Raw genomic sequence first — 72089 nt, 5'->3', positions numbered from 1 at the left:
GTGGTGGAATATTCTGATTTTTGGCGGCGCTGTAGTTGTGTCTGCATATATTTCAGAAATAACACTGAAACAATGGGATATAATTTAAAAAAGAATTAAAGAGATCATTATCCCAATATATTTCTATGGATCAATATGAAGTGAAACTGTGTGGATATGTAGAGAGCCAGCTGTGGAGTCCACAATACAACCAACCACCAACATTGTGAATGGGAGATCAGTTGACCACACTGTCTGTCAATGGTGCCACGGAAACCACAATTCGGCCACATATTATAACTGTGATGTGTTGTTTACGGCAAATCGATGTGAAGAACAACTGGTACCCTTGGGCTCCACTTTCCACAGCTGCAAGCACCGGATGAACAACGACCCCTACATGCAAGTCCCGTGTCCGTGCGAAAACCAAAATAAGCAAAGGACCAAAAATAAAGCCAAGGACTCCATCAAAGGCCAAGACCATGACCAACTCCTCGTATCATAAGATTGTCAACACTCGTCGCTCATAAGTGTTAAGTATTCAAATAACAACCCTGCATTGCAAACATTCTGTAATATTGACCTTTACTGTGACATGACCTTATACACAGGTGATTCTGGCCCTTCTCGATTTGGATCCCACGCTAAGTAATTGACTGTACAGTAAATCCTCATCAAATGACGAGGTAATCAGTATTTTTCGATCATTGTCCTTGATAAACTGTTTACATGGTTCTGCTGAATACCACATGTCGTGGTTCATTCCGGGACAAGCTACGGAAAGAGGCGAGTAGTGACGAAGGATGGTCGTCCTGATTGCCTTGGGTAACAATAAGGGTTATCCGAATCACGACCTGACCTACTGACTCTCAGTCAGGTGTCACCTACTACTACGTCGCATTTCCTTGAGACTGTTCAGAAGAGTTGTATTCCACGAATACGAAGAATGAAGGGAAGGGAACTTGTTCCTGGTCGGTCCTCAAGAGTGCGCAAGGAAAAGAAAGGTAACAAGATGGTTGTTGAGAAAGTACTTGTCTGCTCACAACGTCAAGCAGCCGCCGAAAAGAACATACTCCGACAATGTGCAGAATCTGAAGGGGCCAAGAACATTGTCAAGATGATTGGTGAAGGTTTTACTGCAGATTGCTTCACACTGACCTTTGAATATTGCGAGGAAGGCAGCCTGGACCAGTATGTGAGTAAACGTTCAAACTCGAAGAATCCTCTAGACGAGGCCGACTGTCGTTCTGTCGTAACCGACATTGGCAGTGGATTGGAGTTTCTTCATAACTTGCGCATAGAACACCGTAACCTGCAGCCAGAAAACATCCTTGTGACATGGTACAATCGAGCGGTTTATAACATTGCAGGATTTGGATCGGCTCGCTCATTGTCGGAATATGACGGGAGACGTGGCCTGGAACGTGACATGAGACATGGCGGGGATCATGACGGGGGACATTTTAGCGTACATGACGGGGGACATTTTGGCGTACATGACGGGGGACATTTTGGCGTACATGAAGGGGGACATTTTGGCGTACATGACGGGGAAGATGGGGAACATGACGAGAACGATGAGACAGGAGACACTTGTTTTTCACCCCCTGAAGCGGCTCTGACAGATAAAAGTGATATTTTCTCTCTTGGCGCTATCGCCTTTGCTTTATTGCGTCCTGAATTCGACGACGACAAACTAGTTGCCTACTACACTGTACGCCGTCTTGCCGAGGTAAGAGGGGAAATAGAACTCCGTCATGTCGCTGACCAGGGACTTGGAGACGTGATCAAGGCAGCCTTACGGAGAAACATGTCCAAACGCCCAACTGCAGAACAAGTTTGTGAAATGCTGAAAACAGTTTGCTCGGATCCTGTTTTGATGAAACTGGATTATGGCTACCTTGCAGTCTGTGCGATTGGTATTGGTGTTGGTATTGGTGTGTTCCTGCGTCGCCAGTGAAAAGGGGGCCTGTCTTGCATTTACTCAAACAGATCACCGAGGAAATGACTTGAATTCTGAAGTAGTCTACATTGTCTCCTACAGTATCTATAGTTGCGCAAATCATTTTCATGCAGGAGTTTACTTTGAACGAGTATTGTCATAAATGTATTGGAACATCTTTGTTGGAAGTCTGGTGTAACATTTTCACCACAACAATCACGACTTGATAGAAGGATATATTTCTCAAACTTCACTGGATCATTGTGCCAATATATTTCTATGGATGAGGCATCACTGGGATACTCCAATATGAAGTGACACTGTGTATGTGGTATGTAGATAGCCATCTGTGGACGATATCCGTCCATCCTGAGTCTACAGCACAAGTCAACTTGACGAAGGCAGCCACCAACATCGTGAATAGGAGAACAGTTGACCACACTGTCTGTGAATTGTGCCACGTAAACCACAATTCAGACACTTTGTAGCTTGGTGAAAAGGATTCTGTCACATATTATAACTGTGATGTGTGGTTTACGGCAAACTGATGTGAAGACCAACCATTAGTACCCTTGGACTCCACCCTCCACAGCTGCAAGCAACGCATGAACAACGACCACTACATGCGAATCCCGTGTCCGCGCAGTAACTAAAAGAAAACCAAGGACTTCATCAAAGGCCAAAACATTCCAACTGAACTCTCAATGCCATGGTCAGTGACTTGGTGACTTTTAGTGTTTTGCGTTTACAGTTTTATATTTCCTCTGGGTAAGTGTGAATACAACTTTGTCATTCTTGTTAAAACTGTAAGTTACAATGTCTCTCTCCTCGTTTAAAACTACACAATGCCACACACTGTTGTCATAGAAACAATCATATATAACAAACAACAACATTACAAACTACTGTGGCATAGAACCAGGTCCTTACTCATATCTTACTTGAATCAATACACACGAATATGTTCGCTCCTGTACATTTCACGATACTGCCATCACCATTTGAATAGCATCAGGCTGAGGAAAATGTTGACGCACTAAACTTTAATTATGTTCAACTGGCCATCACAAATATGCAAACGGCCTCAACAGATCAAATACACGGGCGATGAACTACTCAAACAATGTACTACAGTAAACTACGGTTATAACGAACTCAAAGGGACTACTAATTTTGGTTCGTTATAACCGTAATTCGTTATAAGCATATATACAGTATAGCTACAGCAAAAAGTTGGGACTAAAAAGTTAGTTCGTTATATCCGTTAGTTCGTTATAAGCGTGTTCGTTATAACCGTAGTTCACTGTACATTGATTGTTGTAATGGCCCATAGAAGAAAGTTAGTCAGGCTTAGAGCTTTTTGACCAGCCCTCGTATCAAGCAATGTTTTCATTGCTGATGCCCAATTCTTATCAACAAGCATAAGCATTCTTATGTATATTTGCTTGATTCTGTATCATGGATGTATGTATGTCAATGTATTTAGTTAGTCGTATTGTACATTATTAAATAAAAAAGTGGTCCACAGCAAATTCAATTCAAAATCCATTTCTATCTATAATAATTATTGCTCAGCAATAAGACAATGTTTGCAAACAATTCATTTTTGTATGCACTCATATCGACTGTCCACTGTGCATCATTCACAACCCTTATTGAGGACGTGAGGGCGTGTCCTTTGTCACGACCGAAACGTATATTACATGCAGTATACCGTTTATCAAGTGCAATATGTAGTATACCGGGGGCACGGGTGGCCCAGTCGTCCAAGGCGCCGCGATTCGCTGTGCAGAGTTGAGTCCCTTGGGCATGCCAGAAACCTATGATTGTGGGTTTGAATCCCGATTCGCCCCGATTATGTTTCTAGGTTTGTCAGCACCATACCCGTGCTCTTGGATTTCACCAAAGTGGTAAACGTCAGAGACCTGCATCACTTCGTGCTTTCCTCCCACATAAAGCTGACATGCCGTGATATAACTGGAATACTGCTGAAAGAGGCGTTAAACCTAACTCACTCACCCACTCCAGTATACCACATGTACTATAAGAGTGTGTCGCATGCAGTGTGCGCCGGGCGATATCTCGCTGAACAGAAGCAGACGAAGGTAGATGCATGTAACGAGCGCAAGTTGGGCAGTTTGGTACTGGGAGTTGAGCACCCGGTGAAGAGCTCACAATAAAACATTGTTGACCCGCAGACGGACTTTTCTTATCAAGACGTATCCGGGGCAATATGAAAACACGTACCCGGAACGATATTCCAGCAGCTACAGCATGATAACACGTACCCGGAGCGATATTCCAGCAGCTACAGCATGATAACACGTACCCGGAGCGATATTCCAGCAGCTACAGCATGATAACACGTACCCAGAGCGATATTCCAGCAGCTACAGCATGATAACACGTACCCGGAGCGATATTCCAGCAGATACAGCATGATAACACGTACCCGGAGCGATATTCCAGCAGCTACAGCATGATAACACGTACCCAGTGCGATATTCCAGGAGCCACAGCATGATAACACGTACCCGGAGCAATATTCCAGCAGCTACAGCATGATAACACGTACCCGGAGCGATATTCCAGCAGCTACAGCATGATAACACGTACCCGGAGCGATATTCCAGCAGCTACAGCATGATAACACGTACCCGGAGCGATATTCCAGCAGCTACAGCATGATAACTCGTACCCGGAGCCATATTCCAGCAGCTACAGCATGATAACACGTACCCCGAGCGATATTCCAGCAGCTACAGCATGATAACACGTACCCAGAGCGATATTCCAGCAGCTACAGCATGATAACACGTACCCGGAGCAATATTGCAGCAGCTACAGCATGATAACACGTACCCGGAGCGATATTCCAGCAGCTACAGTATGATAACACGTACCCGGAGCGATATTCCAGCTGCTACAGCATGATAACACGTACCCGGAGCAATATTCCAGCAGCTACAGAATGATAACACGTACCCGGAGCAATATTCCAGCAGCTACAGCATGATAACACGTACCCGGAGCAATATTCCAGCAGCTACAGAATGATAACACGTACCCGGAGCAATATTCCAGCAGCTACACCATGATAACACGTACCCGGAGCGATATTCCAGCAGCTACAGCATGATAACACGTACCCGGAGCGATATTCCAGCAGCTACAGCATGATAACTCGTACCCGGAGCAATATTCCAGCAGCTACAGCATGATAACACGTACCCGGAGCGATATTCCAGCAGCTACAGCATGATAACACGTACCCAGAGCGATATTCCAGCAGCTACAGCATGATAACACGTACCCGGAGCAATATTGCAGCAGCTACAGCATGATAACACGTACCCGGAGCGATATTCCAGCAGCTACAGTATGATAACACGTACCCGGAGCGATATTCCAGCAGCTACAGCATGATAACACGTACCCGGAGCGATATTCCAGCAGCTACAGCATGATAACACGTACCCGGAGCGATATTCCAGCAGCTACAGCATGATAACACGTACCCGGAGCGATATTCCAGCAGCTACAGCATGATAACACGTACCCGGAGCGATATTCCAGCAGCTACAGCATGATAAAACGTACCCGGAGCGATATTCCAGGAGCTACAGCATGATAACACGTCCCTGGAGCAATATTCCAGCAGCTACAGCATGATAACACGTACCCGGAGCAATATTCCAGCAGCTACAGCATGATAACACGTACCCGGAGCGATATTCCAGCAGCTACAGCATGATAACACGTACCCGGAGCGATATTCCAGCAGCTACAGCATGATAACACGTACCCGGAGCGATATTCCAGCAGCTACAGCATGATAACACGTACCCGGAGCAATATTCCAGCAGCTACAGCATGATAACACGTACCCGGAGCGATATTCCAGCAGCTACAGCATGATAACACGTACCCGGAGCGATATTCCAGCAGCTACAGCATGATAACACGTACCCGGAGCGATATTCCAGCAGCTACAGCATGATAACACGTACCCGGAGCAACATTCCAGCAGCTACAGCATGATAACACTTACCCGGAGCGATATTCCATCAGCCACAGCATGATAACACGTATCCGGAGCGATATTCCAGCAGCTACACCATGATAACACGTACCCAGAGCGATATTCCAGCAGCTACAGCATGATAACACGTACCCGGAGCAATATTGCAGCAGCTAAAGTATGATAACACGTACCCGGAGCGATATTCCAGCTGCTACAGCATGATAACACGTACCCGGAGCAATATTCCAGCAGTTACAGAATGATAACACGTACCCGGAGCAATCTTCCAGCAGCTACAGCATGATAACACGTACCCGGAGCAATATTCCAGCAGCTACAGAATGATAACACGTAGCCGGAGCAATATTCCAGCAGCTACAGCATGATAACACGTACCCGGAGCGATATTCCAGCAGCTACAGCATGATAACACGTACCCGGAGCGATATTCCAGCAGCTACAGCATGATAACACGTACCCGGAGCGATATTCCAGCAGCTACAGCATGATAACACGTACCCGGAGCGATATTCCAGCAGCTACAGCATGATAACACGTACCCGGAGCGATATTCCAGCAGCTACAGCATGATAACTCGTACCCGGAGCAATATTCCAGCAGCTATAGCATGATAACACGTACCCAGAGCGATATTCCAGCAGCTACAGCATGATAACACGTACCCAGAGCGATATTCCAGCAGCTACAGCATGATAACACGTACCCGGAGCAATATTGCAGCAGCTACAGCATGATAACACGTACCCGGAGCGATATTCCAGCAGCTACAGCATGATAACACGTACCCGGAGCGATATTCCAGCAGATACAGCATGATAACACGTATCCGGAGCGATATTCCAGCAGCTACAGCATGATAACACGTACCCGGAGCGATATTCCAGCAGCTACAGCATGATAACACGTTCCCCGAGCGATATTCCAGCAGCTACAGCATGATAACACGTACCCGGAGCGATATTCCAGCAGCTACAGCATGATAACACGTACCCGGAGCGATATTCCAGCAGCTACAGCATGATAACACGTACCCGGAGCGATATTCCAGCAGCTACAGCATGATAACACGTACCCGGAGCGATATTCCAGCAGCTACAGCATGATAACACGTACCCGGAGCGATATTCCAGCAGCTACATCATGATAACACGTACCCGGAGCGATATTCCAGCAGCTACAGCATGATAACACGTACCCGGAGCGATATTCCAGCAGCTACAGCATGATAACACGTACCCGGAGCCATATTCCAGCAGCTACAGCATGATAACACGTACCCGGAGCAATATTCCAGCAGCTACAGCATGATAACACGTACCCGGAGCGATATTCCAGCAGCTACAGCATGATAACACGTACCCGGAGCGATATTCCAGCAGCTACAGCATGATAACACGTACCCGGAGCGATATTCCAGCAGCTACAGCATGATAACACGTACCCGGAGCAACATTCCAGCAGCTACAGCATGATAACACGTATCCGGAGCGATATTCCAGCAGCTACAGCATGATAACACGTACCCGGAGCGATATTCCAGCAGCTACAGCATGATAACACGTACCCAGAGCGATATTCCAGCAGCTACAGCATGATAACACGTACCCGGAGCAATATTTCAGCAGCTACAGCATGATAACACGTACCCGGAGCGATATTCCAGCAGCTACAACATGATAACACGTCCCTGGAGCGATATTCCAGCAGCTACAGCATGATAACACGTACCTGGAGCGATATTCCAGCAGCTACAGCATGATAACACGTACCCGGAGCGATATTCCAGCAGCTACAGCATGATAACACGTACCCGGAGCGATATTCCAGCAGCTACAGCATGATAACACGTACCCGGAGCGATATTCCAGCAGCTACAGCATGATAACACGTACCCGGAGCGATATTCCAGCAGCTACAGCATGATAACACGTACCCGGAGCGATATTCCAGCAGCTACAGCATGATAACACGTACCCGGAGCGATATTCCAGCAGCTACAGCATGATAACACGTACCCGGAGCGATATTCCAGCAGCTACAGCATGATAACACGTACCCGGAGCGATATTCCAGCAGCTACAGCATGATAACACGTCCCTGGAGCGATATTCCAGCAGCTACAGCATGATAACACGTACCCGGAGCGATATTCCAGCAGCTACAGCATGATAACACGTACCCGGAGCGATATTCCAGCAGCTACAGCATGATAACACGTACCCGGAGCGATATTCCAGCAGCTACAGCATGATAACATGTACCCAGAGCGATATTCCAGCAGCTACAGCATGATAACACGTACCCGGAGCGATATTCCAGCAGCTACAGCATGATAACACGTACCCGGAGCGATATTCCAGCAGCTACAGCATGATAACACGTACCCGGAGCGATATTCCAGCAGCTACAGCATGATAACACGTACCCGGAGCGATATTCCAGCAGCTACAGCATGATAACACGTACCCGGAGCGATATTCCAGCAGCTACAGCATGATAACACGTACCCGGAGCGATATTCCAGCAGATACAGCATGATAACACGTACCCGGAGCGATATTCCAGCAGCTACAGCATGATAACACGTACCCGGAGCGATATTCCAGCAGCCACAGCATGATAACACGTGCCCGGAGCAATATTCCAGCAGCTACAGCATGATAACACGTACCCGGAGCGATATTCCAGCAGCTACAGCATGATAACACGTACCCGGAGCGATATTCCAGCAGCTACAGCATGATAACACGTACCCGGAGCGATATTCCAGCAGCTACAGCATGATAACACGTACCCGGAGCCATATTCCAGCAGCTACAGCATGATAACACGTACCCGGAGCGATATTCCAGCAGCTACAGCATGATAACACGTACCCGGAGCGATATTCCAGCAGCTACAGCATGATAACACGTACCCAGAGCAATATTCCAGCAGCTACAGCATGATAACACGTACCCGGAGCGATATTCCAGCAGCTACAGCATGATAACACGTACCCGGAGCGATATTCCAGCAGCTACAGCATGATAACACGTACCCGGAGCGATATTCCAGCAGCTACAGCATGATAACACGTACCCGGAGCGATATTCCAGCAGATACAGCATGATAACACGTACCCGGAGCGATATTCCAGCAGCTACAGCATGATAACACGTACCCGGAGCGATATTCCAGCAGCCACAGCATGATAACACGTGCCCGGAGCAATATTCCAGCAGCTACAGCATGATAACACGTACCCGGAGCGATATTCCAGCAGCTACAGCATGATAACACGTACCCGGAGCGATATTCCAGCAGATACAGCATGATAACACGTACCCGGAGCGATATTCCAGCAGCTACAGCATGATAACACGTACCCGGAGCCATATTCCAGCAGCTACAGCATGATAACACGTACCCGGAGCGATATTCCAGCAGCTACAGCATGATAACACGTACCCGGAGCGATATTCCAGCAGCTACAGCATGATAACACGTACCCGGAGCAATATTCCAGCAGCTACAGCATGATAACACGTACCCGGAGCGATATTCCAGCAGCTACAGCATGATAACACGTACCCGGAGCGATATTCCAGCAGCTACAGCATGATAACACGTACCCGGAGCGATATTCCAGCAGCTACAGCATGATAACACGTACCCGGAGCAATATTCCAGCAGCTACAGCATGATAACACGTACCCGGAGCAATATTCCAGCAGCTACAGCATGATAACACGTACCCGGAGCAATATTCCAGCAGCTACAGCATGATAACACGTACCCGGAGCGATATTCCAGCAGCTACAGCATGATAACACGTACCCGGAGCAACATTCCAGCAGCTACAGCATGATAACACGTACCCGGAGCGATATTCCAGCAGCTACAGCATGATAACACGTACCCGGAGCGATATTCCAGCAGCTACAGCATGATAACACGTACCCGGAGCAATATTCCAGCAGCTACAGCATGATAACACGTACCCGGAGCGATATTCCCGCAGCTACAGCATGATAACACGTACCCGGAGCAATATTGCAGATTTGGAGGTCAGACTCAGTGACTTAGTGGATAGGGTGGTCAGACTCAGTGACTTGGTTGATTGGGTGGTCAGACTCAGTGACTTCGTTGATTGGGTGGTCAGGCTTAGTGACTTAGTGGATAGGGTGGTCAGAGTCAGTGACTTGGTTGATTGGGTGGTCAGACTCAGTGACTTGGTTGATTGGGTGGTCAGGCTCAGTGACTTGGTGGATTGGCAGGTCAGACTTAGTGACTTAGTGGATTGGGTGGTCAGGCTTAGTGACTTGGTTGTTTGGGAGGTCAGGCTTAGTGACTTAGTGGATTGGGGGGCCAGACTTAGTGACTTAGTGGATTGGGAGGTCAGGCTCAGTGACTGGGTTGATTGGGAGGTCAGACTCAGTGACTGGGTTGATTGGGAGGTCAGACTTAGTGACTTAGTGGATTGGGTGGTCAGGCTTAGTGACTTAGTGGTTTGGGTGGTCAGGCTTAGTGACTTAGTGGATTGGGTGGCCAGACTCAGTGACTGGGTTGATTGGGTGGTCAGGCTTAGTGACTTAGTGGATTGGGTGGTCAGGCTTAGTGACTTAGTGGATTGGGTTGCCAGACTTAGTGACTTAGTGGATTGGGTGGTCAGGCTTAGTGACTTGGTTGTTTGGGTGGTCAGGCTTAGTGACTTAGTGGATAGGGTGGTCAGACTCAGTGACTTCGTTGATTGGCTGGTCAGACTCAGTGACTTGGTTGATTGGGTGGTCACGCTTAGTGACTTGGTTGATTGGGTGGTCAGGCTTAGTGACTTAGTGGATTGGATGGTCAGACTTAGTGACTTAGTGGATTTGGGTGGCCAGACTTAGTGACTTAGAGGATTGGGAGGTCAGGCTCAGTGACTGGGTTGATTGGGTGGTCAGGCTCAGTGACTTGTTGATTTCATGTTACTCATTATATCAACCACCTGATTGGTCAAACCTGGAGTTTTTTGTACAGCACAGCAGGAATATTACTGAGTGCAGAAGCACTCCATTGTCCGGACAATACCAAAATACCTACTTTTATGGAACACTATAGTCAAGTGAAAATAGCAAGGAAGCCACCACAAAATGGAACAAAAACGATTCAACTGATTTACACTCAGAATTAATCCCTTTACAACATATAAAAAGTCCAGCAAAATCCACTACTCCGATTTGGGTTGACTTTTTATATGTTGTAAAGGGATAAATTCTGAGTGTAAATCAGTTGAGATAGTTTCTGTTGCAATTTGTGGTGGGTTGGGTCTATATTTGGCTAAATTGACAGGACTACTGCAAGAGCAACTCAAGTGATTCCTGCATTTTTACCACTCTGTAATATAACACTTCACTGAGGCATGGACATGGGGTGAAATAAGACTGCTCAAATTGTCATTCAGTACATGTTGTAAATGACACAAAAAATAGTTGTATTTTACAAATGATATACACACATATTGTTTGAGTTTCTGATATCATGTGCAGTTAAGAATACATTAGCTTATCAGCTCTCAACAAGTCTGTGACACCACTCCTTTTCCCATACAGTGATAGTAAAATGATCAGATGTAACATCAGATATCTCATGCAGAAGAAGTGGGACACCCAAGTAGGTATAAATGAATTACATGCAATAAAATCAACTATCCATTACACCTACTTGGGATGTCATTCCAGATTTGGAGAGGTCATACTAAGACTATGTCGTATTTGCCATTCACGATATATACATAATTGTATAAATAATTATTTTTTCATAGTATTGGTAGTTTTTAAACTGTTTAATTTATTTTGATGGTTAGTGGATGTATCCTCGAAAGGGGTTGAAGTAGCGTAAAATTATTTCCCCCTGTTTATACATACCAGTTTTAAACGTAGAATATTTGTCAACTTCAACTTATGGCTTAATTGCCTGCCATCACCGAAGTATTGTAAGTCCCCACAGACTTTTATTGCTGGTGATTTATGGCCCATATTTTTACATTGTATTGTAGAATGATAAAGTATTCTTTTAAGTTTTCTCAACTAGTTTTGAATTTGAAACTGTGCCACTCTGTAAGTTGTAGCAGAATAACAAGGGGTACATGTGGTTTTATGCCTACAGCTTGTGGTATAAAACCTAACTATTGGACTGGTTAAATTTTGTTTCATAGATTGCACTTTCGCCAAACCAGAATACTGATTGCAATATCCTTCAAAGGTCCATCAATCCCTGATAATAATTATATGTTCTTTGTCTTGCACGCACTTCTGATCAATTAGGAGGTGAATTTGGAACATTTACTGAACCTGCACGGAACGAAATTTAGTGCGCTTAGATCAACAGGTAATCTAACCTAACTCTACATTGAAAAGACAGTATGTTTATCTCCATTCTACATTCTACTTTTCAGTAAGAGCAAATATACTCACCGACAAAAGAAACGTGAATACCATACATGCTGGTTAATATCTGAAGAATTACTCATATTCAAGAGATATTACATTGGTTCAATGCACAAACATACTGCTATGTTGTGTGAACCGACGCTCATGAATGTATCACATGTGACGTCAGAGATCCATGACTCGAGATGCACCATGTCTCGTGCAGGATTAGGGTGTAGCATATCGTGATAGAATAAAGACACTCTGTGGTAACACTTGACTGATTGTTGGTCTTGTCATTAAGTGGTACACGTTGAAAACATCTCTTCTTAACATACATACTTCTCTATATGTTTCTGTGGTTCGAGACCTATGGAGATCCGGGATAGAATAGGTCTTCAGCAACCAATGCTTGCCGTAAAAGGCGACTATGCTTGTCGTAAGAGGCAACTTACGGGATCAACTGACGTGGTTGATGCATGTCATCGTATCTCAATTGCGTGGATCGATGTTCATGATATCAGTCACTGGATTGTGTGGTCCAGACCCGATTATTTATAGACCTTCGTCTGTTCATATAGCTGGAATATTGCTGAGTGCGGTGTTAAACAACAAACAAACAAACAGTTCTATGGCTCGAGTTTCTGTTGGCGGTGAGTATATATTGAGAGAAACCGCATGGGTTGAGTCCAATGTTTTGAGTGGCTTGTCAATCTGAAGTACGGAACGCCTTTAAACAAATTATGGCGCTGTATATCATCCAGCAGTTATTGTTTTTTATCACCCTACTACTTCACTCGAACATATTACTGGCGGTGAAAGTTTGTAGCATAGCAACCTCGTCAGATAACATGAAGTGGGCACCCTAAAATAAACTATGGGAGCCCTGCAAGGCTTCGTTCTACATCGCGTGTGGAGAACCTTCAGAATACAGCACCACAACTTCTCGTGAGGACGATCTCTGCTGTAGGTCACATGTCTCAAAAATAAGCGTTTTTGTACGTGAGCCCGACAGAGCTAAGCCGACACTGCTAAATATTTTTACCTGGTCAAACAAACAAACAAATATTTTACCCATCTGTGGTCGTTTTTGTGTGAAGAATAGTCTAAAACCAACTGAAAAGTTAAAAGCAATATGTTTCCGCACCCATCCTTTAAAAAGCATGAGAATGTATCAATTTTCTGAATCTGTTTTTGTCCTGGCGCAACGTTATGTTCATTGATTTTCAAATGTATTATTTACACGTATGTCTTTTGCCTTTGGCCGTATCCCCAGAAGGGGGTGGTTCATGGGCCAATCTGGTGGAATGATTTACTGCTTGAGTATATCATCCCAGTATCCTTGGTGCTGCAAGTCGGAGATCCACTTGTTTATAGTACTGTCTATATGACACTCCATGGTGGGTGGGAAGCTTGGATGATGAAACATTATACATACCAACAAGGACCTTGAAACGCCATTGACAAAAAAATCGTCAGCTTGAAAATGATCCAAGTACCAATGATAGTCATAGACCTCCCGAACGAGTTGAAAACTGGCCAAGGTTTCTGGTTTTTGAATCTCTAGATAAACAACCAATTAAACTCAACCCGTTTGCTATTTCAAAAGGAGTGCATGGTGTAGCATGTGGTGTCATGAATATCAAACGCATGAGAGCTGGCTAACCAATTAAACTCAAACCGTTTGCTATTTCAAAAGGAGTGCATGGTGTAGCATGTGATGTCATGAATATCAAACGCATGAGCTCTGACTAACCTGCTATCTAGTCATACGTTGGCTGGTATTCCTGTTTCAGTATCTGCTCGTAGGTTCCTCAACTCAAGTAAAGGATTCGTTAGAGATCGGTATCATCTTTTAGAGTACATGACAGAGCTTGACATTTTATGTGGGTTGAGAGATCAAAGTGTCACACATGTGAAACGATTCTCTAGGCGTCAGAACTCTGAAGTAATTCAAAGCAATACCTACCTGTTTTCGTTTGTCTCACCAACAGCACCCAAATCCATCAAAGCAGGTTATTGCAACGTTATGTTCATTGATTTTCAAATGTATTATTTACACGTATGTCTTTTGCCTTTGGCCGTATCCCCAGAAGGGGGTGGTTCATGGGCCAATCTGGTGGAATGATTTACTGCTTGAGTATATCATCCCAGTATCCTTGGTGCTGCAAGTCGGAGATCCACTTGTTTATAGTACTGTCTATATGACACTCCATGGTGGGTGGGAAGCTGGGATGATGAAACATTATACATACCAACAAGGACCTTGAAACGCCATTGACAAAAAAATCGTCAGCTTGACAATGATCCAAGTACCAATGATAGTCATCGACCTCCCGAACGAGGTGAAAACTGGCCAAGGTTTCTGGTTTTTGAATCTCTAGATAAACAACCAATTAAACTCAACCCGTTTGCTATTTCAAAAGGAGTGCATGGTATAGCATGTGATGTCATGAATATCAAACGCATGAGAGCTGGCTAACCAATTAAACTCAACCTGTTTGCTATTTCAAAAGGAGTGCATAGTATAGCATGTGATGTCATGAATATCAAACGCATGAGAGCTGGCTAACCTGCTATCTAGTGATACGTTGGCTGGTATTCCTGTTTCAGTATCTGCTCGTAGGTTCCTCAACTCAAGTAAAGGATTCGTTAGAGATCGGTATCATCTTTTAGAGTATATGACAGAGCTTGACATTTTATGTGGGTTGAGAGATCAAAGTGTCACACATGTGAAACGATTCCCTAGGCGTCAGAACTCTGAAGTAATTCAAAGCAATACCTACCTGTTTTCGTTTGTCTCTCCAACAGCACCCAAATCCATCAAAGCAGGTTATTGCAATCTTCACGCTGAAAAGTACTAGTATAACTCAAATCCGTTAATATATTTAAAATGGCAAAAATTTGGTCATGGCATAAACTTATGCACAGATCCTGTAACCTGTGGTCACTGTTGTGAGCAAAATGAGTCAACTGCACGGGTCAGCATTCATCTTCATCAAAAGAGTGCCCAGTATGGAAAAGGGAAATGGAAATCAATAAAATAAAATGTTCTCAGAACATCAGTTACACTGACGCCAAGAAACTTTGAATGTCATATGCCTCTATTACTGAAAGACAATCTGTGACAACAGCTTCAACTGAATGTCAGACTGACTTAACATGGACAAAACCCACCCAACGTGTCTAAATTGATGACTTATTACCACATTGCTACCAGATACTTTGGTGTCATATCAATCTCACACTACTTCTTCACAGTCCTCATCTCAGTGGTCGGTCAAAGTTCACGAAAAGTCGTTCTGACGTGACCCGTAATAGGATTTCCTCAGATCTTTGTTTAGCGGCAGCGAGAAATTAGATCTGATTTTAATGAGATTGACTTTATAATAAGTTTGAATCCCTGGAAGAACACATGTATCGTTGGTGGACAGGAAGTTCATCGCCTTCGAAGTCAAGGCATGGTAGATCCCCAATACATACACCCAAATCATGACTCATTCACAAAATATAATACAATGGAACTGTAGATGTTTTAGAGCTAATTTTAATGAATTGGGAACAAGACTTTAATCCCATAGAGTTTCGTCTTCAGGAAACATTCCTGAAGGAAACTGATGGAGTAGATTTCCTTAGGCATGATACTGTGTCTCAAACACAGAGAAAGCGTCAGTGGTGTGTCCGTGATGGTTCGTCAAAACATGCTTCAAAGTCCAGTGCCACTCAAAATTGAATGTCAAGCAGTTGCGGTACAAATAACTTTACATGTTGCAATTACACTATGCTCCTTATATGTACCACCTTCTTCTTCTGACCTGTGAAGGTTCCGGGGTAGAATAGGTCTTCAGCAACCCATGCTTGCCGTAAAAAGCAACTATGTTTGTCGTAAAAGGTGGCTAACGGGATCGGGTGGTCAGGCTCGCTGACTTGGTTGATGCATGTCATTGATCCAAATTACGTGGATCGATGCTCATGAAGTCAATCACTGGATTGTCTGGTCCAGACTTGATTATTTACAGACCGCCGTCATATAGCTGTAATATTGCTGAGTGCTTCGTTAAACAACAAACCAACCAACCTTCTTCTTCTACACAACTCGTGACATTTCAGAATTTGGTCGATCAACTTCCCATACCCTTCCTAATAATGGGCGATTTGCATGGACACAGTCCCCTGTGGGGCAGCACCCCATTGAACAACAAAGGCAGTATCATAGAACAATTTCTTATCAACAATATTCTGTATTTGTAATGATGACTCAAATACCTACCTCCATCCAGCTACAAGGACAAATTCAGCCCTGGATCTTACAATTGCAGATCCTTCACTTTTGAATGATTTTGAATGGACAGTACATGATGATCTTTGATGAAGCTATCATTTTCCAGCACTTCTTAAAATCGTTACACCTACCACAGAGATTCCAGTTTCTCGATGAAATGTCAATGAAGCTAACTAGACTCTATTCCAGAAGTTCTGTACTGACAAATTTGTATCTGAATCGTATCAGAATGTTGATGATCCTATTGAATCCTTTTCACAGGATGTCAATAATATCGCCATGACCACTATTCCTAAATCATCCACAGTTCCACGTATTAGAAGCCACGATTCAATGATGACTGCAGACAACCTAGAAAACGATGGGAAAAGGCTGAAAACGTTTTAATACTAATCCATCACCGACTCATCTCAACAACCTTAGAATATTAAGAGCAAAAGCTCATATGACGATGAAAGGAACAAAACGTTCTTCCTGGCGTGCATTTGTTTCTAAAACAAGTACTCAAACGCCTCTTAATAAAGTGTGGAACATGATACAGAAAATGAAGGGCAAGTGATCTTGACACGGTGTGCATCATCTCAAGGTTCATGATACTATTCTGACAAGTAAACAAGACTCGTAAAGTAGTGAAAACAATAACATCTTGTTCTTCTTCTCCTAATTACACTCCTGACACTTCCCTGACACGCTGGAATATCATAATGAATCATTTTCTCTTGATGAACTCTCTGCAGCTCTTGATAAATCCCATGACACTGCAACTGGTCCTGATGAGAACCATTATCAATTATGGTATCATCTCTGTTGTCAGTGCTCCTTAGCATCCTTAACATATGGGAATGTGGAACATTCCCAGATTCCTGAACAAAACAGGAGGCACGGGTGATATAAACGAGGCATACGCGATTCGCTGTGCAGAGTTGCATCCCTTGGACACGCCAGAAAACTATGATTGTGGGTTCGAATCCCGGTTCGCCCCGATCATGTTTCTAGGTTTGTCAGCACCATACTCGTGCTCGTGGGTTTCTCCGAAGTGGTAAACGTCAGAGACCTGCATCACTTCGGTCTTTCCTCCAACAATAAGCTGACAAGAAGTGATATAACTGGAATACTGTTAAAAGCGGCGTTAAACCTAACTCACTCACTCACTGGCACAAAACAATCATCATCCAATTCCTAAGCCAGGTAAAGTTCATACGAAGCCAACAAATTACTGTCCAAATGCCTTGACTAGCTGTGTTTGTAAAACATTGGAAAGAATGATTAGCAATAGACGTGTTTGGCATCTTGAATAACAGATATCCAATGTGGATTCCGGCGTCACAGTTGTACAGTTGATCATCTTGTACGACTTGAGTAATTTGTTTATTAATAAACAACCTGCAGTTTTTTATATTCTTTTTTTTAGAGAAGACCTATGATACCACTTGGAAATATGGTATATTGAATGACCTTTATACAATGGGATTCCGTGGGCGCATGCCTGCTTTTATTTCCCGATTCCTTGACACTAGACAATTCCCCGTTCGTGTAGGATCGGCTTTGTCAGATATTTATTGATAGGCATTCGTTAGAAGTTGAGGGATGACAAAGACGACACAATTTATGGATAACAACTTTAATACTGTAAAAAGCGACGTTTCGGCATAGATCCTTATACACTTGTCAAGCAAGACCGTCAGTCATTTTTGAAAGAAGGCCATCTCTATGACAAGATATAGGATTGAACCCAAATAGTTAGTTTTCTATTTTTCTGTGATATATGACTGATATTTTATATGATCCTTGACATAATACTTTTACTATGTTCTTAATATGTACATGTTTGAAAATCTGTTGCACATACGTATTTTAATAACATAACAGCTACAAGCATATCTGCAGAAAAGGGCATTTTGTAACATATTGTAAAATTAGCTTTTAATGTGACCTTGGCCCTATACGCAGGTGATTCGTGGCCTTTCACGATCTGGACCCTACCCTTAGTGATCACATGTACCAAGTTCCATTGACTGTACAGAAATACTTCCTCGAGTTAGGCAGTAAAAAATTGTTTTTCAGGCTTGGACATTGTGCTATAAACGAGATACTATTTACATGGTGCTGCTTAATGAAACAAGTCGTGGTCCATTTTAAACCAATTCGTGTCATTCTGGGAAAAGCCGGTAATTAATACGGGAAGAGGCGAATGGTGGCGGCCCTACTGGCCTTTCATAGACAACAGAGGAAAACGGAAGCACGACATGACTGGCTGACTCACAGGCAAGTCCAGCCACGTGCTCAGTCTAAATATAATTACACGTCACTGAATCTAACTACTGAATGTACTACGTCACATTTCCTTGAGACTGTTCAGAGGATGTAGTCTTCTACCCATAAGACAAATGGCGGAAACAGATCTTGTCCAAGGTCAGTTCTCAACAGTGAGAAAGGGTAAAAAAGGTAGTAAAACGGTTCTTGAAAAAAACCTTGTGTGTTCACGAAGATGTGTAGCCACCGAAAGGGACATACTACAAAAATGTGCAGAATCGAAAAACATTGTAAAGATGATTGGTGATATCCATGTTACTACAGAAGACTTCACATTGTCCTTTGAATATTGCGAGATGGGCAACCTGGACCAGTATGTGAGTAAACGTTTAACCATGAAGAGTCCTCTAGGCGAGGTCGACTGTCTTTATGTCATGGCCAACATTGCCAGTGGTTTACAGTTTCTTCATAACATTGGTATCATACACGGAAATATACAGCCGGAAAACATCCTAGTGACACGGTACGATGAACCGAGTTATAAAATAGGAGGATTTGGATCGGCAGCTCGTCGCCCGACGCAGGAACACGTCAGGGAAGATGGGTAACATGACGGGGGACAATTCGGGGAACGTGACGGAGAGCGCGACGGAGAGCATGGCGGGGAGCGTGACGGAGAGCGTGACGGAGAGCATGGCGGGGAGCGTGACGGAGAGCGTGACGGAGAGCATGGCGAGGAGCGTGACGGAGAGCGTGACGGAGAGCGTGACGGAGAGCTCAACGGAGAGCGTGACGGAGAGCATGGTCGGGAGCGCGACGGAGAGCGTGACGGAGAGCATGTCGGGGAGCGTGACGGAGAGCGTGACGGGGAGCGTGACGGAGAGCATGGCGGGGAGCGCGACGGAGAGCGTGACGGAGAGCGTGACGGAGAGCGCGACGGAGAGCGTGGCGGGGAGCGTGACGGGGACGTTGGGACCAGAAACACTATTTTTTCACCCCCTGAAGGGGCTCTGGACAAGAAAAGTGATATTTTCTCCCTTGGAGCTGTCACCTATGCTTTATGGAGTCCGCAATTTGTCAACGACAAACTAGTTGCCTACTATGGTGGACGTCATCTGGCCGAGATGGCAGGGGAAATAGACCTCCGTCACATCACTGACCAGAGACTGCGAGACATCATCAATGAAGCCTTAAAAGGAGATATAGTTGGACGCCCAACAGCAGAACAAGTTTGGGAAAGGCTGAATAGAGATTACTTGAATGCTATTCGGAAAAGAGAGGCTTGTGAAAGCTTTGGGTTGGGTTTCGTTTTGGGTTGTTTTGGTGTTGGTGGTCTTACTCTATTACTGGGGGACACGGGTGGCCCAGTCGTCTAAGGCGCCGCGATTCGCTGTGCAGAGTTGCGTCCCCTGGACACGCCAGACACCTATGATTGTGGGTTCGAATCCCGGTTCACCCCGATTATGTTTCTAGGTTTGTCAGCACCATACCCGTGCTCGTGGGTTTCACCGAAGTGGTAAACGTCTGAGACCTGCATCACTTCGGGCTTTCCTCCCACATTAAGCTGACACGCCGTGATATAACTGGAATACTGTTAAAAGCGGCGTTAAATCCAACTCACTTACACAAATATATTCAATACAGCCCATGTAAGTCTATAACGTTGGCAAGTCTAGATTACTGCAGTTTAAGGTATCTACGAAATGAAGAGAGTCTCTAGGTTCATTTTTATTATATTTTTATTAAGATATTTTAACAACTGTTGTTTTACTGTAAGATATGTTCATTTCAGAGACTAGATGTTAGTCTAGTAGCATCGCTATAGTGATTAACAACACGTGCTTGATTACGATATAGGCGGAATAGAACAATGGACGCTGATTTTAGCAGAGATTCCTTGTGATTATGGAAATGTTTTTGTCGCGACGTTCTGTATTAACTCATTCAATTGTTATGACTATCGCACCTACTTCTGTGTATTTCGGTTAACTGAGCCTATGGTTGGTGTCCTGAATCAGTTGCTATGACTGTCGACCGCCTCCGTGGTCTAGTGGTAGTGCGTCCGCCCGGAGAGCGGAAGGTCCGGGGCTCGATCCCCGGCCGCGTCATACCAAAAGACGTTAAAAGATGGTACTTGTTGTTACCCTGTCTGGCGCTCGGCATTAAGGGGCTAAACCAAGTACTGGTCGGCTCGGAGTCAGTATACTGTGTCTGAGTGGGGTATTCACTGCGGCATGGTATCTCAGTGGGCTAGCCCTATATATCGGCATCAGTCCGGACTAGTACAAGCAGCCACACACACAAACACACGTACATGCACGTCGCTATATAAGTGCAATAATTTTGGACGCGACGTTAAACCCAATTTCACCTCATCTGCTATGACTGTCATGACTATTTTGAGATTTTACGTGCGCTTTCTGTCATTATGCCTATGTTCACACGTTGTTACTGTGGCCAGTTCCCTCCTTAATATAGCCTGTTGACAACGCGGGTTGGTGGTGATTCAGGCCCGAAATATACAGATGTGTGCCGGCTCAAGTCCGAGCTATAAGACTGAATGAACTCTGTAGGTAAAGAACTAAACTGTGAAATCAGTAAATGACCGATCAAGATCAATGAGCAATTAACAATTACATTCAACAGAGTTTTAGGTTTCCACTTAACAAAAGACAATTTTAATGGGTCTAATACAAACACACTAACCAATAATTACTGATAGGGTACAAAAGAATGTTCCGAATTGGAAGCTGCCAAGAATTCCTTGTTTTCAACTTGGTTTAACCGCCTCCGTTGTCTAGTGGTAGAGCGTCCGCCCGGAGAGCGTCATACCGGCTGCGTCATACCGAAAGACGTAAAAAGATGGTACTTGTTGTTACCCTGTCTGGTGCTCGGCATTAAGGGGCTAAAACAAGGACTGGTCGGCTCGGAGTCAGTATACTGTGTCTGAGTTGGGTATTCGTGTTAAACTGCAGCATGGTATCTCAGTGGGCTAGCACTATAAATCGGCATCAGTCCGGACTAGTACAAGCAGCCGCACGCACGCACGCACGCACGCACGCACGCACGCACGTCGCTATATAAGTGCAGTAATCTTGGACGCGACGTTTAAACCCAATGTCACCTCACCTCACTACATCTCAACTAGGTCTCCATTCTGTACTTTGCAACTTTGTTGTTTACGCCGCACTCTTCAATATTCCAGCTACATGACGCCGTCTGTAATTAATCGAGTCTGGACCAGACAATCCAGTGATTGATGTCATGAGCATCGATCCACGCAATTGGGACACGATGACATGAATTAACCAAATCAGCGAGCCTGACCACATGACCCGCTTAGTACATATCTGCACCAAATGGCATTTTAGTGTTAAGGTGAAAACGTACTGTAATATTGACTTTTTCTGTGAGCCTTTCAGGCTATGGCCTTTGGCTATAATGGAGATAATATTTACATGGTGCTACTTAATAAAACAAGTGTTTCATTCGTGACAAACTCGTGTTATTCCGGGACAAGCTACGGAAAGAGGCGAGTAGTGACGAACGATGGTAGTCCTGACGGGCTTAGGTAACAACAGGGGTTATCTGAACCACGACCTGACTGGCTGACTCACAGTCAGGCGTTCAGTCTAAATATAACTACGCGTCATTGCATCTAACTGTACTTCGTCGCATTTCCCTGAGACTGTTCAGAGGAGTCATATTCCAGGCATAGGAAAAATGAAGGAAACAGAGCTGGTTCAAGGTCGGTTCTCAACAGTGAGGTACTTTAACATAGGTAACAAAACGGTGCTTGAGAAAGCACTTTCGTGCCCACAACCTATTGCAGACGCCGAAGTAGTATAGTCTAAGTCCGCAGAAGGTAGTTTTGGTTGATCCGGTTGATCCAGGCGGATGCGAAGGTGATTGGCTGATCCAAGTCACGTGATCGGATAGGATGACTCATGCATCAACAGCGCGTCACAGGTGAGGGGGAATGAAAGGTGTGTGTTTATAAGACAGAAAAGAATTCATAAGAAAACAAAAGTAAAGGGTATTCAATAGAGCTATGTGTATAGCGTGCTGCCTTGAAGAGACAGACCGTACCCGTCAGCCCAGTTTGAATTAAGCGCGCTTAACAACTGACGTGGCCTCGTCGTTTAACCCGCGCTCGCTAGAGCGTGCGACCTGGTTTTGATGAATGCAGGGTGTGTGTTGAAAGTACAAGTACCACAATGGAGACGGGTTAAGTCAACACGATATACGTCGGGTAATGTAGGAAAAAAAACTGTACGTCTAGCTGGAACAGATCCATCTTATACGGTCTACACGTTGTACACCACGAACGTTAGACAACCTATATAGAAAAAAATACATAGAGACAAAATAGATAAGACTACGCAATCAGTAAGCTAGCAGTGTCGTTTAATTACATTTAGCGCGCAAGAACGAGGTAGTCACGTCACCCTGCATTGACTATAACGCTGAAGGCAGCCGGATTTCGAATCACCCCGCGCTGCGTACTATTATGAACCATTTGTATAGAGGGCGTTCACTTATTCAGCCCTATCCCGACTAGCGTAGTTGATGTTTCAACGCTAGCGTTTCCATTTAACGCGATGACAAATAAACCGTACGGTTTGAGTTTTAACCGTGTATCATGATGTGCACAGTTTTACTTCAGAACGTGCTATTTTGACAATTGATAGTTAGAACCATGTCTATGTTCAATAGAAAACTGATGAGTATATGTACCCGTGTGACGGCACGAAGCTAGGTTTGTTGGGAAAGTGATGGAAGCAATCTATAGGACATTTTCATGTTTACAATACTCACCCTTAATTCGAAGAGAGAACAGAGTTTATCATGGAAAAATGTTTCACGAGGAAAATGTTTTATTGGAAATATAGGTTTATTCATAGCTAATGTATAGCAGAGAGACTAAGCCACCGACCGCCCATAACAATGTCAACATACCCCGGCCTTACAATTAATGTCAACATACCAGCCTCGCCTGAAGCTTCCCATTCATAAATTGTGTGAGCAGTGTCCCGTATTTATGATACGTTAGGGAAGATGTGTTGTACATTTGTTATTTTAAAAGGGAGTTATTTCAGAGAGGATATATATGGGTATTCCCCCCTCATTAAACTTTTCTTTCGTTGGTGTCTATTAAACGTATCCGGTATTTAATACATTTGAATGATGTAGGAAAAGTATGTGCGTGAAGATGTTGTACCTATATCCGAACACGAATGTATGACACAGGAAGGGTGTGTGGAATGCACTCCTCCTCGTAAGGGTAAAATACGCGTTTAAACTCACCATTTAAATGATGATGACATTACTTTTTAGATGTATAATTGGTATCAGTGAGTGAGTGAATTTAGTTTTACGCCCCACTCGGCTTTATTCCAGCTCTAGGACGGTGGTCTGTCAATAAACGAGCTTGGACCAGACAATCCAGTGATCAACAGCATGAGCAGCGATCTGTGCAACTAGGAACCGATGGCACGTGTCATCCGAGTCGGCGAGACTGACCAACCGATCCCCGTCAGTCGCCGATAAGCATGGGTTACTGAAGGTCCATTCTATAACCCGGGACCTTCACGGGTGTAGTATGACGAAGACTATATACTAATATGCCAAAAAAATGAGAAAAAAACAAACAAACAATTCATTCGTATCATTTATTGATTCGAGCCAATCGGTTCCATACAAAGCCGTGATATACGAATGGACAATAGTATTCACTCTGGAACATTATTTAGTCACTCATATACACATGCTGCTGCTGCTCGAAGGCCCTATTGTTTAAATAGCGAGTCCATGTTTTGAAACACATTTCGCACTGTTGAATGTTTCCTTTTCTACGCTGTTTTAAGGTTGAATGGTTGTCTATAGTCTATGCTTTATCCATTGCTTGTAACGATTTCCGTCCAGGAGGTCCCAGTTTCACCATTCCTCTCACGTAGAGGGAAATTCGGCGTTTCTTATCGTTCAAACGCCTCAGTTTACGAGGTGTTTTCAAAATATGAATCAAACTAGACACGTGGCGTTGACTCGGCATTCTCTTCTGACTGTTAGACTGATATAGTAGTGATGGGTATTTATGCCTAATCGTTCTGCTCACGATCATCATCCTCCTCCTCGTCATCACCGTCGTTATCCTCTGCAACGCTATCAGATTCAGTCTCACTTTCTATTTCCGGCATATCCATCAAAGGCAGGATCTCTTTCATCTTGGGTTTTAGGAGGAGTTTTATTTTATTTTTGAGAACGGATTGTTCCGTGGAAGGATTCATGTCTCCCAGGTTGTATAGCATGTTTTGAAACAGAAGTGCCTCTTTAAAGTACGTGGTATATTCCATCGCATAGTTGAGAGTACTACGCACTAGATCCTCCCACCTCAGTTTCAATCTTCTCTCAATCCATTCTTGCGTTCGTCCCTGTCGCTTGTACTGTTTTTTCTGCAGTTTCATCTTGACATGAAACGTATCGTACACCTGCTTCCAGATGCGTTGTAAGCCTACATTTTGCCACTCCTCGGCTTCCATATTAGTGAATGTTGACTTCCCACGTGGAGGTTTGACGGCAAGACCACTGCCTTTCTGGGAAGAGGCTAGGTCGTCAAAGTCACTGTCATCGTCATCACTCTCGAGCCTGGCACGCTTTCTCTTAGGTTGAAGGCTATTGGCCGGACACCAGTGTTTGATATGTCGCTGTAGATCGTGCATGTTATCTATCAGCACCCCGCAATCTGCGCAAGCCGTGGCCATAGTCAATGATGTCTCACTACTCGTGTCTGAATCGGTTTCAATTGGCGTGAGCTGATGTTGGGGCAATCTCTCTTCTTGTGTCAGAGGACGATCCAGAGATTCTGTTGTAGTCAACTTCTCCCTACGCAGATCAGGTTCAGACTGTGCTGTTGTTCTCCTGTTTTCCTCATTTATGAGGTTAACATGCAGTCGATCCTTATCTTTGGTGGTAGGTTTTAGATCGATGGTGAGTTGTCCATAGGGTGTTTCAGTAACCTTTTCATACATAGCCATAAAGTGATCCATATGTTCGGGGAAAATTCTACGAGCGAAGAGTTTGATTTGCTGTTTATCTATGGGGGAATGAAACAGGGTCACATAATGCGCATTCAAAGCAATGTCTCTCGATTCCTTACCCCTCGGAAACAGATTTTGTATCAAGAGAAAGATCAATACATTCTTGTGATGTGAGGTTTGAGTAAACAACCGCGAAATACGCTTGTCGTGCTTTGCTTCGGCCAGGAAATCATCCAGGACCAACACGTTCTGTTGACGAGCATCAAAGTAATCCTCGTCCAAGATATCGTAGGGAATTCCTTTGACAAAGGTCAGCTGAGGCAGCTGCTCACCGAGGTCCTTATATAATGGCTGCCATTGAGTATAACACCAAACGATGCGGGTAGGTTGGGGTTGGATCAGGCCATGCCGGAGAACATGAGAGGTAAACACAGACTTTCCACAACCACTGGGTCCCACAACGAGCGCATTTGAGGGAATCAGGAACTTGAATTGTTCTCGAAGATCAGATATGCATGGTAAGTGAGGCAGCCACGAGTGGACTTGCGATGGCGGCGGCGGCGGCGGATGGGCTTGTAACGGCGGGTTGGCTTGACGCAGCGGCGGCGGTGGGTGGACTTGCGGCGGCGGCGGCGTTAGCGGGTGGGCTTGTAATGGCGGGTGGATTTGCGGCGGCGGCGGTAGCGGATGGGCTTGCGGCGGCGGCGTTAGCGGGTGGGCTTGTAATGGCGAGTGGACTTGCGGCGGCGGGTGGGCTTGTAACGGCGGCGGCGGTATGCTATGTTTATTTCTCCTGTGTCGTAACATGACATCTCTCCTTGAAAACATTTTTTCACAGTCCGGACAGGTGGCAACCCCCATGGTGATCCAATACGGTGTGCGATTAGAGGGTATGAAGCTTTCTTTTATACCCTTGACTCTGTTGACGCTTCAAGGCAGCAATTGCCCGTTCCACCACAGCCTTCACCTCCGACACATGTTGTATTTTCACGGGTTGGGGTGTTGTCTTCGATCCCTGTTGGGTTGTCATCGTTTTCATTTTAGGTGTTACCTGTCTCTTCTTTGTCTTCAGCGTCGACTTCTTGGCTGCTTGTGGTTTCTTTCTCTGTTGTGATTTTCTCAACGTAGTCTTCCTAAATATATCTCTAGGGTCAAGTCTAATCTCTGATGCTTTCTTCATGTTGTTCACGTCCAATCCGTTTGCTGGCGAGAGTAAAACTGTTTGTCGGGCTACACTACTGTAGAGTTTATACTGTCTTACACGTGCAGGGATTCTTGGAAGACACTCTTTTCTTCACAGCACACTTGTGAGTATGTTAAAAAAGCGATCATATTAGTATATAGTCTTCGTCATACTACACCCGTGAAGGTCCCGGGTTATAAAAATCGACCTTCAGTAACCCATGCTTATCGGCGACTGACGGGGATCGGTTGGTCCGACTCGGATGGCACGTGCCGTCGGTTCCTAGTTGCACAGATCGCTGCTCATGCTGTTGATCACTGGATTGTCTGGTCCAAGCTCGTTTATTGACAGACCACCGTCCTAGAGCTGGAATAAAGCCGAGTGGGGCGTAAAACTAAATTCACTCACTCACTGATACCAATTATACATCTAAAAAGTAATGTCATCATCATTTAAATGGTGAGTTTAAACGCGTATTTTACCCTTACAAGGAGGAGTGCATTCCACACACCCTTCCTGTGTCATACATTCGTGTTCGGATATAGGTACAACATCTTCACGCACATACTTTTCCTACATCATTCAAATGTATTAAATACCGGATACGTTTAATAGACACCAACGAAAGAAAAGTTTAATGAGGGGGGAATACCCATATATATCCTCTCTGAAATAACTCCCTTTTAAAATAACAAATGTACAACACATCTTCCCTAACGTATCATAAATACGGGACACTGCTCACACAATTTATGAATGGGAAGCTTCAGGCGAGGCTGGTATGTTGACATTAATTGTAAGGCCGGGGTATGTTGACATTGTTATGGGCGGTCGGTGGCTTAGTCTCTCTGCTATACATTAGCTATGAATAAACCTATATTTCCAATAAAACATTTTCCTCGTGAAACATTTTTCCATGATAAACTCTGTTCTCTCTTCGAATTAAGGGTGAGTATTGTAAACATGAAAATGTCCTATAGATTGCTTCCATCACTTTCCCAACAAACCTAGCTTCGTGCCGTCACACGGGTACATATACTCATCAGTTTTCTATTGAACATAGACATGGTTCTAACTATCAATTGTCAAAATAGCACGTTCTGAAGTAAAACTGTGCACATCATGATACACGGTAAAAACTCAAACCGTACGGTTTATTTGTCATCGCGTTAAATGGAAACGCTAGCGTTGAAACATCAACTACGCTAGTCGGGATAGGGCTGAATAAGTGAACGCCCTCTATACAAATGGTTCATAATAGTACGCAGCGCGGGGTGATTCGAAATCCGGCTGCCTTCAGCGTTATAGTCAATGCAGGGTGACGTGACTACCTCGTTCTTGCGCGCTAAATGTAATTAAACGACACTGCTAGCTTACTGATTGCGTAGTCTTATCTATTTTGTCTCTATGTATTTTTTTCTATATAGGTTGTCTAACGTTCGTGGTGTACAACGTGTAGACCGTATAAGATGGATCTGTTCCAGCTAGACGTACAGTTTTTTTTCCTACATTACCCGACGTATATCGTGTTGACTTAACCCGTCTCCATTGTGGTACTTGTACTTTCAACACACACCCTGCATTCATCAAAACCAGGTCGCACGCTCTAGCGAGCGCGGGTTAAACGACGAGGCCACGTCAGTTGTTAAGCGCGCTTAATTCAAACTGGGCTGACGGGTACGGTCTGTCTATTCAAGGCAGCACGCTATACACATAGCTCTATTGAATACCCTTTACTTTTGTTTTCTTATGAATTCTTTTCTGTCTTATAAACACACACCTTTCATTCCCCCTCACCTGTGACGCGCTGTTGATGCATGAGTCATCCTATCCGATCACGTGACTTGGATCAGCCAATCACCTTCGCATCCGCCTGGATCAACCGGATCAACCAAAACTACCTTCTGCGGACTTAGACTATACTACTCGCCGAAAAGCACATACTCCAACAGTGCGCAGAATCTGAAGGGGCCAAAAACATTGTCAAGATTTATAACGCTTTTCCTGCAAAAGGCGTCACAATGTTCTTGGAATATTGCGAGGAAGGCAACCTGAACCAATATGTGAGTAAACGTTTATTCATGAAGAAACATCTGAATGCAGCCGACTGTCGTTCTTTCATGACCGACATTGCCAGTGGTTTGCAGTTTCTTCACAACATTGATATCATACACGCCAACCTACTGCCAGAAAACATCCTTGTGACGTCATGCAGTAAACCTGTTTATAAAATAGGAGGATTTGGATCGGCAGCTGGTCGCCAGGCCGGGAGAAATAACAGGAGAGATGAGGAACATGGCGGGTTAGATGGGACTGAAGACGCTTGTTTTTTGCCCCCTGAAGAGGCTCTGGACAAGAAAAGTGATATTTTCTCCCTTGGAGCTGTCACCTATGCTTTATGGAGTCCGCAATTTGTCGACGACAAACTAGTTGCCTACTATGGTGGACGTCGTCTGGCCAAGATGGCAGGGAAAATAGACCTCGGTCACATCACTGACCAGGGACTGCGAGACATCATCAATGAAGCCTTAAAAGCAGATATAGCTGGACGCCCAACAGCAGAAGAGGTTTGTTCAATGCTGAATACAGGTTACTCGTGGTGGAAGATTCTGATTTGTGGCGGCGTTGTAGCTGGTGTCTCGATTTACGGATACACGTATTTCAGAAATAACACTTAAACAATGGCGACACGTTGATATAATTAACACTATCTGTCGCTCGCCATTAAGGCGCTAAAACAAAGACTAGTGGGCTCGTAATCAGTAAACGGTGTCTGAGAGAGGTATTCATGTTAAACTGCGGCATGGTATCTCAGTGACATGGCACTATTAATCGGCATCAATCCGGACTAATACAAGCAGACACACACACACACACACACACACACACACACACACACACACACACACACACACACAGACACACACACAGACACACACACACAGACACACACACACACACACACACACACACAGTGCAATAATCATGGGCGCGACGTTAAACCCAATTTCACCTCACCTCACATCACATGTCATGATACTGAATAGAATCAGACTGAGGAAAATGTTGACGCATTAAACTGATAGACTTGTCAGTGCATAGGAAAATGCACAATTCATTAGACGAGGTAGAAAACGTGTTGGCTATAATCAAGTGTGTTGAATTCCCTCATACCGCCCGGAAGTAAATCAACCAGGACATTCAGTATTTATTCTATGCAATATATCCTGACTCAGGTCAGGTACAAAGTTTCCTAGCACATTATATTTGGCAGTGATCGGCTTGTTATCGACAAGGAAGGAAATTACGTACAACGCCCAAATGCCTAACTGTAGACGAATACATCACGTTCATATTGCCTAACTTTCCACGCGGCGAGGGTAACTTTAACCCCAATGGTCTAACTGTAGATTGTATATTCCAATGAACAAATCTGACACACCGCTGCTTGATGTGTGAAGAGAAAATGCTTTTGGCGTGGTAGTTGACTGCATAGCATTGACGCAAACGGTATTTAATGGTGTTTCCTGAAAATTGTACCTGAATCGTTTGATCATATTTATCCTTTAGTATGTTCTTGCATTTGTGATATGACATTTGAAGGAACAAAATGTTTCAGGTATTATGTTTTATTCAGTTTTACATGTACATTATTTTCAGTACAGTATTGCAATCAAAACCCTCTGACTCACCCCACCATGTAATAAAAGGTATAAAAGGTATCTTTTACGTCAATTTTTTTTTGTCTCTCCTTGTTCATTTGAATACAGCAATTTACCAGAGGTTAAAACATCTTTCCTTCTTTATATAATGATCCTAGTCACATTTGTATAAGGTTCACATCAGCAAGAGCAAAAATAGCCCTAATTAACATAACAATATGTTCGCTTGAAATTCAGGGAGTTCCATTTGAGGTCAACTGATAAATAATTTATTGATCTATGAGGAAACTTAATTTCTATGAAGAACAGTCTGAATTGAAGGTGTTGGCCCGGAGCTCCAAATTTGATATTTAGGAGGAAAACTCCTCTTGCGCTGAAGAAAAGCGAGTGACTGTTGATAATGTTCAGTTTTAACTGATTTACATTACTTTTCAAGCTTCTTGTGTATGTTGAACGTGGGTAAGTTGACGCGAGAGTGAACGACTGCTATGAAAATGTAACAAATGGAGTAAACATGATATTTTGTTGATACACGGAGATGTCTGCTAATATTGGTTAATATTATCACATTCTGTTATGTACTGGTATTAGTATAGACACATAAGAAACATAAACATGGAATGAACTATAGGTTCCTCGTCGTACTGTTGGTGGTACGTGGGCTGGTCAAATGTTCTGATCCTAACAAACAAAACGATTAATTGTGAAAATGTTTTTATTTCATTTTTCAACATAATCTCCCTGCTTTTTAATACACTTCTTATTCGATAGTGAAGCTTTTAAATCTTGTCAGGAAGACGTTTTCTGAAGTAAACCAGAAAAACCTCGACGCTTTTCTTTGATAGAATCTCTCAGGCGATGATACAAATTAGTATGTAGTAGTTACCGGTAATCTTCTTTGGGTTTTCTATGTAATCAACAAGGATCACACCCTTTGCATCCGAGAATACAGTGGCCATAACTTCCTTCACTGATCTTGAAGACTTGAATTTCATAGCGGTAGACCCATGTTTCATCACCCGTTACTAATCTCTTTTGAATTTGACGAAATCCTCCTCAATTAGCTCTAATTTTCGCTGGCAATGTCAGTTCTATTTTCCTTAAGATCAGAATTTAGAAACCTTGGCACCCAACGAGCAGATATCTTTTTCATCTGTAAATGTTCATGAATAATAGTTTCAATGGATCCATGGCTTAGACCTGTGTCTTCCTCGAGTTCAGCAATGGTAATACGTCTATCTGACTATACGTTTTTCTATCTCCTTGATTGACTCTTCATTGATAGAAGTTGAAGGAACCCCAGACCTTGGGCCATCGTCAAGGCTTGTCATCATCTCCCAACCTTATACATTGCTGCCCAACGGTTCACAGTAGAATAGCTAGGGCACTTATCCCCATACACCTGTGACATGCGGTCATGAATTTCCATCTTCCCGAGGCAAGGGAGTTAACTGACCATAATAGTCCAGTTTCCACCCTTGCCGAACTAGGCTGGAATTCCTGGGCTCGACCGTAGCGCCACCAGTGGTTATTACGAGTTATGTTGGATCTATGGACCAATCAGATTCCAGCTCTCGTGTCTCTTGCATTTGTTTCAAACAAAATGGTGGCGCCCAGTCAAAACGATCTGATTTATAATCAAGATCTATATTGTGATAAAACGTGTCTTACATAGCGAAGTGCATCAAATCACATGAGCACCTTGATTAAAAACATGAAAAGACTTGAAAAATATCTGTTGACAACGAGTTGGCGGTGCACATGTTTTGCAAATCATGCAATCGACAGAAATCTGCACAACATTTTACAAACCGGATTTCGATTTCGGTGCGGGATATTGATTGGACTATGCATAGACTTGTTAGCCCAGCCAAAATGTAACTCCATAATACCAGCCTAGTTCGGCAAGGGTGGAAACTGGACTTTTATAGTCAGTTAACACACTTGCCTCGGGAAGATGTGAATTTCTTGGGGAGTACTTTTCTCTAAAGTCAAAAACTTGATGACTGCTCGGTACCCGTTCTTTTCCATTTCGGTGTCCGTTTGGACTCCATCGCGTTCAACTGGCTGTCACTAACAAATACACGCCCTCAACAGACCAAATACACTTGCAATGAACTACTCAAACAATGTACTACATTGACTTGTTCACTTTGTCATGGCCCATAGATGAAAGTTAGTCAGGCTTAGAGCTTTTTGACCAGCCCTCGTATCAAGCAATGTTTTCATTGCTGATGCCCAATTCTTATCAACCAGCATAAGAATTCGTATGTTTATTTGCTTGATTCTATATCATGGTTGTATGTATGTCAATGTATTTAGTTAGTCGTATTGTACATTATTAAAGAATAAAAGAGGTCCACAGCAAATCAAATTCAAAATCCATGTCCATCTGTAATAATTATTGCTCATCAATTAGACAATGTTTGCAAACAATTCATTTTTTATTCACTCATATCGGTTGTCCACTGTACATCATTCACAACCCTTATTGAGGGCGTGAGGGCATGTCCTTTGTCACGACCGAAACGTATATTACATGCAGTATACCGTTTATCAAGTGCAATATCTAGTATACCGGGGGCACGGGTGGCCCAGTCGTCCAAGGCGCCGCGATTCGCTGTGCAGAGTTGAGTCCCTTGGGCATGCCAGAAAACTATGATTGTGGGTTCGAATCCCGGTTCGCCCCGATTATGTTTCTAGGTTTGTCAGCACCATACCCGTGCTCTTGGATTTCACCAAAGTGGTAAACGTCAGAGACCTGCATCACTTCGGGCTTTCCTCCCACATAAAGCTGACATGCCGTGATATAACTGGAATACTGTTGAAAGCGGCGTTAAACCCAACTCACTCACCCACTCCAGTATACCACATGTACTATAAGAGTGTGTCGCATGCAGTGTGCGCCGGGCGATATATCGCTGAACAGAAACAGATGAAGGGAGATGCATGTAAACGAGCGCAAGTTGGGCAGTTTGGAACTGGGAGTTGAGCACCCGCGCCGGTGAAGAGCTCACAATAAAACATTGTTGACCCGCAGACGGACTTGTGTTATCAAGACGTATCCGGAGCAACATTCCAGCAGATACAGCATGATAATACGTCCCCGGAGCAATATTGCAGCAGATACAGCATGATAACACGTATCCGGAGCCATATTCCAGCAGCTACAGCATGATAACACGTACCGGGAGCGATATTCCAGCAGCTACAGCATGATAACACGTACCCGGAGCAATCTCCCAGCAGCTACAACATGATAACACGTACCCGGGGCGATATTCCAGCAGCTACAGCATGATAACACGTACCCGGAGCAATATTGCAGCAGCTACAGCATGATAACACGTACCCGGGGCGATATTCCAGCAGCTACAGCATGATAACACGTACCCGGAGCAATCTCCCAGCAGCTACAACATGATAACACGTACCCGGAGCGATATTCCAGCAGCTACAGCATGATAACACGTACCCGGAGCGATATTCCAGCAGCTACAGCATGATAACACGTTTCCGGAGCGATATTCCAGCAGCTAAAGCATGATAACACGTTTCCGAAGCGATATTCCAGCAGCTACAGCATGATAACACGTACCCGGAGCGATATTGCAGCAGCTACAGCATGATAACACGTACCCGGAGCGATATTCCAGCAGCTACAGCATGATAACACGTACCCGGAGCAACATTCCAGCAGCTACAGCATGATAACACGTACCCGGGGCGATATTCTAGCAGCTACAGCATGATAACACGTACCCGGAGCAATATTGCAGCAGCTACAGCATGATAACACGTACCCGGGGCGATATTCCAGCAGCTACAACATGATAACACGTACCCGGAGCAATATTGCAGCAGCTACAGCATGATAACACGTACCCGGAGCGATATTCCAGCAGCTACAGCATGATAACACGTACCCGGAGCAACATTCCAGCAGCTACAGCATGATAACACGTACCCGGAGCGATATTCCAGCAGCTACAGCATGATAACACGTTTCCGGAGCGATATTCCAGCAGCTACAGCATGACAACACGTTTCCGGAGCGATATTCCAGCAGCTACAGCATGATAACACGTACCCGGAGCGATATTCCAGCAGCTACAGCATGAAAACACGTACCCGGAGCAACATTCCAGCAGCTACAGCATGATAACACGTACCCGGAGCGATATTCCAGCAGCTACAGCATGATAACACGTACCCGGAGCGATATTCCAGCAGCTACAGCATGATAACACGTTTCCGGAGCGATATTCCAGCAGCTACAGCATGATAACTCGTTTCCGAAGCGATATTCCAGCAGCTACAGCATGATAACACGTACCCGGAGCCATATTCCAGCAGCTACAGCATGATAATACGTACCCGGAGCAATATTCCAGCAGTTACAGCATGATAACACGTACCCGGAGCAATATTGCAGCAGCCACAGCATAATAACACGTACCCGGAGCGATATTCCAGCAGCTACAGCATGATAACACGTACCCGGAGCCATATTCCAGCAGCTACAGCATGATAACACGTACCCGGAGCGATATTCCAGCAGCTACAGCATGATAACACGTACCCGGAGCAACATTCCAGCAGCTACAGCATGATAACACGTACCCGGAGCGATATTCCAGCAGCTACAGCATGATAACACGTACCCGGAGCGATATTCCAGCAGCTACAGCATGATAACACGTTTCCGAAGCGATATTGCAGCAGCTACAGCATGATAACACGTTTCCGGAGCGATATTCCAGCAGCTACAGCATGATAACACGTACCCGGAGCGACATTCAAGCAGCTACAGCATGATAACACGTACCCGGAGCAACATTCCAGCAGCTACAGCATGATAACACGTACCCGGGGCGATATTCCAGCAGCTACAGCATGATAACACGTACCCGGAGCAATATTGCAGCAGCTACAGCATGATAACACGTACCCGGGGCGATATTCCAGCAGCTACAGCATGATAACACGTACCCGGAGCAATATTCCAGCAGCTACAGCATGATAACACGTACCCGGAGCGATATTCCAGCAGCTACAGCATGATAACACGTACCCGGAGCAACATTCCAGCAGCTACAGCATGATAACACGTAGCCGGAGCGATATTCCAGCAGCTACAGCATGATAACACGTTTCCGGAGCGATATTCCAGCAGCTACAGCATGACAACACGTTTCCGGAGCGATATTCCAGCAGCTACAGCATGATAACACGTACCCGGAGCGATATTCCAGCAGCTACAGCATGATAACACGTACCCGGAGCAACATTCCAGCAGCTACAGCATGATAACACGTACCCGGAGCGATATTCCAGCAGCTACAGCATGATAACACGTAGCCGGAGCGATATTCCAGCAGCTACAGCATGATAACACGTTTCCGGAGTGATATTCCAGCAGCTACAGCATGATAAGACGTTTCCGGAGCGATATTCCAGCAGCTACAGCATGATAACACGTACCCGGAGCCATATTCCAGCAGCTACAGCATGATAACACGTACCCGGAGCAATATTCCAGCAGCTACAGCATGATAACACGTACCCGGAGCAATATTGCAGCAGCCACAGCATAATAACACGTACCCGGAGCGATATTCCAGCAGCTACAGCATGATAACACGTACCCGGAGCCATATTCCAGCAGCTACAGCATGATAACACGTACCCGGAGCGATATTCCAGCAGGTACTGCATTTGTGGTCCGAGCATGCCCTTTCTATGTAGATTTTAAACAGCGTCGTAAGACTCTTGGCCAAAAGTTGTTTGATCAGGGTTACAACATAGAAGGCCTTAATAGGGAAGTTTTATGGTTTACATGTGAACGTTTGATTTGCCCTTGCGTGTGTTTGTGACGGGTTGCCACCGATAGGACAGGATACGCTCGCCTTATCGAGTGAGTGAGTGAGTGAGTGAGTGAGTGAGTGAGTGACGAGCGAAAGCTTTAATCACTGGGCTACCCGACCGCCCCACCTTATCGAGTTTTCCTGGTAGCATCATATACTGTCATACATACCCTGATACAAATAAGGGGACACGGGTGGCCCAGTCGTCTAAGGCACCGCGATTCGCTGTGCAGAGTTGCGTCCCTTGGGCACACCAGAAACCTATGATTGTGGGTTTGTTTCTGGCTTTACTCCCTCATTAAGCTGACACGCCGTGATATAACTGGAATACTATTAAAAGCCTCGTTAAATCCAACTCACTGATACAAATATATTCAATACAGCCCATGTAAGTCTATAATGTTTGGCAAGTCTAGATTACTGCAGTATCAGGTATCTAGAAATGACGTCTTTAAATGAAGTTCATTTTTATTAAGATAATTTAACAACTATTGTTTTCTGTGGGATACGTTCATTTCAGAAACTAGATGTTAGTCTAGTAGCATCGCTATAGTGATTAACAACACGTGCTGGATTACGATATAGTCGGAATAGAACAATGGACTCCGATTTTAGCAGAGATTCCTTGTGATTATGGAAATGTTTTTTGTCGTGACGTTCTGTATTAACTCATTCAATTGTTGTGACTATCGCACCTACTTCTGTGTATTTCGGTTAACTTAGCCCATGGTTGGTGTCCTGAATCAGTTGCTATGACTGTCGACCGCCTCCGTGGTCTAGTGGTAGAGCGTCCGCCCGGAGAGCGGAAGGTCCGGGGCTCGATCCCCGGCCGCGTCATACCAAAAGACGTTAAAAGATGGTACTTGTTGTTACCCTGTCTGTCGCTCGGCATTAAGGGGCTAAAACAAGTACTGGTCGGCTCGGAGTCAGTATACTGTGTCTGAGTGGGGTATTCATGTTAAACTGGTATGGTATCTCAGTGGGCTAGCCCTATATATCGGCATCAGTCCGGACTAGTACAAGCAGCCACACACACAAACACACGTACATGCACGTCGCTATATAAGTGCAATAATCTTGGACGCGACGTTAAACCCAATTTCACCTCACCTGCTATGACTGTCATGACTATTTTGAGATTTTACGTGCGCTTTCTGTCATTATGCCTATGTTCACACGTTGTTACTGTGGCCAGTCCCCTCCTTAATATAGCCTGTTGAAAACGCGGGTTGGTGGTGATTCAGGCCCGAAATATACAGATGTGTGCCGACTCAAGGCCGAGCTATAAGACTGAATGAAATCTGTAGGTAAAGAACTAAACTGTGAAATCAGTAAATGACCGATCAAGATCAATGAGCAATTAACAATTACATTCAACAGAGTTTTAGGTTTCCACTTAACAAAAGACAATATAATGGGTCTAATAAAAACATACTAACCGATAATTACTGATAGGGTACGACAGAATGTTCCGAATTGGAAGCTGCCAAGAATTCGTTGTTTTCAACTTGGTTTAACCGCCTCCGTTGTCTAGTGGTACAGCGTCCGCCCGGAGAGCGGAAGGTTCGGGTTTCAATCCCCGGCTGCGTGATACCGAAAGACGTTAAAAGATGGTACTTGTTGTTACCCTGTCTGGTGCTCGGCATTAAGGGGCTAAAACAAGGACTGGTCGGCTCGGAGTCAGTATACTGTGTCTGAGTTGGGTATTCATATTAAACTGTGGCATGGTATCTCAATGGGCTAGCACTATAAATCGGCATCAGTCCGGACTAGTACAAGCAGCAGACGCACGCACGCACGCAGTGATTGATGTCATGAGCATCGATCCACGCAATTGGGACACGATGACATGAATTAACCAAATCAGCGAGCCTGACCACATGACCCGCTGAGTACATATCTGCACCAAATGGCATTTTAGTGATAAGGTGAAAACGTACTGTAATATCGATTTTTTTGTGTGAGCTCTTTAGGCTATGGCCTTGGGCTATAATGGAGATAATATTAACATTGTGTTACTAAATATATCAAGTGATTCATTCGTGGCCAACTCGTGTTATTCCGGGACAAGCTACGGAGAGAGGCGAGTAGTGACGAACGATGTTAGTCCTGACGGGCTTAGGTAACAACAGGGGTTATCTGAACCACGACCTGACTGGCTGACTCACAGTCAGGTGTTCAGTCTAAATATAACTACGCGCCATTGAATCTAACTGTACTTCGTCGCATTTCCTTGAGATTATTCAGAGGAGTCATATTCCAGGCATACGAAAAATGAAGGAAACAGAGCTGGTTCAAGGTCGGTTCTCAACATTGAGGAACTTTAACATAGGTAACAAAATTGTGCTTGTGAAAGCATTTTCGTGTCCACAGCCGATTGCAGACGCCGAAAAGAATATACTCCGACAATGCGCAGAATCTGAAGGGGCCAAAAACATTGTCAAGATTTATGACGCTTTTCCTGCAAAAGGCGTCACAATGATCTTGGAATATTGCGAGGAAGGCAACCTGAACCAATATGTGAGTAAACGTTTATTCATGAAGAAACCTCCGAATGCAGCCGACTGTCGTTCTTTAATGACCGACATTGCCAGTGGTTTGCAGTTTCTTCACAACATTGATATCATACACGCCAACCTACTGCCAGAAAACATCCTTGTGACGTCATACAGTAAACCTGTTTATAAAATAGGAGGATTTGGATCGGCAGCTCGTCGCAAGGCCAGGAGAAATAACAGGAGAGTTGAGGAACATGGTGGGTTAGATGCGACTGAAGACTCTTGTTTTTTGCCCCCTGAAGGGGCTCTGGACAAGAAAAGTGATATTTTCTCCCTTGGAGCTGTCACCTATGCTTTATGGAGTCCGCAATTTGTCAACGACAAACTAGTTGCCTACTATGGTGGACGTCATCTGGCCAAGATGGCAGGGCAAATAGACCTCCGTCACATCACTGACCAGAGACTGCGAGACATCATCAATGAAGCCTTAAAAGGAGATATATTTGGACGCCCAACAGCAGAACAAGTTTGTTCAATGCTGAATACAGGTTACACGTGGTGGAATATTCTGATTTTTGGCGGCGTTGTAGCTGGTGTCTGCATATATTTCAGAAATAACACTGAAACAATGGGATATAATTTAAAAAAGAATTAAAGAGATCATTATCCCAATATATTTCTATGGATCAATATGAAGTGAAACTGTGGATATGTAGAGAGCCAGCTGTGGAGTCCACAATCCAACCAACCACCAACATTGTGAATGGGAGATCAGTTGACCACACTGTCTATCAATGGTGCCACGGAAACCACAATTCGGCCACTTTGTAGCTTTGTGAAAAGGATTCTGTCACATATTATAACTGTGATGTGTGGTTTAAATGAAGTTCATTTTTATTAAGATAATTTAACAACTATTGTTTTCTGTGGGATACGTTCATTTCAGAAACTAGATGTTAGTCTAGTAGCATCGCTATAGTGATTAACAACACGTGCTGGATTACGATATAGTCGGAATAGAACAATGGACTCCGATTTTAGCAGAGATTCCTTGTGATTATGGAAATGTTTTTTGTCGTGACGTTCTGTATTAACTCATTCAATTGTTGTGACTATCGCACCTACTTCTGTGTATTTCGGTTAACTTAGCCCATGGTTGGTGTCCTGAATCAGTTGCTATGACTGTCGACCGCCTCCGTGGTCTAGTGGTAGAGCGTCCGCCCGGAGAGCGGAAGGTCCGGGGCTCGATCCCCGGCCGCGTCATACCAAAAGACGTTAAAAGATGGTACTTGTTGTTACCCTGTCTGTCGCTCGGCATTAAGGGGCTAAAACAAGTACTGGTCGGCTCGGAGTCAGTATACTGTGTCTGAGTGGGGTATTCATGTTAAACTGGTATGGTATCTCAGTGGGCTAGCCCTATATATCGGCATCAGTCCGGACTAGTACAAGCAGCCACACACACAAACACACGTACATGCACGTCGCTATATAAGTGCAATAATCTTGGACGCGACGTTAAACCCAATTTCACCTCACCTGCTATGACTGTCATGACTATTTTGAGATTTTACGTGCGCTTTCTGTCATTATGCCTATGTTCACACGTTGTTACTGTGGCCAGTCCCCTCCTTAATATAGCCTGTTGAAAACGCGGGTTGGTGGTGATTCAGGCCCGAAATATACAGATGTGTGCCGACTCAAGGCCGAGCTATAAGACTGAATGAAATCTGTAGGTAAAGAACTAAACTGTGAAATCAGTAAATGACCGATCAAGATCAATGAGCAATTAACAATTACATTCAACAGAGTTTTAGGTTTCCACTTAACAAAAGACAATATAATGGGTCTAATAAAAACATACTAACCGATAATTACTGATAGGGTACGACAGAATGTTCCGAATTGGAAGCTGCCAAGAATTCGTTGTTTTCAACTTGGTTTAACCGCCTCCGTTGTCTAGTGGTACAGCGTCCGCCCGGAGAGCGGAAGGTTCGGGTTTCAATCCCCGGCTGCGTGATACCGAAAGACGTTAAAAGATGGTACTTGTTGTTACCCTGTCTGGTGCTCGGCATTAAGGGGCTAAAACAAGGACTGGTCGGCTCGGAGTCAGTATACTGTGTCTGAGTTGGGTATTCATATTAAACTGTGGCATGGTATCTCAATGGGCTAGCACTATAAATCGGCATCAGTCCGGACTAGTACAAGCAGCAGACGCACGCACGCACGCAGTGATTGATGTCATGAGCATCGATCCACGCAATTGGGACACGATGACATGAATTAACCAAATCAGCGAGCCTGACCACATGACCCGCTGAGTACATATCTGCACCAAATGGCATTTTAGTGATAAGGTGAAAACGTACTGTAATATCGATTTTTTTGTGTGAGCTCTTTAGGCTATGGCCTTGGGCTATAATGGAGATAATATTAACATTGTGTTACTAAATATATCAAGTGATTCATTCGTGGCCAACTCGTGTTATTCCGGGACAAGCTACGGAGAGAGGCGAGTAGTGACGAACGATGTTAGTCCTGACGGGCTTAGGTAACAACAGGGGTTATCTGAACCACGACCTGACTGGCTGACTCACAGTCAGGTGTTCAGTCTAAATATAACTACGCGCCATTGAATCTAACTGTACTTCGTCGCATTTCCTTGAGATTATTCAGAGGAGTCATATTCCAGGCATACGAAAAATGAAGGAAACAGAGCTGGTTCAAGGTCGGTTCTCAACATTGAGGAACTTTAACATAGGTAACAAAATTGTGCTTGTGAAAGCATTTTCGTGTCCACAGCCGATTGCAGACGCCGAAAAGAATATACTCCGACAATGCGCAGAATCTGAAGGGGCCAAAAACATTGTCAAGATTTATGACGCTTTTCCTGCAAAAGGCGTCACAATGATCTTGGAATATTGCGAGGAAGGCAACCTGAACCAATATGTGAGTAAACGTTTATTCATGAAGAAACCTCCGAATGCAGCCGACTGTCGTTCTTTAATGACTGACATTGCCAGTGGTTTGCAGTTTCTTCACAACATTGATATCATACACGCCAACCTACTGCCAGAAAACATCCTTGTGACGTCATACAGTAAACCTGTTTATAAAATAGGAGGATTTGGATCGGCAGCTCGTCGCAAGGCCAGGAGAAATAACAGGAGAGTTGAGGAACATGGTGGGTTAGATGCGACTGAAGACTCTTGTTTTTTGCCCCCTGAAGGGGCTCTGGACAAGAAAAGTGATATTTTCTCCCTTGGAGCTGTCACCTATGCTTTATGGAGTCCGCAATTTGTCAACGACAAACTAGTTGCCTACTATGGTGGACGTCATCTGGCCAAGATGGCAGGGCAAATAGACCTCCGTCACATCACTGACCAGAGACTGCGAGACATCATCAATGAAGCCTTAAAAGGAGATATATTTGGACGCCCAACAGCAGAACAAGTTTGTTCAATGCTGAATACAGGTTACACGTGGTGGAATATTCTGATTTTTGGCGGCGTTGTAGCTGGTGTCTGCATATATTTCAGAAATAACACTGAAACAATGGGATATAATTTAAAAAAGAATTAAAGAGATCATTATCCCAATATATTTCTATGGATCAATATGAAGTGAAACTGTGGATATGTAGAGAGCCAGCTGTGGAGTCCACAATCCAACCAACCACCAACATTGTGAATGGGAGATCAGTTGACCACACTGTCTATCAATGGTGCCACGGAAACCACAATTCGGCCACTTTGTAGCTTTGTGAAAAGGATTCTGTCACATATTATAACTGTGATGTGTGGTTTACGGCAAATCGATGTGAAGACCAACAACAAGTGCCCTTGGACTCCACCTTCCACAGCCACAAGCAACGGATGAACAACGACCCCTATATGCAAGTCCCGTGTCCGTGCGAAAACCAAAATAAGCAAAGGACCAAAAATAAAGCCAAGGACTCCATCAAAGGCCAAGACCATGACCAACTCCTCGTATCATAAGATTGTCAACACTCGTCGCTCATAAGTGTTAAGTATTCAAATAACAATCCTGCATTGCAAACATTCTGTAATATTGACCTTTACTGTGACATGACCTTATACACAGGTGATTCTGGCCCTTCTCGATTTGGATCCCACGCTAAGTAATTGACTGTACAGTAAATCCTCATCAAATTACGAGGTAATCAGTATTTTTCTATCAATGGCCTTGATAAACTGTTTACATGGTGCTGCTGAATACCACATGTCGTAGTTCATTCCGGGACAAGCTACGGAAAGAGGCGAGTAGTGACGAAGGATGGTCGTCCTGATTGCCTTGGGTAACAATAAGGGTTATCTGAATCACGACCTGACCTACTGACTCTCGGTCAGGTGTTCAGTCTAAATATAACTTCACGTCACCGAATCTAACTACTACGTCGCATTTCCTTGAGACTGTTCAGATCTAGAGGAGTTGTATTCCACGAATACGAATAATGGCGGGAACAGAACTTGTTCCTGGTCGGTTCTCAAGAGTGCGCAAGGAAAAGAAAGGTAACAAGATGGTTGTTGAGAAAGTACTTGTCTGCTCACAACGTCAAGCAGCCGCCGAAAAGGACATACTCCGACAATGTGCAGAATCTGAAGGGGCCAAGAACATTGTCAAGATGATTGGGGAAGGTTTTACTGAAGATTGCTTCACACTGACCTTTGAATATTGCGAGGAAGGCAGCCTGGACCAGTATGTGAGTAAACGTTTAACCATGAAGAGTCCTCTAGACGAGGCCGACTGTCGTTCTGTCGTAACCGACATTGGCAGTGGATTGGAGTTTCTTCGTAAAATTGGTATCATACACGGAAATATACAGCCGGAAAACATCCTTGTGACATGGGACTTTGGAACGCTTTATAAGATAAGAGGATTTGGGTCTGCTGCTCGTCGCCTGACGCGGGAACATGCCGGGGAAGAAGGGACAGGAGACACTTGTTTTTCACCCCCTGAAGCGGCTCTGACAGAGAAAAGCGATATTTTCTCTCTTGGAGCTATCGCCTTTGCTTTACTGCGTCAGGAATTTGACCACAACAAACTAGTTGCCTACTACACTGGACGCCGTCTGGCCGAGGTAAGAGGGGAAATAGAACTCCGTCATGTCGCTGACCAGGGACTGGGAGACGTGATCAAGGCAGCCTTACGGTGAGACATGTCCAAACGCCCAACAGCAGAACAAGTTTGTGAAATGCTGAAAACAGTTTACTCGGATTCTGTTTTGATGAAACTGGCTTATGGCTACCTTGCAATCTGTGCGATTGGTATTGGTGTTGGTAATGGTGTGTTCCTGCGTCGCCAGTGAAAAGGGGGCCTGTCTGCATTTATTCAAACAGATCACCGAGGAAATGACTTGAATTCTGAAGTAGTCTACATTGTCTCCTACAGTATCTATAGTTGCGCAAATAATTTTCATGCAGGAGATTACTTTGAACGAGTTTTGTCATAAATATATAGGAATATCCTTGTTGGAAGTCTGCTCGTACTGCGCATCTGGTGTAACATTTTCATCAGAAGAATTACGACTTGATAGAGGGATATATTTCTCAAACTTCACTGGATCACTGTGCCAATCTATTTCTATGGATGAGGCATCACTGGGACACTCCAATATGAAGTGACACTGTGTATATGGTATGTAGGGAGCCAGCTGTGGACGATATCCGTCCATCCTGAGTCTACAGCACAAGTCAGCTTGACGAAGGCAGCCACCACGTTGTGAATAGGAGATCAGTTGACCACACTGTCTGTGAATTGTGCCACGTAAACCACAAATCAGACACTTTGTTGCTTGGTGAAAAGGATTCTGTCACATATTATAACTGTGATGTGTGGTTTACGGCGAACTGATGTGAAGAACAACTAGTACCCTTGGACTCCACTTTCCACAGCTGCAAGCAACGCATGAACAACGACCCCTACATGCGAAGCCCTGTCTGCGCAGAAACTAAAAGAAAACCAAGGACTTCATCAAAGGTAAAACATTCCAACTGAACTCAATGCCATGTGTCAGTGACTTGGTGACTTTTAGTGTTTTGTGTTTACAGTTTTCCTTTGGGTAAGTGTGAATACAACTTTGTCATTCTTGTTAAGTCTGTAAGTTACAATGTCTCTCTCCTCGTTTAAACCTACATGCTCCGATGATGGTGCACCCACCAGTAAGTCTTCTTTTCCTTTGAGGATCCGCCGAAAACCCAAACGTGCAAATAAGACTCCCCCTCCCCAGCCCCTCCCAAATTATCCCATCTACTCCCGTCCAGCCTGCCATCTCTACTCCCTCCGATCGCCTTGTCCCATTCATAACTGTAATGACCATTGTTCTCCCACCGCACCCCACCCCACCCCACCCAACCCCACCCCACACCACCCCACCCCACCCCACCCCCACTGAGGAAAATGTTGACGCACTAAACTTTAATTATGTTCAACTGGCCATCACAAATATGCAAACGGCCTCAACAGATCAAATACACGGGCAATGAACTACTCAAACAATGTACTACATTGATTGTTGTCATGGCCCATAGATGAGAGTTAGTCAGGCTTAGAGCTTTTTGACCAGCCCTCGTATCAAGCAATGTTTTCATTGCTGATGCCCAATTCTTATCAACCAGCATAAGCATTCGTATGTTTATTTGCTTGATTCTATATCATGGATGTATGTATTTATTGTATTTAGTTAGTCGTATTGTACATTATTAAAGAAAAAAAAGTGGTCCACAGCAAATTCAATTCAAAATCCATGTCTATCTATAATAACTATTGCTCAGCAATTAGACAATGTTTGCAAACAATTCATTTTTGTAAGCACTCATATCGATTGTCCACTGTACATCATTCACAATCCTTATTGAGGACGTGAGGGCATGTCCTTTGTCACGACCGAAACGTATATTACATGCAGTATACCGTATATCAAGTGCAATATCTAGTATACCGGGGGCACGGGTGGCCCAGTCGTCCAAGGCGCCACGATTCGCTGTGCAGAGTTGCGTCCCTTGGGCACGCCAGAAACCTATGATTGGTGGGTTCGAATCCCTGTTCGCTCCGATTATGTTTCTAGGTTTGTCAGCACCATACCCGTGCTCTTGGATTTCACCAAAGTGGTAAACGTCAGAGACCTGCATCACTTCGGGCCTTTCTCCCACATAAAGCTGACATGCCGTGATATTACTGGAATACTGTTGAAAGCGGCGTTAAACCCAACTCACTCACCCACTCCAGTATACCACATGTACTATAAGAGTGTGTCGCATGCAGTGTGCGCCGGGCGATATCTCGCTGAACAGAAGCAGCTGAAGGTCGATGCATGTAAACCAGCGCAAGTTGTGCAGTTTGGAACTGGGAGTTGAGCACCCGGTGAAGAGCTCACAATAAAACATTGTTGACCCGCAGACGGACTTGTGTTATCAAGACGTATCCGGAGCAATATTCCAGCAGCTACAGCATGATAACACGTCCCCGGAGCGATATTCCAGCAGCTACGGCATGATAACACGTACCCGGAGCAATATTGCAGCAGCTACAGCATGATAACACGCATCCGGAGCAATCTCCCAGCAGCTACAGCATAATAACACGTACCCGGAGCAATATTCGAGCAGCTACAGCGTGATAACACGCATCCGGAGCAATCTCCCAGCAGCTACAGCATAATAACACGTACCCGGAGCAATATTCCAGCAGCTACAGCATGATAACACGTACCCGGAGCCATATTCCAGCAGCTACAGCATGATAATACGTACCCGGAGCAATATTCGAGCAGCTACAGCATGATTACACGCACCCGGAGCAACATTCCCGCAGCTACAGCATGATAACACGTACCCGGAGCGATATTCCAGCAGCTACAGCATGATAACACGTACCCGGAGCAACATTCCAGCAGCTACAGCATGATAACACGTACCCGGAGCGATATTCCAGCAGCTACAGCATGATAACACGCATCCGGAGCGATATTCCAGCAGCTACAGCATGATAACACGTACCCGGAGCAATATTCCAGCAGCTACAGCATGATAACACGTACCCGGAGCGATATTCCAGCAGCTACAGCATGATAATACGTACCCGGAGCAATATTCCAGCAGCTACAGCATGATAACACGCATCCGGAGCGATATTGCAGCAGCTACAGCATGATAACACGTACCCGGAGCCATATTCCAGCAGCTACAGCATGATAATATGTACCCGGAGCAATATTCCAGCAGCTACAGCATGATAACACGCATCCGGAGCGATATTGCAGCAGCTACAGCATGATAACACGCATCCGGAGCGATATTCCAGCAGCTACAGCATGATAACACGCATCCGGAGCGATATTCCAGCAGCTACAGCATGATAACACGTCCCCGGAGCAACATTCCAGCAGCTACAGCATGATAACACGTACCCGGAGCGATATTCCAGCAGCTACAGCATGATAATACGTACCCGGAGCAATATTCCAGCAGCTACAGCATGATAACACGTACCCGGAGCGATATTCTAGCAGCTACAGCATGATAACACGTATCCGGAGCGATATTCTAGCAGCTACAGCATGATAACACGTAGCCGGAGCGATATTCCAGCAGCTACAACATGATAACACGTACCCGGAGCGATATTCTAGCAGCTACAGCATGATAACACGTACCCGGAGCAACATTCCACGGCTACAGCATGATAACACGTAGCCGGAGCGATATTCCAGCAGCTACAACATGATAACACGTACCCGGAGCAACATTCCACGGCTACAGCATGATAACACGTACCCGGAGCGATATTCCAGCAGCTACAGCATGATAACACGTACCCGGACGAATATTCCAGCAGCTACAGCATGATAACACGTACCCGGAGCAATATTGCAGTAGCTACAGCATGATAACACGTATCCGGAGCGATATTCCAGCAGCTACAGCATGATAACACGTACCCGGAGCGATATTCCAGCATCTACAGCATGATAACACGTACCCGGAGCGATATTCCAGCATCTACAGCATGATAACACGTACCCGGAGCGATATTCCTGCAGCTACAGCATTTGTGGTCCGAGCATGCCCTTTCTATGTAGATTTTAAACAGCGTCGTAAGACTCTTGGCCAAAAGTTGTTAGATCAGGGTTACAACATAGAAGGCCTTAATAGGGAAGTTTTATGGTTTACATGTGAACGTTTGATTTGCCCTTGCGTGTGTTTGTGATGGGTTTCCAACGATAGGACAGGATACGCTCACCTTATCAAGAATACCTGGTAGAATCATAGTCTGTCATACATACCCTAATACAAATAAGGGGGCACGGGTGGCCCAGTCGTCTAAGGCTGAGCGATTCGCTCTGCAGAGTTGCGTCCCTTGGGCACACCAGAAACCTATGATTGTGGGTTCGAATCCCGTTTCGCCCTAATTATGTTTCTAGGTTTGTCAGCACCATACCCGTGCTCGTGGGTTTCACCGAAGTGGTAAACGTCTGAGGCGTGCATCACTTCGGGCTTTCCTCCCATATTAAGCTGACACGCCGCGATATAACTGGAATACTGCTAAAAGCGGCGTTAAATCCAACTCCTTTACTTACTAATACAAATATATTCAATACAGCCCATGTAAGTGTATAACGTTGGCAAGTCTAGATTACTGCAGTTTTAGGTATCTACGAAATGAAGAGAGTCTCTGGGTTCATATTTATTTTATTTTTATTAAGATAATTTAACAACTGTTGTTTTTCTGTGAGATACGTTCACTTCAGAGACTAGATGTTAGTCCAGTAGCATCGCTATAGTGATTAACAACACGTGCTTGATTACGATATGGGGAATAGAACAATGGACTCCGATTTTAGCAGAGATTCCTTGTGATTATGGAAATGTTTTTGTCGCGACGTTCTGTATTAACTCATTCAATTGTTGTGACTATCGCACCTACTTCTGTGTATTTCGGTTAACTAAGCCCATGGTTGGTGTCCTGAATCAGTTGCTATGACTCTCGACCGCCTCCGTGGTCTAGTGGTTGAGCGTCCGCCCGGAGAGCGGAAGGTCCGGGGCTCGATCCACGGCCGCGTCATACCAAAACACGTTAAAAGATGGTACTTGTTGTTACCCTGTCTGTCGCTCGGCATTAAGGGGCTAAACCAAGTACTGGTCGGCTCGGAGTCAGTATACTGTGTCTGAGTTGGGTATTCATGTTAAACTGCGGCATGGTATCTCAGTGGGCTACCCCTTTATATCGGCATCAGTCCGGACTAGCACAAGCAGCCACACACACAAACACGTACATGCACGTCGCTATATAAGTGCAATAATCTTGGACGCGACGTTAAACCCAATTTCACCTCACCTGCTATGACTGTCATGACTATTTTGAGATTTTACGTGCGCTTTCTGTCATTATGCCTATGTTCACACGTTGTTACTGTGGCCAGTCCCCTCCTTAATATAGCCTGTTGACAACGCGGGTTGGTGGTGATTTAGGCCCGAAATATACAGATGTGTGCCGACTCAAGAGCTATAAGACTGAATGAAATCTGTAGGTAAAGAACTAAACTGTGAAATCAGTAAATGACCGATCAAGATCAATGAGCAATTAACAATTAAATTCAGCAGAGTTTTAGGTTTCCACTTAATAAAGACAATAAATTGGGTCTAATACAAACACACTAACCGATAATTATTGATAGGGTACGACAGAATGTTCCGAATTGGAAGCTGCCAAGAATTCGTTGTTTTCAGCTAGGTTTCTATTCCGCACTTTGCAACTTTGTTTGTTGTTTACAAAATGTACAAGGACACGGGGAGGGTCATTCACAACTGTTCATGACAAGCATTAAGGGAGGGTTATTATTTTCAGTACGGTAGTGCAACGAAACCCTCTGACTCACCCAACCATGTAATAAATGACCGGTCCCTAATAATAATGGTATCTTTTACGTCTGCCTTTGTTCCTTTGAATACAGCAATTAACCAGAGGTTATAAAATCTTTCCTTCTTTATATAATGCTCCTAGTCACATTAGTAATAGGTTCACATAAGGAAAAGTGTTTTCTATAAAAAATCCAGGGGGGCAACTGCAACTCCTGCCCCCGGCTGGCTACGGCACTGAATATGTTCGCTTGAAATTCAGGAAGCTCCATTTGAGGTCAACTGATAAATAATTTATTGATCTATGGGGAAACTCAATTTCTATGAAGTACATTCTGAATAGAAGGTGTTGGCCCGGAGCGCCAAATGTGATATTTAGGAGGAAAACTCCTCTTGGCGTTCCCGGGACCAGTAAGGGCTCAGACACAGTTCATTGACGCGGGATTTATACTCTTTCTGAATAACCCATGCTCGCCGTAAAAAGCAACTAGGTTTGTCGTAAAAGGCGGCTAACGGGATCAGGTGGTCAGGCTCGCTGACTTGGTTGATGCATGTCATTGATCCCAATTACTTGGATCGATGCTCATGAAGTCAATCACTGGATTGTCTGGTCCAGACTCGATTATTTACAGACCGCCGTCATATAGCTGTAATATTGCTGAGTGCTGCGTTAAACAACATCAACCAACCTTCTTCTTCTACACAACTCGTGACATTTCAGAATTTGGTCGATCAACTTCCCATACCCTTCCTAATAATGGGCGATTTGCATGGACACAGTCCCCTTTGGGGCAGCACCCCATTGAACAACAAAGGCAGCATCATAGAACAATTTCTTATCAACAATATTCTGTATTTGTAATGATGACTCAAATACCTACCTCCATCCAGCTACAAGGACAAATTCAGCCCTCGATCTTACAATTGCAGATCCTTCACTTTAGAATGATTTTGAATGGACACTACATGATGATCTTTGTTGGAGCTATCATTTTCCAACACTTCTTAAAATCGTTACACCTACAAAAGAGATTCCAGTTTCTCGATGAAATTTCAATGAAGCTAACTAGACTCTATTTCAGAAGTTCTGTACTGACAAATTTGTATCTGAATCGTATCAGAATGTTGATGATCGTATTGAATCCTTTTCACAGGATGTCAATAATATCGCCATGACCACTATTCCTAAATCCTCCACAGTTCCACGTATTAGAAAGCCACGATTCAATGATGACTGCAGACAAGCTAGAAAACGATGGGAAAAGGCTGAAAACGTTTTAATACTAATCAATCACCGACTCATCTCAACAACCTTAGAATATTAAGAGCAAAAGCTCATATGACGATGAAAGGAACAAAACGTTCTTCCTGGCGTGCATTTGTTTCTAAAACAAGTACTCAAACGCCTCTAAATAAAGTGTGGAACATGATACAGAAAATGAAGAGCAAGTGATCTTGACACAGTGTGCATCATCTCAAGGTTCATGATACTATTCTGACAAGTATACAAGACTCGTAAAGTAGTGAAAACAATAGCATCTTGTTCTTCTTCTCCTAATTACACTCCTGACACTTCCCTGGCAAGTTGGAATATCATAATGAATCACTTCTCTTGATGAACTCTCTGCAGCTCTTGATAAATCCCATGACACTGCAACTGGTCCTGATGAGAACCATTACCAATTGTTGAATCATCTCTGTTGTCAGTGCTCCTTAGCATCCTTAACATATGGGAATGTGGAACATTCCCAGATTCCTGAACAAAGCAGGAGGCACGGGTGATATAAACGAGGCATACGCGATTCGCTGTGCAGAGTTGCATCCCTTGGACACGCCAGAAAACTATGAGTGTGGGTTCGAATCCCGGTTCGCCCCGATTATGTTCCTAGGTTTGTCAGCACCATACTCGTGCTCGTGGGTTTCTCCGAAGTGGTAAACGTCAGAGACCTGCATCACTTCGGTCTTTCCTCCCACATTAAGCTGACACGCCGTGATATAACTGGAATACTGTTAAAAGCAGCGTTAAACCCAACTCACTCACTCACTGGCACAAAACAATCATCATTCCAATTCCTTAGCCAGGTAAAGTTCATACGAAGCCAACAAATTACTGTCCAAATGCCTTGACTAGCTGTGTTTGTAAAACATTGGAAAGAATGATTAACAATAGACGTGTTTGGCATCTTGAATAACAGATATCCAATGTGGATTCCGGCGTCACAGTTGTACAGTTGATCATCTTGTACGACTTGGGTAATTTGTTCATTAATAAACAACCTGCAGTTTTTTAAAAATTCTTTTATTTAGAGAAGGCCTATTATACCACTTGGAAATATGGTATATTGAATGACTTTTATACAATGACCTTGGGATTCCGTGGGCGCATGCCTGCTTTTATTTCCCGATTCCTTGACACTAGACAATTCCCAGTTCGTGTGGGATCGGCTTTGTCTGATATTTATTGATAGGCATTCGTTAGAAGTTGAGAGATGACAAAGACGACACAATTTATGGATAACAACTTTAATACTGTAAAAAGCGACGTTTCAGCATAGATCCTTATACACTTGTCAAGCAAGACTGTCAGTCATTTTTGAAAGAAAGCCATCTCTATGACAAGATATAGGTTTGAACCCAAATAGTTAGTTTTCTATTTTTCTGTGATATATGACTGATATTTTATATGATCCTTGACATAATACTTTTCCTATGTTCTTAATATGCACATGTTTGAAAATTGCTTAAACGAGGTAAAACAATACTCATTCATTCATTACCTTCGGTTTGGTGAAAGGCAACAACCTCACACCATATTAAAATGACATTTTTTACATGTATCACCATGACCTACTGCTGATATCATACGATTGTCAACACCTGTTGCACATACGTATTTTAATAACATAACAGCTACAAGCATATCTGCAGAAAAGGGCATTTTGTAACATATTGTAAAATTAGCCTTTAATGTGACCTTGGCCTTATACGCCTTTCACGATCTGGACCCTACCCTAAGTGTGGGGGGTTAAAGAGGACCAAGCAAAATATCTCTCTTCAATCTCGTTTATTCGCCGTAGTAGCTAGAATCGTAGCCACCCATGGCGTAACCTAAAACGAATACACATAACATTTCTTATAAACATGGCCATATGGTAACAGTGTACATAAGTTATTATGGTGAAAAAGCATTTCAATTCATAACAAACTTCATACAATAATATTCAGACATAGATATTACTCCCGTCAGGATGTTACATTCACCAGGATGAAAATACATATCAATTACATGATAAACCAACATATCCTACTCTGAATAGTTCATACTTACATGGTGACAACTAAGGAATGTTATATGAAATTACAGGTTGATGAAATAGAATGATATAGTTGAATACGACTTAATACTGATAATAAATAAATGGACAGTGACTAGATTGGTAATTAAAAGTTGAAATATTATTAATATAGCTGCTGATCAGCACTCACCCCCAAGACCGAAAACGGGGGCAACAATGCAGTTTACCGGGCGCAGCCCGAGCTCTACCATCCGCTCAATTACCGCGCTATAGTGCCACCGCTGTCTCGTTATACCGTTACCGTGCCTCACGCTCTGGTGACTCTCGCTTCACGATCCAACACCCATTTTCGGTCTCAGGGAAACTTACACATCTTTACAATCAAACACCCGTTCTCGGTCTGAGGGAAACTTACACATCTTTACGATCCAACACCCGTTTTGGCAACAATGCAGTTTACCGGGCGCAGCCCGAGCTCTACCATTCGCTCAATTACCGCGCTATAGTGCCACCGCTGTCTCGTTCCCCGATCAAACACCCGTTCTCGGTCTTAGGGAAACTTACGCGTCTTTACGATCAAACACCTGTTCTCGGTCTTAGGGAAACTTACACATCTTTACGATCGAACTGATTCTAATGACCCATTAAACGAGCACTGATCATCTGTGATAGCGCCTGTGGTCCAGTGGTAGAGCGTCGGCTAATTAACACATTAACGTTCGAGCCCCCACAGCGCTAATTTGATCTGAAAAAGTGCACTACTGGCAACAATGCAGCTCTACCATCCGCTCAATTACCGCGCTTTAGTGCCACCGCTGTCTCGTTATACCGTTACCGTGCCTCACGCTCTGGTGACTTTCGCTTCACGATCCAACACCCGTTTTCGGTCTTAGGGAAACTTACACATCTTTACAATCAAACACCCGTTCTCGGTCTTAGGGAAACTTACACATCTTTACGATCAAACACCCGTTTTTCGGTCTTAGGAAAACTTACACGTTTTTACGATCCAACACCCGTTTTCGGTCTTGGGGAAACTTACACGTCTTTACGATCCAAAACCCCTTTTCGGTCATTAGGGTCAGCTGGCTTTGGGCAAGGGTTAGCCATAAATTCTTACCTTTTCAAGCGTTAATCCGGTTAATCCCAATGGTCGGTCATGTTGACATAAACAATTGCGGGTGCGGTTTCAAGGAAAGATGAATCGGAGAGCGGACGGTGACGTCACACGCATGCGCAATTCATCGTTTAATTATGACGCATGCATGTCAATGGGGATTCTAATGACCCGTTAAACGAGCACTGATCACATGTGATAGCGCCTGTGGTCCAGTGGTATAGCGTCGGCTAATTAACTATCTTGTCTATGCAAACAAATCACAAACATCACAGTAATAGGATGCCAGTATGGGGAGCGTACTTACTCGTTATTTTCTGGGAAATGAAGTATAAACGTTGAAAATGGCTTGCTGGGAAAAGACACTACATCAGCATGAGCTTGGCGCGAGATGAGATGATAACACAAATGCACCATGGGAAAATGTGGAACATTTTCGTTACGAGATATAGAAAGTGAAAATACTACTAATTAATAAACTGAATATGGAAATTAATTAGTTCTGCCAATCTTATAAATTGCAGAGAAAGGCTTTATGTAAAATAGGAAAAAAATGACATTTACGATTACTTCCGGAAATTGCCGATGATTATAAGCTTACGAGCCAAAGACTGGAGGTACAATAATTGTGTACTAAAACTCTTTTACATAAGTGATCACATGTACCAAGTTTCATTGACTGCACAGAAATACTTCCTCGAGTTAGGCAGTAAAAAATTGTTTTTCAGGCTTTGACATTGGGCTATAAACGAGATACTATTTACATGGTGCTCCTTAATGAAACAAGTCGTGGTCCATTTTAAACAAATTTGTGTCATTCCGGGAAAAGCCCTACTGGCCTTTCATACACAACAGAGGAAAATGAAAGCACGACATGACAGGCTGACTCACAGCCAAGTCCAGCCACGTGCTCAGTCTAAATATAATTACACGTCACTGAATCTAACAACTGAATGTACTACGTCGCATTTCCTTGAGCCTGTTCAGAGGATGGATATCCAAAGGCATCTAGACATAATATGAACGCAAACAGATCTTGTCCAAGGTCGGTTCTCAACAGTGAGAAAGCTTGAAAAGGGTGGCGAAACGGTTCTTGAAAAAGTACTTGTGTGTTCACAAAGATGTGTAGCCACCGAAAAGGACATACTACTAAAATGCGCAGAATCGAAAAACATTGTAAAGATGATTGGTGAAGGTTTTACTGCAGATGGCTTCATATTGACCTTTGAATATTGCCAGTTGGGCAACCTGGACCAGTATGTGAGTAGACGTTTAAACATGAACAGTCCTCTAGGCGAGGTCGACTGTCGTTCTGTCATGATCGACATTGCCAGTGGTTTACGGTTTCTTCATAACATTGATATCATACACGGAAATATACAGCCAGAAAACATCCTAGTGAGAGGGGACGTTCTGATGTCACGCGGTAAACTTGTTTATAAAATAGGAGGATTTGGATCGGCAGCTCGTCGCCTGACGCAGGAACATGTCAGGGAAGATGGGCAACATGACGGGGGACAATTCGGGAAACGTGACGGAGAGCGCGACGGAGAGCATGACGGGGAGCATTGGACCAGAAACACTTGTTTTTCACATGCCGGGGAAGGTGGGCAACAACACGGGGACGATGGGACAGGATACACTTGTTTTACACCCCCTGAAGCGGCTCTGACAGAGAAAAGTGATATTTTCTCTCTTGGCGCTATCGCCTTTGCTTTATTGCGTCAGGAATTTGACCACAACAAACTAGTTGCCTACTACAATGGACGCCGTCTGGCCGAGATGGCAGGGGAAATAGAACTCCGTCATGTCGCTGACCAGGGACTGCGAGACATCATCAAAGGAGCCTTAAAAGGAGATATAGATGGACGCCCAACAGCAGAACAAGTTTGTTCAAAGCTGAATACAGGTTTCTGGTGGTTGTATAATATTTTTTCTAGGTTGTTGTAGTTTGTGTCTGTGTGGTTGGTGTGGTTGGGTATCACCGGTGGAAGGTCCCAGCCATTCCCGTCAGACAAATGCTTAAAATGTTGTCAATGGTGCCACGGAAACCACAATTCAGACACTTTGTAGCTAGGTGAAAAGGATACTGAAGAACAACTTGTACCCTTGGACTCCACTCCACAGATGCAAGCAACGCATGAACAACGACCCCTACATGCGAAAACAAGGACTTCATCAAAGGCAAAACAATTCAACTGAACTCTCATTACCATGTGTCAGTGACTTTGTGACTTTTAGTGATTTTTTTGTGTTCATTTCCACTGGGTAAGTGTGAATACAATTTTGTCATTCTTGTTAAGTTTTAAGGTATCAATGTCTCTCTTTTCATTCAAACCTACTAACTCAATTGCTGGTACGCCCGCCTGTAAATCTTGTTTTCCTTGGAGGATCCGCCGAAAATCTAAAGGTGCAAATGACCAAAACCCCATGGCTCAATTTCCCCAAAGACTTATATACGTCTTTGCTTTCCCAATCTACTCTTCACAAGCCTGCCGCCTCTACTCCCTCCGATCGCCGTTGCCCCATTAATGACTGTTATGACTGTTGTTCTCCCACTCCATGCCCTCCCTGCATAAGTTTGCCTGTGAAATGAGTGATATCCACTCTACTGGTGACAATGTTCATACTGTCACCAGTGTACAAGAAAATGATGGCATGACTGTAGATGCTGATAATGTACAAGAAAATGAGGGCATGACTGTCGATGTTGATAATGTACAAGAAAATGAGGGCATGACTGTCGATGCTGATAATGTACAAGAAAATGAGGGCATGACTGTCGATGCTGATAATGTTGATGTTTTTAATGAATGTATAGATGATAACAGTGAAATTGTTGAAAATGATGGTTATGATGATGATGATGATGATGATGATGAAAATGATAATGATAATGTTTATAATGCAAGTAACCACAACCACCTAAGACTACTTTCATTAAATATATGTGGCCTTAGAAAGCAGTTAGAATATCAAGAATTTACCAATTTCATTAAAAACAAGGGTATCATAGGATTTTAGGAAACCAAAACTGATTCACTAGATGATTTACAATTACCAGGTTATAAACTGTACTTTCAGCATAGGAACGGAGCAATAAGACGCTCAGGTGGCCTCGGGGTAGCAATAAGATGTGATTGGGAAAAATACATATCAGTTATAAAAGAAGAAGAATGTGAATATGTACTGTGGATAAAAATATCAAAGACACTATGTGACACCAAACAAGATTTGTTTTTAGGGAAGAGTAGATTTACCTCCAGAAAATTCAAATTACTTTACAAGTGAGACATACAATAAAATTGAAAAGAATTTACTTCCTTTTCTCTCTTTGAGTGAGTATGTTGTCTTGATTGGTGACTTCAATGCAAGAACTAAACAGCTATGTGATTATACCATATTCAATAAGCAAGTACTCAGATAGTTTGATATTGATATAAATGATATGTGTAATGAATTTGAGCCTGATAAATTATTAGATAAACTTAATATACCACAGGTCAGGGCTAATCAAGATTATGCAAGGGTTAATAATTCAGGGAATAAAATAATAGAGATATGTAAAAATCTTAACTTATTCATCTGTAATGGTAGACTGGGACAGGATAAAAATGTAGTAAAACAACATGTAATGATGTAAGTGTTGTTGACTGTGTTTTAGCCTCCCCCATGTGCTTACTTCTGTTCACTGACTTAGCCATTTTAGATTTCTCACCCCTGAATTCAGATGTGCACTGCCCAGTGTCTTTTTCTTAAGCCACCACTGTACTCCAAGAACAAACGGTAGGTATCCAGTGTGGAGTAAATACAGTACAAAATACTCATCCTAGACCAAAACGTTATAATACAGACAGAACTAACAGGTTTCTACAACATTTAAATGCTGAAAGGATAAACATTCTCACTCGGAAAGCACATGTGGCTAGACAAGGCCAAGCTGACCCACATCTGATCAATGACATAACTGAAGAGGCCGGGCACGTGCTGGTAGACGCTGCACGCGCTGCCTTCGGACCCGGAGGCAGGGTGTCGGTAAGAAATGTAAGATGAACAAACCATGGTTTGGAAAGGAATGTATAAATGCTAGAAAAGGTTTTTTACAAAGCAAAACGCCGCTTGAAAAGATTTAATTCTAATTATAATAAACGCCTGTTAAAATATGAATATAGGGCTTATAAGATGTATGGATAAGCATATAAAACAATATAAAGATATCTTAGGTAAAATGTTAAGAGAAAAACACTAACACTCTCCAAAAGAGTTTTGGAAAATGTTAGATGAAATTGAAGTATTTTACCAGTTTTTTTAAATCGATGAATGAGACAACTTCAGAAGACCCGGAAATGGAGCAATGTACTATGGATACTCAATATGACTCTGAAACTTTAAATGGAGGTGTCACATCTGACAAAGTTATGATAGCAGTAAGAGAACTAAAGAGAAATAAAGCATCCGGTATTGAATATATAGAAAATGATTATTTTATGGATAGTATTGATTTATTAACCCCTTTGTTAGTTGAACTATTTAACCTGATATTTGAAAAGGGTATACTTCCAGAATCTTGGTCAGTGGGAATAATTAAACCGATTTACAAGAAAGAAGGTGACCCACTGGATCCTAACTCGTATAGGCCTGTCACTATCCTTAGCTGTTTGGGAAAACTATTCACCAGAATTTTAAACAACCGTTTGACTAAATTCTTAAATAAAAATAATAATCTAACACCTGCTCAAGCAGGATTCAGGAAATCTTTTACAACTGCTGACAATATATTTGTAATTTATATGCTTATGCAAATATTAACATATAATAAACAAAAATTATACTGCGCTTTCATAGACTTTACTAAAGCTTTTGACACTGTGTAACAGGTCGGATTATGGAGGAAAATGAAGACTATTGGCATCAAAGGTAGATTTCTTACGTTAGTTCAAAATATGTATAAAAATATCAAATCGCTGATACAGTGTGATGATAAAATGTCTGGTTACTTTCCTTGTAATATAGGTGTCAGACAGGGAGAAAACCTATCCCCTCTATTATTTTCAATTTTCATAAATGATGTGGAAACCTTTTTGCTTTCATCTGGGTGTGGAGGAGTTAATCTCAACTATGATGAAGATAAAGACTTAATTGTATGGATCCAATTCATAATTCTATAGTATGCAGATGATGCTGTATTATTTGATAAATAACCAGAAGGTTTACAGAAAGCCTTAGACTCTTTTAATGAATATTGTGGAGAGTGGAAATTACATGTAAATATAAATAAAACAAAAGTTGTGATTTTCGGTGGTGGCCCATTGAAAAATTTGAAACTTAAATTTCACTATTCTGATAAAACCCTAGATATTGTCGACACTTATATGTATTCAGGAATTGTACTATTCCCTTAGTCAAAGTGCATCGAAAGCTATGTTTTGTCTGATAAAATTATCAAGAAATTAAAATTTACCTTTGGACTGTGTATTATCAGCTTTGATACGATGGTATTACCAATATTAACTTAGGGTTCAGAAATCTGAGGCTTTGAAAATGTAGAAATTATAGAAAGTATACACCTCAAATTCCTCAGACTTATCACAGGATTAAGAAATCCAACTCCTCTTTATATGATATATGGCGAATTAGGTAGGCTACCATTAAGAATAATAATTTGTAAACGAATGATATCTTTCTGGCACAAATTAACATATCAAACTGGTGTGTATAAACTTTCACAGCTGTTATATCAATATTTGTCACTTAATAGAAACAAGACTATTGCATCAACAAATCACTGGGTTAGATGTGTTAGGGATATACTAGATAGTATTGGATTATCTTATGTATTTAACAATCCGTCAATTTGCACAACAAAGTGGCTGGTGTCAGAAGTAGAGCAAATACGTAGAGATATATTTTTTTTTCAGAAATGGAGAAGTGGTGTTAATTCTGTTTCTAAAGGATTATGTTATAAGCATTTAAAGAACACTCCGGTTCTTGATAAATATCTTCTTTTGCCAAAACGCATATCAATTCCAATACTACGATTTCGAACCTGTAATCATAATTTACCTAATGAGACTGGCCGATGGAAAAATATTCCAAAGGAAAATAGAACCTGTATATTATGTAATTCTCCATCTATTGCTGATGAATTTCACTACTTATTCAGATGTATATTTTTTAAAAGAGAGAGGCAAACATTTCTATCATCATGTTATAATGAATGGCCAAATATTCTAAAAAATTGGTTCCAAATCATACTGTTGGTGGTATCTGGCATTTTTCTCATTGCAGATGCCCAATTATTGTTATAAACCAGCGTAAGCATTCGTATTTTTATTTGCTTGATTCTGTATCATGGATGTATGTATGTCAATGTATTTAGTTAGTCGTATTGTACATTATTAAATAAAAAAGTGGTCCACAGCAAACCATTGTACGGCATTGCCTAAAAGTCGGGCCGGGCCGGGCCAAGACGGGCCAAAGTGTTACTGGCTAATTACTTCACATCTATAAACTAGTATAATATCTACCTAAATACCACTTTATAGTGTCTCAGATCGCTGAACTTAAAGAAAACAAGGTGCTCAAAGTGAAGCTTTTTTACTGTATTTTCTTAAGAAAATCTATGTCAGAAGTGTTCGGTCCGACTTGGCCCGGGCTGTCAAAATCATCTTAAACCTCACAGATATATCATCAAATGGATTCACATCTATAGATTAGTATTATATCTACCTAAATACCACTTTATAGTGTCTCAGATCGATGTACTTAAAGAAAACAAGGTGCTCAAAGTGAAGCCCTTTCCCTTTACATTCTCAACATAGTCTCTATCAGAAGTGTTTGTCTGTGTTGGGTCCGACTTGGCCCGGGCGATCAAAATCCACTTAAACTTCACAGATGTATCATCAAGTGAAGCATTTTTACTGTATTTTCTTAAGAAATTCTGTGTCAGAAGTGTTCGCGTATTTTTGTGCTTAAGTCACTTGGACATTGTTTAGGTTCATAAACTGTTCATAAGAAACATGTCAGACAGCTTTAACATGATTGATGGCTTAGTCTTATGAGATGTGAAAACCTTAGGGGAAATGAGCTCAAGTAAATACAGAAACAGAGGGTCTAAAATTGCCACAGTGTTGGGCCCGAAAGTCTATTTAGGATTTAAATTGTGATTAAGGAAGTAGAGGGTAGAGAGAGAACAAGATAACAAATCTTAACAAAACCTACCTGCCAAACAAGTGCTAGTTCGTTCGTATCCGTAATCCTTCACAAACTGTGACGAACGCATAGTGTGTACGATGAAGGAAATACAGCCCTTCAGATCTTTGTTTACTGAATACACCTTGACCTATGTTCAGTGATATAATTTATAAGATATTGAAGCTACATGGCCGCCCATAGTTTCGAGGAAATGTCCTGGCTACACTTCAAGGTTTCGTGCTCAACAAATATATATGAATGTATATGATGTCTCATCTTGATGTACTTTAATAATGCAATTCGACAAAGAAGATGTACAGATGCCTCGACAGCATTTTTGGCAGTCAACTACAAGTACAGGTAAACATGGCTTTTAATGCTCATGTGTGTCAGGTTGCCCTTACCTTGCCGTCACATCTGTACACAAAGCAAGTGTATATTCTAAACTAGGCTACATTTGCATTTCTTTAGCCGTTTACAGATGCCTCGACAACATTTTTCACACATGGCTCTCAACTAGTACAGGTAAACATGGCTATTAATGCTCATGTGTGTCAGGTTATCCCAACCTCGTCGTCACATCTGTACACAAAACAAGTCTATAGTCTAAACTAGGCTACATATGCATTTCATCAGCCGTTTCAATAAACCAGTGCGCTGTCACAGCATGCTGTGTTAGTCTGTACAGCACAATGTATTTTATTAGTAATTGGTAGATCCTTCATAAATCATATTTTTGCCATTCATTTCACATATGAAAGGTTCGACTGTATAGCGCGTGATACATGACAAAACAGATGTGTTAGGACCTGATTCGCACTTGCTGAAGGGATACCAATGGATCCTGATCATAATACATTGGTTGCTTATTATTATTATTATTATTAAACATATTGTATTGTCCACAAAGACAAAGGGATTGGGCACAAGTGCAGCACTTATTACCACTTTCACCCTATATACAGTTATACATAATATTGCATAATGAAAATTTACAATTTACAGTTGAAGCATCACATTGTGGAAACATAGTGCGCAATATAAATATATATACAGTGCTCATATGAAGGATATGTAAAATGTGCTGGAAAGTGAAGACAGTGTGCATCCCATACATATGCTAATATTATACACGTTAGTGTTGTATATAGATTAAACAATATTAATGATTAACAGTTTGGAAACCATAATATGCTAGCTTCTGAATCTGTTACTCGTTTCTATAAATTTGTGTACAGACAAGAATATTTTTGTATTCAGGAAAACATCTAAGGTTGGATCACAAAAAGAATACAAATTAGAGTTTTTTTGTCCTCCAAGATTATCGATAGCTGTCAGTAATGTCTCCCTAATATCATCATATAAGGTACATTGGAAGAAGAAATGGAATGAATTTTCACAAAGGAGCTCCGCATTTACAGGAAATAGTATCAGATAATTAACACGAAACAGGTTGGAATTTAGTGTGCTACAATTGTGTCTCAATCTAGTGTTCAATATGTTTGTAGATCTCTCACCGCAATTATAGTGCATAGGTGGTGATGTAGGCTGCTCAGATGCGACAGCTTTAAAATAAGATATTGACGGACTATCCCTAATTCCTGACGATAGATTATTCTGTTGGCCTAATGTATCTATAATATAAGACCTTTTAAACGTAGATGTCCGTGCAAATGGAACTACAAAATCATGGCGGTTTCTGAGATTATAACTGACCTTCTGTGACACAAGTGGTGGTATAAGATCAGTTATAAATGAAGGACATGGCTTATTTATTATTTTATACATAGTTACAAGTTTGTTGACGTTTCTTCTATACGCTTATATATATGTACCCACGTCACACATACCTAGAACAAGTACACTTATTTGAATATTACTAATATTACATGAATGTTACTGAGCAGTCAGTCAGAGTTTATATCTTTGCGCTTAATCAGCAACATTAAGCCTTTAACGTATATTACAACTTTGTAAGTTAACTTTCCTTTCCAGAAATACCATAGCATGGTGACAGAGATGAACTTCTACCCCAAGAGATGTGTCATTGACTAAAATCTGCTTTGTTAATTTGATTTCAAGTGATAGCCTTCACCTGGAAGGAATTTATATTTGTATTATTTCAATTTTTCTTTTCATATATATCCCTCTGAATTTTGGGTTTTGAAATAGCATGTCGCAGAAATAACTCCTGTTGGACCCTTAGACTTGCAAGAATACTCTAATCATTGGCCGAAACATGCCCCATTTGTGCTTCTTGCTTTGTCAGACCATACTGTTGAATTTCTCAAAAGCTTTAAAAGGGTTAAAGCTATTTTTTGAAGTATAAATGGGTTGATTGGTGACTACCACAGAAGTAGCAAATGGAGTTATGTCCGATGAAATTCTCTGTTTTGACTTGTGCTTATCGTTTTCGTATTTTTTGGGTTTAACAACTAACTTGCCTTTGCGTGTGTTTGTTCCACAGGTGGTGCAGGATACGCTCACCTTGCCAAATATGAAATTTTCACAGAACGAGCTGCTCGGAGATGCAGCACGTATTCTCGCGGTATGGCAGATTACAACTGTCTCAGATAATCCTGTTTTCCTAAACACACTCATAGATAATAGAAGCATTAAGCAGGGTTCAGGGAGAGGTTTATCCTGAAATGCAAAGTGTCTCACCTTACCTTCTCCAAGTGTTACCCTGTGAGTATGATCCTTGAAAAAAACACACGACGGATTAGGTAAAAGCAAGGGATTTTCCGACTAGGCACATACCATGAAAAAAAGGCTTCACTTTAAAGAGTAAAATGAAGACGCCGATAAAGCAGCCAAACTATCCCTGAAAATCCCAGAAATAAGCTTAAACTTACCCATCTCAAAATCAGAAATTAAAAGTGTAAACAAGCATTAAATCACAAAAATGGCATAACCTATATCTAAACTCAAATAGCCAAATCAAAAAAGTGCTCAGCAAACCACTAACCAAACCAAAAATTCTCCATCCATCAAAAGAAATCGACAGAGTGATCACTAAACTCCAAACAGGACACGCCAACCTAAATAACCACCTAAAACAAATTTAAAAAACACACTACAGGTAACTGCCCACACTGCAAACAACTAGAAACCCCAGAACACGCACTTATCCACTGCACACACATACCTAACACATCGAACCACATTACAAACCACCCTCAATCTAAACAAGGCTCTCACTCTAGAAGCAATACTAAACCCACAAAATAAACTAGACAACTTCAAGGCCTTAGGCGTATTCTTAATCAAAACGGAACTAATAAAACGCATCTAAAAACACAATAACCTACCAAATCAAAATCACATAAACAAACAAGCATCCACCACACCCAGCTCCCTTAGTTCTCCTCCCCAACCCCATCGGCTTCTATTCCAAATCTCAAAATTCCCAAATTCTATATAAGCAACCCCTAAAGCCCCCTCTTGGGTTGCACAGACCACTTTCGCCCCTTTCGGAAACACATTAAATGGCCTGGCCGGGCGCGTGTGCGAAATACGCATCAGTCGGAAAGCGCACGTTAAATCTCCAAAGTAAGTAAGTAAGTAAGTAAAGAGTATACTTCACTCCAACACATTTGGTGAAATTTTCTTGAGAAGATTCAGCGAAGTGCTCGACTTTAACAGACCAGGTTTCTTTGAGTTATCGTCCGACATCTGTGTTTAAAGTTGATTTTGACAGCCCGGGCCAAGTCGGACCGAACACTTCTGACATAGATTTTCTTAAGAAAATACAGTAAAAATGCTTCACTTTGAGCATCTTGTTTTCTTTAAATACGATGTACCGTGACATTATAAAGTGGTATATAGGTAGATATAACACTAATCCAAAGAAATAAACACATTTGAAGATACATCTGTGTGTTTAAAGTTGATTTTAACCGCCCGGGCCAAGTCGGACCCAACACAAGCCAAACACTTCTGATAGAGACTATGTTGAGAATGTAGAGGGAAAAGGGCTTCACTTTGAGCACCTTGTTTTGTTTAAATACGATGTACCGTGACATTATAAAGTGGTATATAGGTAGATATAACACTAATCTATAGATGCGAATCCATTTGATGATACATCTGTGAGGTTTAAGTTGATTTTGACAGCCCGGGCCAAGTCGGACCGAACACTTCCGACAGAGATTTTCTTAAGAAAATACAGTAAAAATGCTTCACTTCGAGCCCCTTGTTTACTTTAAATACGATGTACCGTGACATTATAAAGTGTTTTATAGGTAGATATAACACTAATCTATAGATGTAAACACATTTGAAGATACATATGTGTGTTTAAAGTTGATTTTGACCGCCCGGGCCAAGTCGGACTAAACACATGCCAAACACTTCTGATAGAGGCTATGTTGAGAATGTAGAGGAAAAAGGGCTTCACTTTGAGCACCTTGTTTCCTTTAGGTACAGCGATCTGAGACACTATAAAGTGGTATTTAGGTGGATATAATACTCATCTAAAGATGTGAATCCATTTGATGATATATCTGTGAGGTTTAAGATGATTTTGACAGCCCGGGCCAAGTCGGACCGAACACTTCTGACATAGATTTTCTTAAGAAAATACAGTAAAAATGCTTCACTTTGAGCCCCTTTTTTTTTTTGAATACGATGTACCGTGGCATTATAAAGTGGTATATAGGTAGATATAACACTAATCTATAGATGTAAACACATTTGAAGATACATCTGTGTGTTTAAAGTTGATATTGACCGCCCGGGCCAAGTCGGACCCAACACAAGCAAAACACTTCTGATAGAGAGAATGTAGAGGGAAAAGGGCTTCACTTTTGAGCACCGTGTTTGCTACTGCAATATGAGACACTTAAGTGTTATATAGGTAGATATGATATTATAATTAGTCTATAGATGTAAAGTATGTTTTGTATTTTTAGAAGCGCTTTGACAGTTATTAACACGTGTCGTGTCAGTCCTATGACATTCGCGAATATCCACTTGCAGAAAACATCCTGTGTTGGTTTAACATAAATTAGTAAAGGTTAATTAGGTATGCCAAACACGTTAATTAATGAAAGAAGAGTAGTTAAAACACTGTCATTTCGAATTCCTGCCCAGGACATCACACCCCTGCACGCTAAGGTCGGTGAGAAACCTTCTCATCAAAGTAAAGACACAGTCAAGACACTGACTTTTCGGTATGAACTCTCGGTATGTAGCTATAGTTATCAGTTCATAACATTGCTGAAGATGCATTTTGATTCAAACTCAATTAAATGAGCAAAACTATCCGTTTCTGGCCATTTGAGATCTGCCGAGATATGCATGTTTCGTTTTATTATTCTGCATTCCATTTTTAGTATTACCCGCTGGCCCGGCCCGGCCCGCCCCGACTTTTCTTGGCCCGACTTTTAGGCAGTCCCCCATTGTACATCACACCTAATCCAATTCTAAACCAATGTCCATCTGTCATAAGTATTGCTCAGCAATTAGACAATGTTTACAAACAATACAGTTTTGATGGAATCATATCGATTTTCCACTCTGCCGCATTCACAAGCATGAGGGCATGTTTGTCACGATCGTAAATTATATTACATGCATTATACTGTTTATCAAGTGCAATATACAATATGCCACGTGTAATATACAGTGTGTCCCGTAAAGTGTGCGCCGGGCGAACTCGGCGCTGGACAGAAGCACCCCCTACCACCCCCACCCACAATAAAATGTTGTGGACCCTCAGACGGACTTGTTATCAATTCAAGAAGTATCAAGTAGAACAACAGTTCTAGGGCGGATACTTGTATTTATCATATAATGGGTAGGTTTCTCGGGAGGATAATCCCACGGATAAAAACGATATCCGTTGGGGTCATATGCGGATAGAGATGCAAGTATCAAAGGTCAAGTAGGGACTACTTTCAGTGTTTATAAACAAACATGGCGTCGCCCTCGTCATTCGGCGATCGAGTCAGAATTAACCATCGGAAATCTGGAGAAACGTCTGGGATAATTGCTATCTTTATCCAAAGAACACAGTCTAATATACTGAAAATCATTGTCTAACTGTGACGTAGCTAAGGCATTTTATAAGTTAAGCAACTTTGGAGATATACATTTCGAAACAATTTTGCGAGGGCACGAGGCCTAGCCAAGCGGGATGAGTAGCCATATCTGTGCTTGTAGACCTCTGCGGCTTGGAACCTTTTCCACAAATTAAAACAGTTGGATTTGGCCGAAATATGATCGAATTGTTAACTTGTTTCGTTTTTCACTGTGTGTACATCTGACTGCACTTCTTAACGTTATGACAAGACAGACTGTCAACAACGTCCGACCGTGGCCGTGACGTCTCATAGACTAGGTAACTTCTTTGATAGGCATTTAGAAGTTGGAGTACTAAGTAAGGATAAGAATTTATGGATGAACAACTTCTTTATTACAATTAAGAGCGACGTTTCGGTGTAGGTTTCTAACACCGTTATCAAGCAAGTGATTTACAGAGTGCAGTAAGCAAGTATATATACAAGTAGGAGGCAATGTTTATACAGTAGACTAGATATTGTTATACTGGCGTAGAGAAGCCTGTTGTGTACACACAAGGGCAGTGATGACAATCATCGGTGAAGTCAGTGCCATGAACAAAGGATGAAGCCAGTAATGTAAACGACGGGATTATGGCTGATTGGGGTCTTTGATGAGTTGATGGTACGCCAGGGGTATGTAATAGCCTTGGTCACGGTTGATTGCGGGCTGAAGTATTTTGATGTTGATGGCTTCTTGTAGTTTCCTGATCTTGAAGTCTTTGAGGTTGGTGACGAGGGTTGTGACTCTCTACCACTGGATGCTGTGGCTTGGGTTGTCACGGATGTGGTCTGATAGAGCTGATTTAGAGTCATCTTTGGTGACTGAGCTTTGATGTTCTTTAATTCGGGTTTTGAGGGGCCTAGATGTTTCTCCTATGTAAGCTTGTCCACAATTGCACGGAATGTGGTACACCGCTCCTGATGGTTCTGGCTTGTGGCTGGATGGTGGTTTCCCTGTGGCTTTAATTGTGTTCTGAATAGTATGACTTCTTTTGAAGACTACATCAATGTTGGCCTGTTTCTTTAAGAGTCTCTGGATTTTGTGACTAACTATTCCAAAGTAGGGGAGGCTGATCACAAAGGGTGCAGACTGTGGACGTGGGGATTTCTGAGATTTCTTGGTGATATTCTTTATCGTCTGTTGTACTAGTTGCTCAGGATAGCAGTTATGCTGTGTAAATACTTGTTTGAGGTGGCTAAGTTGAGTAGTTAGATGTTGCTTCGTGGAACAGATGTTGTGAGCTCGTCTTGCTAGGGTTGACACAATTCCTTTTTTGACTTGAGGTGGATGGTTGGATGCATAGTGTTAGTATTGATCTGTGTGGGTGGGTTCTCGATAAACAGTGGTCTGGAGTTTGTCGTTTTTATCTTTCTGTACGAATACATCAAGGAAAGGGAGCTGTCGATTGGTTTCTTCCGCCATGGTAAACTGCATACGTGGGTTTTGGGAATTAAGGTGGTCCAATATAGTTCTGGGGTCATTGTTGGGATGTAGGATGGCAAAGGTATCATCAACTTTGCGGAACCAGCAGAGGGGAGTTATTGGGGATGTTTCCAGGGCTTTTTCTTCCAGGTGGGTCATAAATATCTCGGTGAACAAGGGTGATAGTGGGGATCCCATTGGGAGGCCGTGGGTTTGTTGATAGAATGTGTCTTTCCAGGTAAAGTATGTAGAGCTGATACAGGAGTGTATGAGTCGGATGATGCTGTCAGTTGTTAGGCGGGTGTCTAGGGATGGGAGGATTTCCTCAACGCGGGTTCTGATGATTTCCATGGCCTCGTCCCGGGGTACATTCGTGAATAGGTCGACAACGTCGTAGCTTATGAGGGTTCCTGGTTGGGGGATGTCGAGAATCTTCTTACAGAATTCTGACGAATCTTTCACAAAAGACTTGGCAGTCTTGCCAAGAGGTGCGAGGAGGCGGGCTAGGTGCTGGGCCGTATTGTAGTGGACGGTGTCTCTGGGGCAGACTAGGAGACGGGCTTTGACGGGGTCTTTGTGAATTTTTATGGTTGCCCGGGCATAAGGTGGTTTGGGGTGACTGGTGATGAGTTTTTTGTGGAGGGTGGGGCCGATTTCATTGCTGTCCCGAAGTTGGTTGAGGAAGTTCTTGTGCTCTTTCTGTAGGCTGTTGGTGGGGTCTTTCTTTAGCTGCTTGTAGGTTGATTGATCGTTGAGGATGTTGTCGGTTAAGGTGTTGAAGTGGGTAGTGTCCATGATGACAGTTGCCTTGCCTTTGTCTGCTGGGGCGATGATGATGACCGAGGTCCTTTGACAAAGGGCAGTTACTCTAGCGGAAAGACCGATGGATTGCCGCGAAAGGCAAGTAAAAACAATTGTTGTTTTGAGTATAAGTTGCTTCGCCACTGTGTAAGAAAGAGATTTCAGTTGGAACTATATTGGCTACTGTCACTGTCCGACTGACACATCACTTACCCTGTGACGTAATAAATATTAATGCGCGCATTCCAGGAAAACTCGCAATGTTTAGGTAATGTTTGTGAGTTAGGGGAAGCGATTTTCAAGCACAGAATTGAAGAATGATATTATATGATAAAGAGGTTATCACGCTTTTGTGTTTGGGGATGGTAAATATCCTGTATTAGGAATAAACAGTATGTATTTAGCTCGCCATGGCTCGTTAAATACAATGCTTATTCCTAATACATGATATTTACCATCCCCAAACACACTCGCGTGATAACCTCTATATATTCCAATAGTCAACATACCCTTATGTGGAGTAATATTCCAGCAGCTACGTTACAGCTGCTACGGAAGGGCGTCGTAAGACTCTTTGTCCAAAATTGTTTGATCAGGGTCCCAACATTGAAGGCCTCGATTGTAAAGTTTTATGGTATACATGTGCAGGACATTTCCAAATTTGACGCAAAATCATATCCGATGCAATTCCCTATTCTGACATATTTCCATGTGTTTTCAGATTGAATCTGGTTTGCCTTAGCATGCTTTTGTGACGGGTTGCCACCGACAGGGCAGGATACGCTCACCTTTTCGAGAACACCTGGTAGCATCACTATGGTGATTAATAACAAGAGCATTATTAACATATAGTCGGAATAGATAGAGGATATTTCATGTGTCGAGTGAAATATCATGTTTCTCTTACTGAGTGACTCGCCACTCCAACCCCTGTAAGTACGACTAAAAATGTAGTTCCGTCTTTGCTAAATCTTAAAAAATATAAACAAAAGTAACCAAAAATATTTGATGTCACTAAAATTCTTTAATATACATTTGGATATGATTACAGTAAACTACGGTTATAACGAACTCGAAGGGACCACTAATTTTAGTTCGTTATATCCGTAGTTCGTTATAAAAAGATATACAGCATATATACAACAAAAGGCCGGGACTAAAAAATAAGTTGGTTATATTGGTCAGTTTGTTATAAGCGTGTTCGTTATAACCATAGTTTACTGTATATACAAAATCAACTTCATCAAAAAATAAATTTCAAATCAATGAGACGGTTAACGTTGTTCGAAGCGAAAGAATACACGCAATTCAAGTAACAAAATGGAGCTTTGCGAAACGTAAAGTATCAACTGACAAATCAGAAGAGAAATTCACAGTTTAATACAAATCATTTTCAACAAAATAACAAACGGTAAGAATCGGTATTAACTACATAAATGACCATCTGTCTATGACTTGTCAACGTTGAACTGACGTAAATCAACAGTTTGTGTACGAGCTGTCTCGTGTAGGCTAACATAGTACGGTCAACGTGTTATGTTCACTGCAGTGAAATATCAGGTGTTATGTTCACTGCAGTGAAATATCAGGTGTTATGTTCACTGCAATGAAATATCAGGTGTTATGTTCACTGCAGTGAAATATCAGGTGTTATGTTCACTGCAGTGAAATATCAGGTGTTATGTTCACTGCAATGAAAATAACACTTTTCTCAACTTCAGAAAACTCAGTCTTTCACACTGAAGTATATAATAAAACAATAGACTCTGCTTTCAGCAGTGATTCCTTGTGAATATGGAAATGGTTTTGTCGCGACATTCAAAATTAACACATTCATTTGGTATGACTTTCGCACCTACTCTTGTGTATTTCTGCACTGCTTTTTGAATGTGGGTCGGTTATCTAAGCCTGTGGTAGGTACCCAGAACCAATTGCTATTATCTGTCGCCTCCCTTTTATAGCCTATTGAAAACACAGGCTGTTGGTGACTCAGGCCCGAGCAATTAGACTGAACTGAAACCGATGTTACGAGGTGATTTCCCTAATTGAAAGTCCAATCCTGAAATCTGTGGGTAAAGAACTAAACTGTGAAATCTGTAAATGGCCAAGAACAATGAGCAATTAACACATAACATGCAACACAGTTTTAGGTTTACACTTAATAAAGACTATAAAATGG

The 72089-nt window shown here is 42.9% G+C and overlaps 5 protein-coding genes across 5 annotated transcripts in view; 4 read left to right on the top strand and 1 right to left on the bottom strand.

The window, feature by feature from the left end:
- LOC124152938 (serine/threonine-protein kinase ULK3-like) overlaps nucleotides 1–414 on the top strand; it is a 1193-nt gene extending 779 nt beyond the window's left edge. Inside the window, exon 2 of the mRNA XM_046526024.1 lies at nucleotides 349–414. Within this exon, the coding sequence (XP_046381980.1) occupies nucleotides 349–414 (66 nt within the window). The remainder of the gene's footprint in view (nucleotides 1–348) is intronic.
- Nucleotides 415–925: 511 nt separating this feature from the next.
- LOC124152937 lies at nucleotides 926–1939 on the top strand. The gene has a single exon (XM_046526023.2). The coding sequence runs from the start codon at nucleotides 926–928 to the stop codon at nucleotides 1937–1939; it is 1014 nt and encodes a 337-aa protein (XP_046381979.2).
- Nucleotides 1940–21966: 20027 nt separating this feature from the next.
- On the top strand, nucleotides 21967–29970 carry LOC124152951 (proto-oncogene serine/threonine-protein kinase mos-like). Its single transcript, XM_046526040.2, has 2 exons — nucleotides 21967–22733; nucleotides 29048–29970. The coding sequence occupies exons 1-2, from the start codon at nucleotides 22617–22619 to the stop codon at nucleotides 29789–29791; spliced, it is 861 nt and encodes a 286-aa protein (XP_046381996.2). The 5' UTR covers nucleotides 21967–22616; the 3' UTR covers nucleotides 29792–29970.
- An 8946-nt stretch (nucleotides 29971–38916) lies between these two features.
- On the top strand, nucleotides 38917–43286 carry LOC124152940. Its single transcript, XM_048396640.1, has 3 exons — nucleotides 38917–39666; nucleotides 41940–42590; nucleotides 43242–43286. Exons 1-3 carry the CDS (start codon nucleotides 38917–38919, stop codon nucleotides 43284–43286), a joined length of 1446 nt encoding a protein of 481 aa, XP_048252597.1.
- A 25706-nt stretch (nucleotides 43287–68992) lies between these two features.
- On the bottom strand, nucleotides 68993–69904 carry LOC125380881. Its single transcript, XM_048396639.1, has one exon. The coding sequence runs from the start codon at nucleotides 69902–69904 to the stop codon at nucleotides 68993–68995; it is 912 nt and encodes a 303-aa protein (XP_048252596.1).
- Between the last annotated feature and the right edge of the window lie 2185 nt (nucleotides 69905–72089).

Source organism: Haliotis rufescens, unplaced genomic scaffold (assembly GCF_023055435.1).
Source record: "Haliotis rufescens isolate VD_foot unplaced genomic scaffold, xgHalRufe1.0.p SCAF_16, whole genome shotgun sequence".
In the NCBI taxonomy this organism is placed as follows: Eukaryota; Metazoa; Mollusca; class Gastropoda; order Lepetellida; family Haliotidae; genus Haliotis; species Haliotis rufescens.
The sequence above is the reverse complement of the archived record's forward strand: the minus strand, read 5'-3'. Positions and strand labels throughout refer to the sequence as shown.

Excerpts from the sequence above, each read along its gene's own strand:
- LOC125380881 (XM_048396639.1), bottom strand. The coding sequence starts at position 69,904 with ATGGACACTACCCACTTCAACACCTTAACCGACAACATCCTCAACGAT.
- LOC124152937 (XM_046526023.2), top strand. The coding sequence starts at position 926 with ATGAAGGGAAGGGAACTTGTTCCTGGTCGGTCCTCAAGAGTGCGCAAG.
- LOC124152951 (XM_046526040.2), top strand. The coding sequence starts at position 22,617 with ATGAAGGAAACAGAGCTGGTTCAAGGTCGGTTCTCAACAGTGAGGTAC. Across the intron at positions 22,734-29,047 it reads AACCTATTGCAGACGCCGAA|AAGCACATACTCCAACAGTG; the intron begins GTAGTATAGTCT and ends CTACTCGCCGAA.
- LOC124152940 (XM_048396640.1), top strand. The coding sequence starts at position 38,917 with ATGAAGGAAACAGAGCTGGTTCAAGGTCGGTTCTCAACATTGAGGAAC. Across the intron at positions 39,667-41,939 it reads GACGCCCAACAGCAGAACAA|CCGATTGCAGACGCCGAAAA; the intron begins GTTTGTTCAATG and ends TCGTGTCCACAG. Across the intron at positions 42,591-43,241 it reads GACGCCCAACAGCAGAACAA|GTGATTCTGGCCCTTCTCGA; the intron begins GTTTGTTCAATG and ends CCTTATACACAG.